This window comes from Pithys albifrons, chromosome 4, assembly GCF_047495875.1.
Source record: "Pithys albifrons albifrons isolate INPA30051 chromosome 4, PitAlb_v1, whole genome shotgun sequence".
Taxonomy (NCBI): domain Eukaryota; kingdom Metazoa; phylum Chordata; class Aves; order Passeriformes; family Thamnophilidae; genus Pithys; species Pithys albifrons.
In genome coordinates this window covers 42,033,936-42,106,024 of record NC_092461.1, presented here as the reverse complement: position 1 = coordinate 42,106,024, position 72,089 = coordinate 42,033,936, and the positions used below count along the sequence as shown (strand labels likewise).

General features: G+C 40.2%; 1 protein-coding gene across 1 annotated transcript; it reads right to left on the bottom strand.

Moving 5' to 3' along the window:
• Positions 1–40,880: 40,880 nt before the first annotated feature.
• Positions 40,881–56,564, bottom strand: TNFRSF11B (TNF receptor superfamily member 11b). Its single transcript, XM_071553041.1, has 5 exons — positions 56,209–56,564; positions 47,390–47,759; positions 43,673–43,867; positions 43,121–43,345; positions 40,881–41,998 (listed from the first exon to the last, which is right to left on the bottom strand). The coding sequence occupies exons 1-5, from the start codon at positions 56,236–56,238 to the stop codon at positions 41,610–41,612; spliced, it is 1,209 nt and encodes a 402-aa protein (XP_071409142.1). The 5' UTR covers positions 56,239–56,564; the 3' UTR covers positions 40,881–41,609.
• Between the last annotated feature and the right edge of the window lie 15,525 nt (positions 56,565–72,089).

The window sequence follows — 72,089 nt, the reverse complement described above, 5'->3', positions numbered from 1 at the left end:
TAAGAATTCTTTTTTTGAAATGCTAGCTACTGCATGCTTTGACTTGAAGACTGGCAGGCTGGAGGCATCCTGGTGCCAGACACATAAGCATTTATTTGCCCATATTTGGCTGGGTTTTAAACCCTATTCATTAGTAATGCAGTAGAGTTTGGCAGATAAATTCCTCAAAATTCCTGTCTATCCTGAGCATGTGCCACCTTTTGCAGGCCAACTGCATTATCTCCACAGAGTAACTTATGCCTTCTGCATTCTTACCAACTCAGGATTTCCTTGCAGATGCTTTTAGAAGTAGCAACAAGAAGGCTCATGGTGCCCACACACTGCCAGGTCAACAGAGAGCAAGAAACAATCTCACTTGAGTCCAGGTAAGAAAAGACCAAGGTCGCAGATATATGTCCAGAGAAGACCAAGAGCCTTAAGTGTGGTAGTTTTGGCCTTAGTTTTAGCTAGGCCTAGATTAGGCCTTAATTTTAGTAGGCCCAGAGATAGTGTTACGTAAGATTAGACAGGACAAGCATCACCTGACTTAGGCAAGCAAAGAGATATTTCATATCACCTGATGCCAAAGCAAGTATAAGAACAGGTGTAGGAGGTGCCTGGGGCAGTTCTCCTTCATGGCTGAGTGCTGAGGGGACACGCTATCACCATGCTGGGAGCAATAGGCCTTGCCAGCACTTCACAGCTGTTTGGTTCAGGAAGTACACATTTTTTATTGTTGATTTTTTTCTCCTCTCTTGCCAGGAATCTCCTGGGAGCTGTCTTTTGGGGGGGTTTTGTGCCTGGGGTGATGGAATCTGTGTTATTGGGTGGGTGACTCGGTGTGGAGTCGTTGTGGTTTCTTTTCATATTTGTATATATACGTATTATATTGTATTCTGTTTTTAATTTACCCTCTTCTGTGTAAATATAAAAACCCCTTGCCATTTCAAGTTTTAGTTTTATGTTTTCCCCCCCTTTCCCTCAGGGTTGGGGGAACCTCTGTGAGTCTGTAGCTGGCACTTGGCATTTTGGCAGGTCAGCCCACTGCACTGAGCTAGAAAAGCATGGGAGCTCTGGTGGGTTTGTCAAAAATAAAACAAAAGGGGAAACTGGTTGGACAAGGAGACCATAATATAAAACCAGTAAGGAAGAACAGGAGCTATATGAAAAACTGTAAGTCTGGTGAAAGATCAGAACATAACAAAGGCAGGGTGAAGAAACTCCTGCTGAACAGCTGAAAAGCCAGGAGGAAGGATGAGTGCGAGGACATCGGTCACCTTTAGACACTGTTGGGATGAAAGGACAGTTATAGAAGAGAGCAGATGAGATGAGAAGCCAGTCTGGATGAAGAGAGACTGATGCAGACATGACTGAGCAGCCCAAGGAGAGAATTAGGAATGGCAGTTAGTGAGAACTGGTTGGAAGAAAGGAAAGATTGAAACAAGGACCCCAAGTGGGAAAGAAGATGGGAAGCAGACTCACTAGATACAGAATAGGTTTGCAGAGGCTGCATGTGGAGCCTGGACCAAGTACATGGAAGAAAAGAAGAATAATGAAATTGGCAGAAAAAGCAGAAACAGGGGACACTGTGGGCGGAAACAGAAAGTTTTGTGTTATGCTGAATAAGGTTTGAGTATGGGACTTCCCATGCAGACAGACAGGAAAGAGAAGCTTTGCAATAAGAAAGGATTGGAGGGAATAAAGAAAAAAAAAGGTCATTAATGTGTCAAAGGAGAAATGAAAAGTATGAAAGGAAAGCCTTGTAAATTGGCTCACATGATCTACTACCATGAAGACTTGAAATAATACCTGGTTGATGAGACTTGCTCTGTCTCCATCTAGAAAGTATCTGTGAAGTTCATTTTCAGACTGTGTCTCATGCTTCCTTAGAAGTCTGGCCCATCCAGAAGGTGACAGTCTGGTCTTTCTCTAGATAGAAATTCCAACCCTGTCAATGACCCTCCATGCTGTCAATACAATTCCACACAGAGGAATAGCAGAGAGGATTTTGTTGGCTTTTCAAAAAACTTTAAAACTTGCAAACAATACTCCCCTCTGCTTTCACATAAAGGAAGCTATCTGCAAGATAGGCTATCAAATGTTAAGAGGCATCAAAATTACAGACACCAACTGTAATCTTAGTTTAATGTGCTTCTGTGTAGCTGTGTGCAGAATGGCTCTACTTGGAATTCACTTTCTGGCTTTCATTTCCCACACTCTCAACCAATATATGCATACATAGAACTCAAAAGGAACTATGGACTGTAGATAATTAAAAACTGAGTAAGCATAGGATCATGGAATATGCTGAGTTGAAAGGACCCATTAGGATCATCAATTCAACTCCTGGCTCTGCACAGAACACCCCAAGGATTGCACCATGTGCCTGTGAGCACTGTCTGAATGCTCCTTGAACTCTGTCAGGCTTGGTGCTATGACCACTTCCCTGAGGAGCCTGTTCCAGTGTCCAACCGCCCCGTGACTGAGGAACCTCTTTCTAATATCCAACGTAAACCTCCCCTGACACAACTTCAGGCCATTCCCTTGGGTTCTGTCACTGGTCATCACAGAGCAGAGATCAGTGCCTGCCCCTCCTCTTCCCCCTCACCAGGAAGTTTTAACTGCAATGAGGTCTCCCCTCAGTCTCCTCTTCTCCAGGCTGAACAGACCAAGTAGCCTCAGCCACTCCTCATGTGGAGCTTCCTTGCCAGGCCCTTCACCATCTTTGTTGCCCTTCTTTGGACACTCGCTAATAACTTAATATCTTTCTTATATTGTGGTGCCCAAAACTGCACATAACCTTCAAGATGAGGTCATTCCACTGCAGAGCAGAGCAGGACAATCCCCTCCTTTGACTGGCTGGCAACAATGAGCCTGGTAGAATAGTTTTACCAGGCACTAGTTTATACTCTCCATTATAGTGTGTGGCATTGTACCTGTGTTTGGAAGCTCACACAGAAATACTGTCACTGTCTGTAAACGTAAGGAAATCTTAGGAAAGTACCTGTGACAATGGTTTGAAGTTCCAGTTTTTCTTTTGGAAGAGGAGATTAACTGGGGCCTATGTAATTTGCATTCCCCAATTAATTTATATCCCCTTGTTTCTGGCTTAACTTTTGTATGAAGAAGACACTGGAAAGATAAAGGAGGAACAGTGACTTTGGTAAATCCAATTTACTGATGACTTCCGTCTCCTACATCATTCTCATTTGTGACATGGATGGTCAGTGATAGACCACTTTGATGATCTTGAGCCCTGGCTAAGTTCTCACCGTTCTTGCCAGATGGAATGAACTGAGTAGGGATGGCAGCCAGAAGAGTTAGCAGAATGTATCCCAGCATTCTTCCGTGAGAAAGCATAACTGATGCTTGTAGAATGTGAAACATAGCACTCAGCATATTCCAGCTGCACACCTGAACTCTCCGAGAGCAACTTTGTCCAGGACCAATTTTATGCTCAAATAAAGGTAAATATGACCTTTTCTGCCAGATGCAAACCTGCAACAATCATCAACATTTTGGCCACCCTAAAGGAGGTTGCTGTAACACTCATCTGATGTGGAATCATAAATAAACTGAAGGTTATGAAGACTGTTGGGACCTGTTGAAAGAAGCTATATGTTAAAGGCTTATGAACTAACTGCTGAACCAGAGTGTACATCCATCCTTAACTGTGTTTCTGTATTCTCTGCATTTGTCTAGATTTTTCTTTGTACATCTTCCATTTACAAACTTTTCTTATGATCTTCCCAAGCCAAGGAACTCTATAGTTACCTTTCTGAGGGAGTAGGACATGCAAATTAATGGACATGGATGTTTTTTTATGTTCTGAGATGTTTCATTCATGCCTCACAGACACCTTCATTCGCCTGCTCTTTGTGGACTACAGTTCCCAAAAGAGATATTTTTGACCAAGAGAAAGAAGGATGTAGCTCAGGCCTTGCTATTAACAAAGATACCATGTTCTTCATTACAGTGTAGGATGAAATGCATCTGCCTTCTTACTGGATGTGAAAGCAAAACACATAGACTCATCTTTCTCTGATTGACCTTCCTGAAAAATCTGAGGATTCTTGCCCTAAAAGAAGCAGGAATGATCTGTGTCGTAGGAAGATAAGATTTCTGAGCAACTGTGTGATAGAAGGAAAGTTTAAGAAGCCTGTAACTGTTATGTAGGAAAGTAGTGGAGATGTGGGCTACCTGCCCACATGCTGCCTGATGGGTGTGAGAGACTGGAAAAGGATTATTACTGGCTCAGAACTAAGATGTGTTGGGGGGAAAGGGATAGATCAAGTTCTGTGAAGGTGGGAAGGTGCTCTGCTCCACACCACACCCCCAAGAGCCTCTGGGACAGCCTCGGAGTGGGTGTCCATCACTGCCACACCAGAAGCAATGACCCACACCCCGCCCCTGGAGCCCCTAAACCAGCTTCAGCAGAATGGTTATCAGACCAGAAGCCCCACATCAGGTTGAGGGGTCACAGGAAGCCAGAGCAGAAAAAAATCATGGCACAAAGACACATATGTAGTGTCCCTATTGTCTTTGGGATTTTACAGCAGCCAGACCACGCTGGATCCAAGAGCAGTAACTATATTTCTCTCATCTCTCTCTCTTTTTCTATCTTTCTCTCTCTTTTCTTTTTTTTTTTCCTCTTAATTTATTCTTCTTGAAGTCTGTGTAACTTCAAGGTGGATGGGCTGGGGTTTTCTAAATCAATGCTTTCGGAAATGCTTTATTGTGATTGAATGTCACCCTTAAAAATTGCCAAGTTCCCTTATTTTCCAAAGTTTGCCAGTAAAAGTGTGTTGTTTAGCCTCCAGAGAAACATTGTTGTGTTTTTCCCTTGCTCTCTCTCACTGTATAAAAACTCTAAGCTTCTTTAACAAACTCATGCTGACAAGATCTGGGGCCTTAACAGTGGGTTATGGGGCACTTGACCAGCAGTGGCCATGACACATGGAAGAGACTGCAGCTCCTTATCTCATCTCTGTCTGCTGCATCTCCAGCAGTGACACTGGCTTTACATCTTAAGCTAGAGACAATTTTCTAATACAACCCAGTGACAAACTCATTACTTTGGTCTGAGAGCAAAAACCTTTCAGGAGAACTTCAGTAAAACAACTCATTCCATTCAAAGTGCTTTGCAACATATAATAGAAGAAAAATTAGAACTTGATATTTTTGATGGTGCAACAAAAAGTAACAAACAGAATGGTGATAGAAGGTATAGCTGAAGGTGCCTTTCCTTTTTGACCTGCCTGAGAGGTGGTGATTGCTTGCATACCAGCCACCATAAGTCATATGGCAGCGACCTCATCCTCACCAGCATTTTTTTCGTCATTCCACCAGAAGATGATGATTGATTGTTCTCTTCACATGCAGCCTTTGTAAAAACCATCTATTTTTTCCGCAGAAAGCTGAATTACTGGCCTGAGATTTTTCTGTGAATTCCTTAGGGCCACATTGAAAGACCCATATACTTATCTGAGAGAGCGTGGGATGTCCTAGTGGTTGCAACACAGGGCAGAGAAGGGTCCTTAAGAGTGTAAATGGGTATGGGAGAACAAACACCAGCAGCATCTGGACAGTTTTGAACACTCAAAAATTAAAATAAAGGTTAAAAGGTGGTTTGGCTGATGAAAAATAGCCTGTCAATCATCACAAAGTCTTTTTCCTTGTATTTGAGAGACAAACAATATCATCACATCACAGGAAATTAGAAGATCTAAAATATGAGAATAAAAAGCAGATACAATTGACAGAAGGGTCATGTTTACATGGTGCAAGACAAAATTAATGCGTTATAGATATTGAGATAACTCTCTGTTCACGAAAAATGCAGGAGCCTGGGGGACCTATGTTATTTTTATGGGAGGGTACTATTTGTTATGCAACTTAGACCTAGGAAGTGGTGTGGGGTTGGTTTTGGCTTCTTTGACATGGTTTTGGATAAGATTTTGGTATGTGGGCTTAAACAGAGCTCAGATTGCAAACTTCAAGAACTCATCAGTTTTAGTGGCTTACAAAAGTGGTCCAAACCCGAAATCCTGTGGGATAACTGATGTTTGAAGAAACACCGCAATTAAAAATCAAATAGGGAACATGAAGTAGCTATTGGAAAATGTGGTTCATTTTATAATATGATTGAATAATAGAACAAACACTTACGAACCCGCAACTAAGCCTGAAAGTGTGGGACCAGGTTCTAGATAGAAATAATACGCAGCCAACTATTTCAGAAATAACTGAAGTGCTGTAATTGGTGAGGTCCTGAAATGCGTGTGCTGCCAGTTTTTAAATGCTCTAGACAAACTTGAATTTGTATTTGTTTTGACTCAGTCCCCTGAAATAAATTTGGATCAGATATTTAAAATCCAATTATGCTATCGGCCATATTTCAAATACTAAAATAAACCCCCCAAAACGAAATAAGGTCTCCTTACTGCTTTCAAGTGGGTATTAGTGCTGGGAACAACTGAAGAACACTATCATCTTGGTATCCTCTTGGTTAACACTATGGTTTCACTTCACATTTGACTCCCACTAAAGCAATGGTATATTGGAAGAAAAACACAGGAACTTCTTTCTCCCCAGTAAAAATATACATGATGCTCATTAAAACCCAAACGGGTTGCCAGTGCACCCACGTGCTCTATGGTTTGTGTTGTGTTTTCTGAGTGAAAACTTCTCAAGCATTTGAAATTGAAAACACAAATTCTGATATGTTTTTTTTTTTAATTTTTTTTGCTAGTGGAACTCAAGACAAAACAAAAGACTGGGACAAATTTTCCACAGTAAGCCTATTGTGCCCTAGCTTGAAGTAGAAAAAAATTCATCATGTACATTATTTCTTTGGAACCAAAGCGTCTCACTTTGATGTGCAATGGTTTGTATTTTGATATTACTGGAAATAGAAAAACACAGAAAATAAAAAGCAGGTGTTTAATTCCTTTCCCTTTTTTCTTTCAGCTTTATTCTCTGAAGAACGTGGTGATGGTCCTCAGGAGACCATGGGTGTAAAAAGGACAATAGGGAATACGCTCTAAAACCAGCCAGGTAGACACTGAGGTGCAACTCCAAAAGGAGCATCACACCTATTGCACTCTGCTGGCTTGCCAGGGAGAACTGGGAGAGTTCTGGGGTCTAAGACAATAAGCAATTCAGTTTATCCTTCCCAGTATACCTGGGAGTATTTTCCTGTCATGTCTGCATCTATCTCATATGAAAATCTCTCATGAAAATCTCATGTGAAAAATCATTTTCCTTGTGATGGAAAAAGCACTGATGGCTAATTCGGTGTATGAATTGTAGAGCTTTCACTCAGACTAAGAGACGCTCTTGGTATTTTACTGCACCGGATTGATTGCTTCGGCTTTCCCTGATTTCTGTACTGTGAGTGAAAGAAAGGATTTTAAAAAATTTAAATTGTTATTTTACTTTAACTTGGGCTCAGCAAAAATACCATGTCGTAGCAGCAATTTGCCAGTTCTCACAATCATCTCTGTAATAGCCTTGTTGAAAGTCTGGAAAAACATGGTATATCTCTAGATTTAAGCAATTTAAAAACATTTGGACCGGTCTGTCCTCAGCTTGGCTGGTGTTTGCTTTCCCCACATGGCTCTGTGACAATCTTTCTGTGGATGGAGCTCCAGGCTTAAAGCACCCTGCTTGGTTGAGGTCCTACCCCACCCTCTATGTAAATAATGATCTCACCACAAGGTCTCCTATGATTTATTTGGCAGGAGTGGAGTTCTCCCACTTTCTTTTGACTAACAGTCTGAAATGTTTTCTTTCATGTATCCACTTGCACTGACAAATTCATCCCTAGTTCCTGCATCCTACCTGCTCCAGTCTGGCCTGTGTCCATTAGCCACACTCTGTGTCTGGGCTGCAAAATTTCCTTCTTTTCCTGGCATTTCTAATAAGGCACTTCCTCAGCTCCAAGAATTCTGCTTACTGTGTCCTAGGCCTTCAGAGACCCATGGCCCCAACTTCCCTTTACTTGCCAATCTTCCTGCTGCAACTATTTCTGCTTTTCTCTTTCTTTTTTTGCCCCTCTGACCTGTCAGGCTTTTAAGTCCTGTACAGCTGGGGTCTTAAATGTCAATCAAGAGATCACTGTCAGTATTATTTCATACCTAAAATGTCATTGTACTCTTTATCTGCCTTAATCTAGATACTGTGGGCTGTAGTGTAGAGAGCAAATAACTTTTCTAGTATATTTCTGAAGGTTGAAATTAACAGTGAAAACAAGACTGGAGATGTTGTCACTGTCTTCCAGACTTTCCACTCTGGAATGATGAATTTTTTCCTGAGTTCATTCCATAAGAAATCTTGGCAGAGATTTTCTTCAGTCTTCTCCCACTACCTTGCAATCAAATGCTTGAGCGTTTGTCAGTCAAGATCTGTGCCACTCACGCTGCTGTCCTACCTGACGCAATGCTGCTTTTGTGTCATCTCCATTCCTGTACCAGCCTTTCTCCTAAAGAAATTATTCTTTAGGAGAATAATTAACTCAGTGTTAATCCCCCTGAAACCCAAGGACTCCAGAAGGACATTTACTTTGCCCATGCATAAGGACCACCCTTATGACATGTTTTGTTATGTTTTTTAGTTATGAATAGACATGCAACACAAATATTGCACCAATGCTGGCATCCTGTAATCCCAGATAATCCCCTTGATGTTAACACTTCCTTCCAGATTTTTGTCATTGTTGGTCACAAGAATGAGGAGCACGTTGTCTTGCCATTTGACCTTCCACATCTCCTGTGACAGTAATTTTCATCTGTCCCACATCTAAAGGTGTGGGTTGGTGTCCTGCTAATTTTATGCAAAATTTGAAAATTGCTCAAAGTTATTTCATGTCCTTTGGAGCCAAGCCAATGAAGCCTCATGCTCATCCTGAGTGCTCAGATAATTTTCTTGCCTTTTTCAGAATTGGCAGAGGAAGGCAGGCAGGCAGGAAGGAAGGAAGGAAGGAAGGAAGGAAGGAATTTAATCAAACTGTACAGTATCATAATGCAAATAATACCTTAGGATATTGATTTTTTTCTGACAATTTTAACTAAGCAACAGTCAGATCCAGCTAGGTGGCCATGATCAGATATTTTGAAAAGATGATTAATCTCTCACAGGTTAAAACCTTTTGTGAACGGTGAAGGAGTTTTCTACAGTGGCTTGACCAGACTTATCTGCCTAGATGGTGTTGACAGAACATTCCTGATTTTAAAGAAAGGGTGTAAATGGTCAAGGATTTAAGAATCTCACAGCTTTAGTGAGACCTGCTGCATGGAAGTACCTATGCCATAAAAAATGCATTTCATACTTTCCTATTTTTCAAGCTTACTTTACTTCAAATACCTAGAAGCAGCAATTCCCATGTTCCCAAACTTGTTTTAATATTGATACTATTTTTACCCAGATAAAAGTGAAGGCTCTTTCTGATCATTAAGAGGAATAAAAATATGTCGGCACACATATAAAGCCTCAGGAGCTTTCAAGTAACATTAAATCATACACTTAATAAACCTGTGATTTCTCCCAGCTGACTTCATTATCTAAGGACTGCCTTACCTGAGCAACTAACCAGAAGCATTATTAAAAAAAAAAAAAATCACAGTTTCTGCACTTCTGACTTACGTTTTTCTGGAGTTCTTAGGATGTAACAAAAATGTGAGTTTCCCCAGATCTGTCACATCATCACCCAGGCGTTTTACTGATTCATTTCACAAAAGGGCACTGACATAGACAAAATGGAAGTGACTTGTCTGATAACAGTGAAATATATTTTTTGGTTGTATGAGTGCAATTAATTTCTTTCACTATCAGTAAAATAATTAATCCCATTCTTTATCTTAAAGTAATTTCTGACTGTAAAGGTACTATTTTTATTTTTGCACTCGAATAGTTACCTGAGTCGTCAGCAAGATCCGGCCTTCACTGCATAAATGCCATAGGAGAAGGCCCCATAGTGTTCTTGCCTTGCACTCTCTTGCACTCACCCTTTACACAGCGGCCATGAATACTGTGTGAGGGAGCCACAAGGCATCTCTCAGGAATGCTGCGTGTTGTAAACATGGCCAGTGCTCCCGGCAGAGCTCATGGCCTTCATTCTAGGGATTGAAACAAAATATTTCTTCATCACTTCTGAATTTTAGAGCAAATGCACAACAAGCCCATGGTCTCTCCAAACCTCAGACAATTTACTTTGGCTACCAATACACCCACAGAAAGAGTTTTGTGATTTATATATTTATCCTTTCTTTACTTAGTATTGATTCTAAATAAAGAAGAAACCATGCCTGACGGGAAACCTATGAGTAAGGACATATGAATTAAAGAGTTTGTTTTATCTACCCACTTTCCTTCTACTGCTGCCAAAGAAAGTTTTCTTCTTTGTAGTGAAAGTAATGGTGCTCTGCATCCAATCACTATGATATAGATTAAGTGGAATCTTCTTTTTGCACATACTGAATATGGAGAAACTATTAAATTATTATTCCTTCTCCATTATTCATATTCCATTAGTCTAATAAAATCTACCCAACAAGGAACATGTACTGACAAGCATTCATAAAATTCACCTTTCTTATTGGCCTATCACTATAATTTGTCATTTTATATACCTAATTTATTTAGTTTAAGTTTGACAGATCTTATGTCTGCAGCAGAAACAAAAAGGAGATACTTCTGTGACAGCAAGTGTCATGGAGAAAATTAATCTGAATTGACAACACTGTTGCATTTCTAAAGTTAAAATAATTTTATTTTACATTCATATGATTCTATTAGTGGTAAAATGCAGCCATTTTTCCTCAATGGATAAGTTTAAAATAATATTTTTGTTATGTCTGTGGAGAACTATAATAACCTTGAACCAGCACTCCAGATGCAGGTTGCACTATATAATTAGGTACCCTAGATAAACATTACTGTAGAAGTTAGAACTGAATGAACTTTTAAGGAATGGAAAGAAAGGGAATTATGATCCAGTGGTAAGAATACACTTCAGGCAATGGTCATGTAACAGTATTTTCCTGATGACAGTTTTACCCATTTGTTTTAGTAAATAAGCAAATATGCTTGGAAAAAGAATTAGGTGCTCTCTTTTTTTTATTGCATCCTTACTCCTTGTTTTCAAATTTCAACACAATGAATATTGCTGCATAATGGGATGAAAAAGCAGTTCAGCTCCTAAGCACTTGCGTGCACCCAGTTTTTCCCTTTCTTAGAAAGTGCACAGTTTAGTTTCATTGATATAATTTCAACATTTGCCTCTATTGTACTTGATAGGCATAGCCATCAAGTATATGTTGGACCTGAAGGTATGGTTAATGGAAATAAAAATATCCCACAGAGAAAACAAAACACCAGAGGAAGATGGTAACAGGATGCAGAAGCAGTGATACTTTCTATGCATGCCAAGTTACCTCCTCTCTCTCCAGTAGTATGAAATATGGGTGGCTGCTTCTCCACCACTGGGGCTTTGGAGTCCAGTTGATAAACTCATCTGGGCAACTGAGGTGAATAGGAGGTGATGTTGCTCCATGCAGGTAAAAAGGGCACATTAGCACTGAGGTCAAAATCCCTGCTGAAATCAATCCTGCAAATTTCCAGATGTTTTATAGGAGGCCTAGTGGTTAAACAATGCTCTGTAGGAGACCTGTGATACCCAGGGGTTCTTCCATGTGTCTGGCCCAAACAAAGAGGCAATTTTTTACTGCCTAGTGTGAGTCTATAATTTGAAACTGAATTCAAGAATCAACTGAATATTTCCCCCTATGCCAAAATAAAGGTGCCTTAATGACAGCTCTGAACTGGCTTGTCATGGTGATAATAAAGGCTTCACTTGTAGTAATGGAGGGCATCTACTCTTCGCCAGTGCACATATTCTGCATACCATTTTCCTTACTCATGCCTTCATTTTGGTTCTGGGAAAGCAGCCCATACCTAAATTGAACATGAAGGAAATGGGTGCCTGCAACCAAAATAAGACTGTAAAAGGAAGAAAACATGAAAGTTTAAAAAAAGGGAAGGGGGAAAGGGGAAGGACAATGCTTAGATAGTGCCAGAGGTATTCTTAATAAACTTGAGCAGCATGTATGAGAGGATTTGTGAAGCATATATTGAACTTCCAGTTTAACTTCTGTGAACTGTCCTAGGAGAGCTGGTCCGTAGCATAAATCCCAGAGTGACAAATACTCTGTTCAGTTTTGGTGAATGTTTAAGGATGGATATTTAAGTTAGTTGACTCCAGTGTTATTTACTAGTTCAACCAAGACATGGAATGGCTCCACAAATTACCTCAGGACCCTAAATTAATTAAATACAAATTGTGTATTTACAGTTGAGTGTCATTTCAAGATCTTTTCCCAGAAGATCAGTGAAGTTAGGGGCACAGTACACAGTTGGGAGTGGTCAATTGCCTTTCACAAAAACTTAAATAACTTACCCAGAGAGCATCAGATAGATACACACAAAAGTAAGTACTTTAGCTATAGAAATGACTACAGGCATCAGTCAAACCAAGTTGGTGCTTTCAGTTTCATGTACAGGATGGAGCCTGTATGATCTAACAACTCCCAGGTACCCCACAATGCTGCTTTCTTGTTTTCTTTTTTCACTCTTTTTCTTTTTTTCCCTAGTCAGATTACTTGGAAATGGATCCCAGAACCCTGATGTATATGGTCCTTGCTTGATGATATATAAAGGCTTTCTGAAATTGTTTCTATTTTTTCTCTTGGAGTAGCAATTGTCATCCATCAGGGCCAAAATTTGCTTTAAATCCTATCACACTACTGCCAGGAGAAACAGAAAAAAAAAAAAAGCATTGATTTTCAGAGTCTTGCTGCAGTGACAAGAGCCTTTAATGTTCATTCCACCCTTAACCCTGTGCCTCTCTGAGTCATGATTCCCTTCAAAGGAGGTGATAAAAAGTATAGACATTGCCTGTAGATCAAAAAATAACCTGAGAATCTTTATTTCTCCTGTGGGAAATCTCTCATTTTCAAGACAAGCTCATCTGTCAAAATAAACTATGGTGACATTTAAATACTCTTCCTTAGTAATTATGTTTCACTTTGCAGTCTTGTAATTAGTTGTTACTTCTAAGGTGAAGTGGCTGCAAAACTCTACATGCTCGTAACTCACGGCTGAGGTCTTGAGACGGGATGTTTCTTCATGTGGAGAGGAATCAGAAGTGCTTCTGTCTTTCTAAATCATAGGTTTGGTGAATGGGGAACAGCAATTTGTCAGTGACTGGAATAGTATAGCCTGAAGGTAAGTTGCAAAGAAGGTGATCTGGAAAATTACATTCATGTTCAAAAAATATACTTCATAATTTTTTAATAGACACTCCAAGCATCCACACTACAAATGGTTGAAGTATAAGTAACCACAGGACAAGAAGCAAAGTCTTGATAAAGATTTGGAAATGATTACAGCAGAAGTCTGTTCCTTAGGTCAGGAAATAAATGAATCATGGTGGAAAGCCAGGGATTGTTTCTGGAACAGGGGGTTTCTCAGGCACTGATGACCTGCAGGAGGAAGCAGACAGCCAGCTAATTAAAGTCGGCAGATGACTAAGTAGTTTTCAGTAATAAAAACTATGAGGGTTTTTGAGATGCTAGATGGATTTATACATATTGGACATTTCCCACACGATTAACTTGTGCAAATGCAGTGCTGTCAATGTTCTTTAAACAGAAACACCTTCTCCTGTACATATAGGACCCAGAAACTGCCAGAAATTTTTATGGAAATGCTCAAGGACACTGTGACATCCTTGGTTATCTGAAGAGGAAACCTGTGCCTTTACAGCTAAAGATCAAAAACCAGGATGAATGCCTGTGTGCCTGAAAGACCAGGGTCACACCTGGGTCTCTTGCACAAGAGTACATCCTCAGCCACAGAGCTGGAAGGAAATGTCTGGTGTGGCAGAGGGATGCCCTGTGCTGTAGTGCTGTCATGCCCTGCACCACACGGGCTTACCCACGGCATCCCCACCACAGCACCAGAAGTGTAATCCTTGTGGCAAATGGAGAAACCCAAAGAGCCACAGTGTTTGCCTGCAACTTCAGTATGCAAGTCGTGACACCACAGAAAGGTCAAGCAAACTGGGTGTCCATTTGGCTGCCTGCCTACTCCCTCAGGTAAAGAACCATCATCCCAACCTCAGACTTCAATACCACGTTTAGCTGGTGTCAACGGGAAACGGCCCCTGACGGTGAGGTGGCATTGCAGAAGGAGGCTATATATAGGTGTGTACTCAGAAATGGTGTGTACTTTTGGAGGGTGAGTTCAAGGAACCAGGATAAAAGTTTCCACCAAGCTAGGAGGAAATGGGGAAGCCTTCAAACTGGTCTGAGTCAGGTCTTCAGGGAAGCCTCGGGGATGCAGCCCATCTGGACCGTCACCTCACTTTTCTCACTCCCTTGTTGCTGTCAGAAAAAGGTTTTCCTCTACAAGTGGTGGCCTTGGAGCAGATGGCTCTGCCCGAGCGCTGGCAGGGCCGCTGGGGTGACAGGGTTCCCAGGACAGCCACAGGGCTCTGCTACCCACAGCATCCTCCAGCGCATCCCACTCCCAGTGCCACTCCTTTCCCCATGGCCTTTTGCCTACCAACCCCTTTGGTATGACCACCCATCTCGTTTTCACCACTCAATCATCTATTTCATAGGAGTGTCCATTTCACAGATTTCCAGTGTTACCCACCTCTGGAATATCACTCAACTGGCAGTGCAAGGCACTTCTTAAAGAAATCTCTGCTAACTCCTTCTCTGCCATTCTCTTGAAAAGTAGCAGAATGTGATATATAAACCTCTGTTTAAACTTCATAAGTATAAGGTTTAAGCACCAATAAAGCGTTGAGAACATCTGAAAGTGCTGAAGAAGCTAAAGAAAACAGACAGGACATGTTTTCCTTCACAGATACCAATATATTTTCATTTACTTCTTTCTATTAACTGGGTTTCCTTGACTGTGTCCACAGCGATCTCAATTGTAATTATGTAGCAGTTAACCTGTTCCCCATGCCTAACACAACCCATAATTAGTTGTCTCGTGTCCACAGTTTATGACTCAGCTCCATGTGGTTTTTCTATATCAAAGGCTTGGTTACCAGATTTTTTTTTTCTCTACCACAGTGCTTGTGCCTGCACTGGAAGAGAGCAAAAAACCTGAGCACATCTGTTTTGTTTGAGGACAAAACCACCAGAAAACCAGATGGTTTTATGAAGATCTTCCTTGGCTGCTTTCCAAATACTACACAATCTTGTAGGAGAAACTGTTTTCTTGAGGAATGACCCTTATTCAAGTTGTCACTTGGGCATAGGAGTAAAACCTTCTCAAATCAAATGCTATCTTTGTGCCTTATCTGGAGACAAGGGAGACAGAAATGCACATCTTGGGATGGGGATGGGCTACTCTTCAATGACAGGCAAGATTTTTATATAATGAATTCATAAACCTCTACAGTAATTATGTTTCATTATCTCTGAGGGCTCTTCATGTGGATGGATAGGATCATTCCATATGAGAAAACAGATTACTTTGATAAATAGATAGCTTTGCTGAATGAGAATGAACACTTTAATAAATGTTTACGCAAGTTTTCCATTTGGATTAATTTTGTAGTGACACATGGGCAGAAGAGATGTGCAGAAAATGAACAGATCATTTAGACTGATGTAAGAGTACAGACAACCACCACAGGAGAATAATTAGATGAGAATAATTAAGGGAGCTGACCCAAATGTTAGCTCCATGGTCTGCGTATGAAGGCAAGTCTTCTGACCACGCTGGGTGCTCAGCTCAGCTGCTGCATCAGAGAAGTGGCTGTAGCAGAGCAGCAGTGTCATAGGCACTGAGTTATGTCCTTTCCACCAGACTGGAACAGATACCACCGGGAAAGTTTCACTTTGTTTATCTTTGCGAGAGGGATGTATTTGCCCTTGTTAAATCACAGCTGGAGACATTATCTAGAAGCTGTGATGTAGCCATTGCTGAGTGGTATTAAGTCTTGTGGTTAAAGGAACAGAGCAGTTATAAAGCTCCGTTATCAGATAAGAAAGAAAAGTGCTCTGGGAAGGACTTTTTTTTTCCCCCCCCCAAATGAGTTGGCAGTTTCTCTAAGATTTGTTTGTTGAAGTCTCCCATTTGACCATCAAGGCTGTGTGTTTTTGTTCAAGGAGATGATAAGCAAATCTGGTGTATGCCTTCTATGCTTTTACAGAATGGACAGTCTGTCTTTCCCAGATTTTCCATTTCTTGAGTACAGTTTTACTGGCAACAGAGCAATGAATACAGAGTCTCTTGTATAATTTTCCTGGCAGCAAGGAATAAATGATGTACTAATATTTTGGCTCTTGAAGGATTATTAATTAACACATATGAATAACTGGATTGTAGTTCAGTAAAAGAGGAAAATACCATAGCAGATGATTCAGTTAATGTGGCCCAAATTATTTTGCCCCAAAATATTTATTAAAAGTTAAACCCCGTTGAACTTTATGTGAGTTTAATCAGATCTCAGTAGGGCCAGATAGTTCTAAGTCTTCCACTTCTATCTACACTTCAGTAGGACCCACTGAGAAGCAGTGGTCCAGAGGGGAGGAGCTGTTCAAGTGCAAAATCTACAGCACATTTCAGATCCCTTTGCAATGAGGGAGGGAGCACGATAGCATGCAGATCAGTCTTGCATCAAAGTTTATAGTAACCAGAAGGACAAACCCTTTGAGTTGGACCTACAATCAGGTTCTGACAGAAAACTACAGGGAAACTGCTGAAAGCTGCACTTTAACAGAATGAGCAGCAGAAAAATCAGCCATGATTCTCATTTCTCTTGAAGAAGATACTGCTATTTTTCAGTTGATTTTAATATCTGTTTTAATAATACCGCACTGTTGCTTTTATATTTAAAATCTGTAGTGAGGGATTGCTGATGCTCCAGCTTTTCCTTTCTCAGCGAAAAGGGATGTTTACTGTCATACTCTCTGGATAGCGATGCAAGGCATTCATGTATACAAAAATGCTTTTCACAGCTAAAAATAGAAAGGGGCCTTCATATAAAAATTTAGCAGCCATGACTTTTAAAGAAATATCTAGTGCTGCCTGTTTCCTGGTTAGCAAAATTTAAAGTAGACTTTCCATTAAAGTAATGAAAGTAGGAATTCAGATGCCATTATACGGGTTTAGATCAGCCTCTAATATCTGCTACATTGATTCCTACTGGCTAAAAGAAGTGTTATTTATATCAAGGGGAAAACCTATGGCCAATCAGACATGACTTTTAGAACTTTGTTCCAAGGAAAATTTTTTTAAGGTTTTCTGTTCGTTAGATCATCAGATATTTTACAAACTAAACTAAACAAAACACAGGACCCATAATTTTTCAATTGGAAAAGACTAAGAAATCCAACCAGCCAAGAAATGGTAAGAAAGTATTTCAGGCCTAAATGCAATCAGAAGACATAAATTACTGATAGTTCATGGATTTTTAAAGTAGAGGAACAAGAACAAGACTAATACACTGCAAATTAAAAAGACACATTAACATAACAGATGTTGTAGAACTTAGGCTCTAGCAGGTATTTTTTCAGTACATTTGCTATGAGATTGGGAGATATATTTGTCATGTTTTGAGTCTTTTGCAGATGGCATTTGACCACAGGTTTGGATTTTATTCCTTTGCAGTCCTGGAAACAAAGGGCAAGGTACAACTTGAGTTCATAAGTATGCACTGCATACATAACCTAAGTCCCCCTTGGCTGGAGATCTTCCTCGCATCTGCATTAGACAGAAGAATTGTGTTTTGAAAGCCTTCTGAGGCATCTTCATTTCACAGACAACTTAGGCACTTAAGAATTGCTTTTCTAAGTATTAAAGTTATAACACAATTTGAAGCATTCCTGGTTGTGCAGGATGGATCCTACCTAGTGTTTTCACAGTTACAAAGAGAACTGCTAGGTCTTTGAATGTTTGTAAGTTGGGTTAACCACAGAAGCAAAATGACAAGCAGTAGCACCCAGGGTATTTTTTTTTTTAATTCAAAGCACGGACGTGAAAACTTTTAATTTGACTATTCAAAGAAAAGCTTGAAACAAAGAGCAGGCTGGTTTATTTGATCATTGAACTCTTCATTCCATAGGTGGCTGCTGCAACAAGCAACCTCTCCCTGTAATTGTGGTAGTGCACAGTCACTGCTCTCTCAAGTTGGACGGCACATTTGAGATGGGAGACAAAGTATGATGACAGTTTTAGCATTTATTCCCAACAGTTTAGAACAACCACAGTTTTATAAGCATATAATTCATCTTGGTTCCCTATGAAAATTTTAATGTTTTTCATGGTCATCCCAGCTTTCAAAGATGAACTTTTCAGGCCACCAGATGCTTATATGAACACCCATTTGTACATCTCTGCATATTTTCCACCTCTCAGATTAGATACTTTCTGCTGTGTTGCATATTGTAGAGGTCAATATCATCCAGCTTCTCACTCAGACCTCTATTTAGAGGTCTATGTTGGCCAGTCTGGCTTTCAGCAGTGACACAATTTTATTATAATAATAATGTATTTTAATTTATGGGCATCCGCCTGAAGCACCTTAACAAAAACAAATAAAATCTGAATGGCAATAAACAAAGGCAAAAGGCCTATAAAAAGAAAGATTGGAAGCCAAGAGCTTAAAATCCCTGCAAAACAAAACAGGAAAGGAAATGAGAAAGTCAGAAGCCTTGCCTACAAATTTTTTCTGGCATATGCAAGAAACGGAGTGTTCCCGAGGCAAGGGAGGAGACCATCTCTTTTGACATTCCAACAGACAATAACCAACACCAACAGCTTGAATTACTGAGAAAGGACACAGAGGCACTGGAAGTGGATTTGTCTTACCTCAGAACAAAGAACTTCATTGGAACAGCCACAATATCCTTGAAGTTATGTTGTTTCTCTTCACTTCCCTGGAGAGGCTGACTGCAAATGTGTCTTCCTCTCTGGGTTTCATTTCATTTGTTTGAAGACAAAACAAGTGATCTGTTGCATGGCTGTGATGATCCTACAGTATCTGAGCTTAAATTGACTAATCTTGAAAATAGCTAACTATACTATGTATGCAAACACACATATCTAACCATAATACACGTATATACACTAACCATAATGTACATTAACTACAGCAGAACCCAAAGGATAAGTAGATTTAAGAAAAACACAGAAGGCGTGTTAACAAAGCTTTATTTTTGTCTCTTCAGCAGTGTTTTTTTATTGATTTTGTTATTTCTGTGCCTCAAGTGTCTGATTTGTGACATGAGGATACTTGTCTGGTATGATGAAAAATACCATAGACATGGCAAATCTCCTCTTGGTCGCTGCCTCTGCCTGCAGCAATTCCCAGTCTCCACTTGCACCTCTGCCTTGTGGCACAGTAATAACTTCTGGTCTGCCAGGGCCCCCTCCAGCATCTTTCCTTGGTCAAGTCCAATTTGAACAAAGCCCTTGACTGGAGGTTTTGTTGCTGTTTTGGAGGAGCTAATACCAATTAAACAAAAAAGTCCACCGAAACAACTTTAAAAAATGAGGCTTTTGGTTTTTCAGCCTGTAATTACAGCATCAGTTCCCTTTTATGCTTCTAAATTACAGAGAAGCAAGCTGCCCTGTTTTCTGATGTTTTATTTTTTTAAATTACTCGGTGGCTTTATGGGGAAAGAGTAACTGAATATTTTTGGTAGTGTTATATAGGCGACGCCTTCCCCATTAGCTCTTGTGATTCTTCCTCTGAAGGTTCACTTCAGTGGGAATGGAAATTAATTTGTTTCAAGAGAAATTATAATAAAGAATGTCCCCTTTTCACGGTTTAGCCAGCTTGAAATGAACTCTTAAAACTGTGCACATCATTTTAAAAGACGCTTTGCATTAACCAGGATTAAGCAGGCTCTATTCTTGCTTCAAAACATAATTTTCTGCATAGCCTTGCAGAGTGATTGGCATGGACCTTGGTGAAAGGAAAGAAATGGCACCTTTATGCCAGCCAGCCAGGAATGTCACCTCACCTACACCTACTGGCTCATCCCAGCTTGGCACCCACATGCCCCTGCACATGGGTCCAGCTGTGTCACTCATGAAGGCACTGCCAACTTTGCTGGATCCAGCTGTAGACTGAAGAAACACATTGAGATGTTTTTAGAGGCTACAGGGACTATTGATCCATCTTTCAACAAAGGGCGGCTACGTTTCAACTTTCCCCAGAGCTCTTGCCTTCTGCTATTATTTTTCCTCCCTCTCCAGTTTTAGAGTGTCTGTCTTTCAGGTTCTTCCCTTTACACTAAGGATGAGGATTTCAGATGATTGCCATGACACACTGTCTTGCAGTCTGCACCAGCATTCATCCCTCCAAGCCATTGCATGATGAAAGGAAGGATGGGTGACAGAAGTTCGGTTGGCAATGAAACAGTGAAAATAATTTACAGTGCCTTTGTGTTTAAATAGTTAATCACTGCATTCAAAAATCCTAGCTGAGGATCTGCACACTGCTAACAGAGCTCATAGGGGGTTCCCTGAGCATCCATCCCACCAATTCCCCAGATATAGAATAGAATAGAATAGAATAGAATAGAATAGAATAGAATAGAATAGAATAGAATAGAATAGAATTCAGGAGTGCAGTTTGAAAGGGACCTACAATGATCATTTAGTTAACTGTCTGACCAATTTAACATTGACCAAGTTAAAGCCTGTTGTTAAGGCATTGTCCAAATGCCTCTTTAACAGTGACACGATTGGGGCATTTACCACCTCTTTAGGAAACCTGTTTTAGTGTTTAACCACTTCTGATAAAGAAACCTTTTCTAATGTCAACTCTAAACCTTCCCTGGTGCAGCTTTGAACTGTTTCCAAATGTTCTATCCCTGGATACTGGGGACGAAAGATCATCACCGCCCCCTCCACTTCCCATTCTCAGGAAGTCACTCCTTTCCCAATTTATACTTGTCCCTGGCATTACTTCATCCTAAGTGCACAGTCTTGTATTTCAACTTGTTAAATTTTATCCCACTATCCACAGCCCGAAGCTCTAGTCTTTCTAGATCCCTCTGCAAGGCATCTTGTCCCTCAAGAGAGTCAACAGCACTTCCCAGTTTATCATCAGCAAAATTCCTAATAGTGCATAGAACTGGGCATTAAACAAAAGGCCACTCAAATATGTGCATGTGTTGTCTGCCCACCTTATTGAACCACTGTTCTCTGACAGGCCTTTCCTAAGTTTCAAAGCCAGTTCTTTACAGGCCTTTGTAACCAACAGGCCATTGCTGAAATGCAGTCATGGGATCGTAGCCATGAAATTGTGCCTATTCATGGGGTTTTTTGCCAGCATAGGAAATGAGCAGCATAGACTTGTCAAGTAAAGAGTTGTCTCAATTTACAGCTTGATCCAAAGAAAACATGAAGCACTTCAGAGATTCTCATTTCTAAGGCATTTCTACAATAACTTGTGGATTAATATTTATTTATGGATCTGTAACTGGCTTACTTCATTTCTGCTGTTTTTTACCCAGGCTGTTCTGTTGTACCTGGAAGATGAACCAGCCAGACCACTGATGTTAATGAAGCTTAGGATTGTCTTTGGACCTCAGACTTGCCAGATGGCAAAAAAGGAACACTTTCCACCACTTTCATATTTTAATTTTGCAGGGCTATAACTGACATTTGAATTTACAAAAATTACTAACTCTGATTTACAGTCAGACTTCCTTGGTCTTTTAGTATTATTTTTATTCTAAATTTAGTTTATTGTACTCGGTTTACACAATAAATGTAGACATAGAGACACATACTTCAAGTCCTGCTTCCTCCTAGAACTAACTTAATATTGTTTTGCTTCAGCCTCATAGAAACAATGCTGGATGAAAACTAATCCAATGGTTGTTACATACAGGTCAGGAGAATCTTATAGGCTGTGGAATTCCATTTTTTCTGGCATTATTAGAGTTGTATTATGAATGATATTGCACTGTGTTGAATCATATATAATTTGTAATGTGCTTTTGATTTCCTTTGTATGACTAGACATGTGGTTGGGCTAGTTTCATATTTTTTGTTGTTGCAGAGTGGAGCAATAAAATGTGAAAGAAGCAATCATTCTCTATGGTATCTTTAATAAAATTTGACTTTTCCTTTGAGAACCTCAAGGAAAAATCACTATTCACTATCCATTTTTCTTGCTACAGCAAAACCGATATCCAAAACACCTTCAGGTCATTATTGTACATTGTTGCAACACAAGGATTAAATTTTGCCCCAAACAGCAAACGTTCAGTCCCTTGCAGAAAAAAAAGGTACAAGAGAGAGTTTTTACAGCTGTGGGTAGGGGCAAAGATTGAACCTGAGCCTGCAGTTTGCAGAGAACTCTCCTGCACAGTGACCAGTGCATTCCATAGCCACTGCTCTATGGAAAGGGGTGATTTTGGCTGCCCAGCCCAAATGCCCTTTCAGGCTGTGCTTGTGCTTACCCCTAGCACAAATTCACACACCCAGGCACATGCCTGAGATGGCCATGGTGGGGCGAAGAACTGCTGCACCCTGGGGAGCACAGACACAACAAGGTTAAACATTAACCCTGTCCTGTAGCAGTTCCACCAAACACTGTGCTACTCAGGGCTATTTTGGCTGAATTGGAAATGAATTTTGAAAAGGCTGTTTGCTTGGGAGGTGCTTGGCTGCTTATCCTGTTGCTGGTCTCAGGGGAGGCTTGCAGGGGTGGACAGGGTCTGCAGTGATGGGACAAAGGGCAGCTGTCTCTCTGGCACAGTAGAAGGGACAGCAAGAGAAAGGAGGCAGCTGGGAGATAAGAAATGTCATGGAAAGACAGAATTTGGGGGTAAACTTGTGTTAGTTTATGTGATTCACCATTATTACCACAAACTCAGATTAGCTTATTTAAACTTGTTTGTCCAGGAATGTGTGGGGAGGGAGAAGTGAAACATCTGAGAGGGATGAGATGTGGGGAGTTCACCAGCCCTTGGGAACCGACTCTGCAAGAGCACAGAGGTGTGTGGGTGGGATGGGGTGAATGGAGATGTGTAGGGGAAGGCAAAGGGCCTTGCCTGGTCTGGCCAAGGCACTGGCAATAGAGAGCACCCTTGGGCTTGGCCACCAGTACATGGTTGTTACCACTGCTCGTTGTGTCCCTGGCGTGGGGGAAGCCAGGAGCAGATGGCACCCACCCTGCTGAGGCTGGGGCATGGCTTGGAGGCCACCACAGCCAGAGACCACATCTGTATGAGGCCAGGGCATGCTCCAACACCTGCTTAAGTGGAGCCTGAGAGCTGTGGCTGGGACACCAGCAGTGGCAACAGCAGGAGGGCTGAGCACAGCCCAGAAGGGTGGGATATGGGCTTTGATGTTTGGGTGTGTGCTTTTCATTACACTGGACATTTCCATGGCTTCTGCTTTTCTTCTGATCTTTTGCTGTAGAATTTGTATCAAAGAGATGTGGGAGGGAAGGGGAAATACAGTTACCGGCAGAGAAAACGTCTCTGAAGAGCTGCTGGGGTTCTTGGGTCTGATGTGGAACCATTTCTGTTCCCACAGCTGACTGGAAATGTACATTATCTGGCGAGGAATAAGCATCTGTAGTGACCTATTTTGAATTCTTTCCTCTCCTCTCATGGTGCTCTGAACAGTGAATAGTCCTCTGTTCAACAGGTGACATCTACTTCTGTAGACACAAGTATTTTAACTGTTTAGCTTTGTTAGACTTGAGTAGTTACAGTTCTGATGCAGGGACTCTTCATAAGCATTCTTCCATCCTGTGTGTGGTGTCTCTACAAGGCAATGACACTTGCATGAGCGTTACTAGGGATGTGGGTTCTTGTCATTTTCCTCAGCCAAGTTAGTAATCAGAACCTCAGTAACATTCCTTTTGTTTATAGACATACTTAGAGGTTGTGAGAGGGGAAGTATAGCCTGTTATGGTGTCTGGGGAAAATAACTTAATTTTCCCAGGTGTCTGGGTGGAGTCTTAGGGTCTTTGTTAATTTTTACAGAAACATCTTGGTATTTGCACCTGTCCATGGTTATTGCCAACAGACTGAACACATGAAAGTCATGAAAAGCATTCATTCACTTTAGCTTTCATGCAGAGGGGAAGTGAGCTGGAAGCCTTGCTACACTGCCACCTGGAACAGGGAACACCACGAACATAACTTTGTTTTCTGGGGTTTTTTACTCCATAAGTTCTGCTCAGTGTTATTGTACAACACACACATGTTTGTACATTCCTCAGTTAATGGGCAAGATGAGAAATTCAGTACTTTGATATCAGTCTCACTTCAGGTTTAGTAAGCTTAAAAGTCTGCTATATCCTCTTCCACCATGTTTACGTCCAGGAGTACTGCAATGCAATGTTTAGAAGATTATGTTAGTATAGGGGTTTTATTTACAAAGGATGGCTTTCTGAAAAAAGGGTGGGACAGGTCACATGGATCATTAACACAGCAACTCCTCCTCCTCCTTTAGAGTCATATCCCAATGATTTCAGTAGCAGTACTGGTGACCTACAGGGAAAACATACCTAAGCCCATTTGTATTTCAGGACATACAATGAAAGAGGCCATTTAGCCATATTTTGGGGATGCAGCTTTGAGGAATATCAGTCTTGCAATATGATACTCAGTAACAGGTATGATGTGCCAGTAAGGTAACCAGCATTAATCTCCATTATATTTCTGAAATACAGTTTGGATCAGTCATTGATGACGGGAGCCACAGAGTGGGAGAAATGTGGTCTAGTGCCAGAATCATCTCTTGATTCCGGTGTGATCCAATTGTTCCCAGAAAGATGCATTTTCTGTATCTTTTCAAAGAGAAGATTAGGGCATGATAATGAGATTGAGAGATAAAGATACACTTTTTTCCTGGATGAAGTGAGTCTCTTTTGCAGAATGGCTCAAACCTTGACTTTGTCATTAGACCTTCATGCAGTAGTAATTGACATAGTCTGTATAAACTGTGCTCCCCACTTTTGACTATCAAGAGGACAAAGAAGAAATATACAGATAGTTTGATTTTTCCAGTGATGCTGAAAGGGTTTCTGATTTTTCATTTTTATAGATTTTAGGAACACAGTAACTGTAGCACATATAGTGCTCATATTTGCAACAGCCTAAGTTCATTGTTTATGTATCCTAACCCCTACCAGAGTTTAGTAGCTCAAATTCTTTTAGCTGTTTAGGCTCTTTTCAAGGTGCAAGAGCTGAAGACTATCAGAAAGGCCTGCAAAACAAGACCAAACATAAACCAACAACCTTGAGTCTAAGAACACTGGAAGAACTCCAAAGCCGAAGGAAGAGAAGAGCTGATGAAGAACAGAGAGTCTCACGACCCCAGCCCCAAATCCTGGGAGATGGCATAGGGGTGGGACTGGGGCTGGACTGGGAGATGTGTAAACTGGGGTTTGGGTGGGCAATATTATAAAAACCATGGAAATCAGTGTTCTGGGGAGAGGGTGTACAGAGATGTCATCATGTATTCCTAAAAGCTCTAAGCCTGGACATTAAAGAATGTATCTTTTTATCTTATCCCATATTAACTTGGCTTGGAGTCCTGTTTTTGGGGGCACTCATGGCATCACCAGGTACACAGGAGTCACAGAGCTGTCAGCATCTCAAAAAATGGTTTTATGTTTCCTTCTTGCTGTAGCAGTTCTGTTCTTTCAAAGAGACAGACAAAGTAGATGAAATAAACAGTAATGGCAAAGGGAGAACGAGACAAATGAGTGAAAGCAGAAAATTACAAAAGACTAAGTCATTGTTTTGAATCTTCTTGGAAAACAAATCTTGATCTCTAGCTTAATGGTTGGTTGCAGGACTCACTTGCTCCTCCAGGCATTCAGGTATGGATATTACAAGGAGGTAATGCAGTGGAAAATATGATGAGGTCAACAGATTGTATAGCCCTTCGTGTTAAAGAGAAATTTTGTGATGGCAAGTAGATGGATTATCATTTGCATATGAAGTAGATTTATTAGACTTCTGTTTTGCTGTTGGAATAAATGACTCTGCAACAAGATGGTGTCCATTTGCATGCATGTGGTGCTTTGACAACAGTAATCAGTTCCTTACTGGGAGCTGAGTCCAACAGTAAAATGTGAAAGGCAGCATCATGGCCCTTGACGGTTTGGTTGTTGGAAGAGCTGATTGAATTCTCTTTTGAAAGGAGATGAGAAACATCAGACATAACCAGCTCAGATTAAGATGGGCACAATAAATTAAGCCATGCTACATTTCTTGAGGACATCGCAATAAAAACTGAGTGAACATCATTATTAATTGGGGGCTATGCTTTTAAGTTCAATTAAATTTAGGCCAGTTCTTGCTGAAACACAGTCAAAGGACTTCCTAACTAAAAAGAAGATGTTAGTAACATCAAGGCGGACATAAAAGCTTTGTTATCACAAATGCATCTCCTGGCTCTCAATGTATGATGTTTCTGAAGTCTTGTCTTATCAGGCAGGAATAATTTCAGCTGTAGTCTGGTTTTTTGCTCACTTGGATTCTAATTCTTGCACAGAAAAGACATAAAATCCTGAAGTGGTACTGCATGGTGGGCACCATCAAGGAACATTGTGGAAGGACATACAGGTGGAGAAGAGATGTGTTAATATTGTCATGTTGCACAGCTGAGACATTATTTTGATGATAGTCGTGACCATGAAGGTCAGTTAATCCAAATTATAGGGTATGTTGACATTTTTATCAATTTTCTTTACCAAAATGGATTACTATAATTCAACACCCTGGAGCTTAGAAAGCACACATGAAATGTGACAGAGTTCGTATGCAGCCCACGGACTTGAAGCTTGTTCTTCCCCATTTGAAGTGTCTTCACATCACATTATTGTCTTTCTTCAGTTCTTGTTCTTTCAGTCTCTCGTTTCAGAGCAGTTTTGTTTTAAACCACCAGTGATATTTTTCTTGGAGCCAACAACTTGACTTCAGATCTCTCACACCCCAAGTACATGCCTTGACAAACAGGCTGTCGTTAAGACTGAGCAGTCTGTTTTCACTGGGAATTCCAGGTAGACACTGCAAAATTCTTCCCAAGGAAGCTGCCATATGTGCTCTCACTGAAATGGGCTGGTTTGGACAAACACACACCTTCTAACAAGACAGAAAATTCCATGCCGGTCCTGTACTTGCAGAGATGCCAATTAAGAGCAGTTTGCCTGAGTGGACAGTCCAGTAGTGCCCAGCACCTCCAGAAAATGAGAAGGAAAAACCCCAGTCCAGTTAAAAAACAAAACAAAGCAAAAATAAAAACAGAAGAAACCCCACAAGATAAAAGTGAAATGCAGACCTAGCATTCATAACATGCAAAGCCGAGAACATTGTGGTCAACCAGTAAGACCAGGTGACAGTTACAGTTCTGTCTGAACTTCACACTCCTGATGAACAAAATCACATACAGGATTGATCTGTTCCCACCTTTATTTGTCTTTGCAACTGTTTGGTAACCAGATCCTTTGATCCTTCTGCATGAGGCAGGCAGCAGATCTTTCTCCCTCCCTTTTTGTTCTCCTAATTTTCCAAATTCTGATCCAATTTTCTTTGCTCAGCTTCCTTTTTCCCCTCACCAGGGGCTACCTGCATGCAGTGACATTCAGAAGCAAATTTCATTTCAAAAGAACATACTGAGAAAAACAGTTTCAGTGACCAATCACAGTCCTTCTCCTCCATACTCAGGTCTCTCGAGTCCACGCTCCACTTCTCTTGCCTGACTCCACCGCTCTCATCAGCAAGAGAACTTCTTGGGCTTTGCAAAGCACTACAGCAAAGAGCAAATAATCACAGGACCATTTAATTTGGAAAAAAATAAGAATGGACAAGTCAGGTAAAGAACACTTTATTTGCTTTCTTGCAAGAACAAGTTGATACTTAATCATTTTCAAAGCACTGCAGTGTAAATCTTACCAAAGGGAAATGGTCTTGTATTATGCAGAAGCACTAATGCATAACCACGGGATTTAAGTAAAGCCAAGGTCAATAGGAATAATGAGGGGAATCCAACATTTATATAAGTAATAAGACTGTAAAATTATGTCTGATGGGAATTGGTGTTTTTTTTAAAGAAATGTTAAACCAGCATGTTTTAAACACTGTCTGGGGCTGTAATAAATACAACTCACAAAGAGAACTGGTGAGAAATGAAGGACAGATCAGTACACAGAGGCGAAAGGAGGAAGTGATGTAATTCTCCTCCAATATCTAAACCTGCAGGCAAAACAGGACAGCGTTCCAGACTCCTGGTCTCCCTGTGCCAGCCAAAAAGTTGGCATGAACAGTGTGGCCATTCAGCACTGTCTCACAACCACTGAGTGTGAGTGCCTCAGTCCAGTCAAGGTCACACTTGCCACAGCTGGTTGAGTGGAACAAATTCCTACCACCAGATTGGAGACCTTGAGATTTGGGTTCAGGCAAATGGATTTGTCATATCTTAACAGATAGAAATTTCAACAGAAGCTCCACAGCATTGCTTTCTGTAGCAACTTATAGAGCTGTTTCACTTGAATTCTGAAACCATCTTAATTCTTGCATTTCATTTGTTCTCCATGTAAACAGACTGAAAAGACTTAACTGCCTAATGATTTAGAATCCCTTAATCTTAAATCTCTGGATGCTTCTACTGTCTGGAAAAGAAGGCTTTTCTGAGAAATCATTTAATTCTTAATTCATTTTTATCACTACTTAATCAGAAAAAGAAAACATGAAAGAACTTTAAAGACATTTACTTAAACTTGTTATATATTAAGTAAATGAAGGATTTTCTTGTAAATTATGCTCTGAAAACTGAAAATTTGAAGGATTATTTAAGAGCAAAATCAAGATAATAGCGCAGTTCCGAATATACCAAAGTGTGTGTTTCTGAATGTCGAGCTGAACACATTAGATGTACATTAGGATTGCAGTATTTGAACTGAAGAATTGTGGACCGCAAAATTTAGCAATTACTCCAACTAAGCTGAAATGTCACATTAGTAAAGAACTGAAAAGCTTAAAATAAAGCCAGTCTGTATTTATCCTTCTGCTTTAAAGCAACTTTCACTTTGTGTTAACGACATAGACAGCACCGTCAGAATAACAATCCTTGTGAGTACTGGGTGTGTAACAGGAAGGATTTTTTTTTGTCCAATGGAGAAAATAGAAAGATTTGCCCACCCTGATGCTAAAAATACATAATAATTATCAGCTGAGGCAAGTACACTTCTGACCTAAGCATACATGCACACCATGTATTTTCAAGTCTGCTTTGTTAGAATAAACAGATGAATTTTTCCACAAGTACAGATGTTAAAAGCAGATGCAAGTGTCTTTCCTGAAGAAGGGAAAAGCAGTGCCAGAGTGGCAGAGGAAAATGTAACCCAGATGCCTTTGACGCCTGGCTGTGCTGTTGGTTCACCAGCAGGACAACCACTCTGGCAACAACAAACCCCTCTGGAGATAGTCCCAGGTGATACGGGCCCTGGTGGCACAGCCCTACATTGTGTATGGCCTCTGCTCCCCCTGGCCAAGGTCCAACAGGTTTCATAGCAAGAAAATACACTATGACATTTACAGAACCCCAGAATCACAGGATGATTGAGAATGGAAGGAACATCTGGAGGTTATTTAGTTTAATGCCCCTGCCTAAATAGGGCCACCTAGAATTGGTTGTCCTGGACTGTGTCCAGAAATGTTTCAAACGTTTCCAAGGATGGATACTTCACAGCCATGTTCCTGGATTCAAATGCTCTCACGATAAAAAAAGTTGGTTGTTTTTTTTTCATGTTCATAGGGGAACATGATAAAAAATACCTGATGTTCACAAGGGATCTCCTGTGTTTCAGTTTGTGCCTATTGCCCACTGGGACAGTCTGTCTGCTATTTTCCTATTGTGAAGGCTTTGAGTAACCTCAGCTATTAATGAAATGAGATTCCTGATTTTTAACACACTGTAGGGCAATAAACAGCTTTTCTGATTTCCTGAGTGGATGCTAAACCTTCAGAAAACCAGGAGTCATAAGACAAATGAGTTGGTATAAAGTTAATGCATACTCAGCTTCCACAACTTTGGTGAAAGAAGGTGAAGTTTGTGGCTTTCTCCCTTCTGCTTGGATTCTGGTTCTGTCTGTTCAAGTGTTTCACTCTTCCAGGTTTTTCTTCTCAGGTGCGGTTGTGGTCTTCACCTCTAAGCATCCAGGTCACCAATAACCCCCTTTGGAACAGCATTTTTATGAACGAGATGGTAATAAGTATGAAATGTTCCTCATGAGAGCTAGGATACTGTATCCTACTCCAAACTGCTCTTTAATTGTACTGTTCTCTATTTTATCTTATTTACTCCTTGACCATTGCCTACTCCTTTTGCAGTGCTACTGTTCCCCACTTACCTCAGACCTCTTTTTCTTCTCAGCCGTTTTGTAACAGGAGATATTTAGCCATAGAACTGCTGCTCAACACGGACAGTTGGATAAACAGCTTCTTCCTGCCCGTGAAGGCAATGAGACTTCAGACTGGATGTATACATTTTGTTATTTATCCCTCACTAAGGAGGTCATGGGTGTGGGAAAGGAGGGAGAGGGTTTGGTGTACTTGGTCATAGACACTGGGACAAAGCCGAAAGCTTGGACCCTAATCACAGTTGTGCCAAGATCAAAAGGTGTCTCAGTTTCAGGATACAGGACTGGCTCAATTCTCTTCTGTGTGTCGGCTCTTCTGAAGCATTTAATCACTACATAGTTCCTCACCATCTATTCCAGGGCAACAGGAAGAAGGACAAGTTACACTCCCCAAGTGTAAAGGCCCTTTTTGATTCAGGGCCCTGTGAATACACATAAGCTGCTAAAGCAGGAACATCAGCAGTTATTAAAAAATGAAAGGCCTTTGTTCCAGAAAGGACTAAACAAGTGATTTCCTTCATACATGCTCTTTCCAGAATTTTCACAGAAGGTACAATTTTTCATTTATGTCATAAAAAAGAGCTACATTTCTGAGAAAGAGACAATCTTACACAATGGCAAATAAAAGCCACTTTCACTCTTTTTGACCATGAATCTGGTAATTTTTTGTCTGGAAAAAAGTAATGGGTAACCCAAGGGGAAAAAAACTATATAAACATGTCTGTATTTGAGCCATTTTGAAGGCAATCAACACTCGATTGTTGCTCTCACTTGGTAAGAAAAGCTCCTTTATTACCTTCTGCCAACTCTCTTAAAAGTTTGGCTTCTCTTCTGAAGAGCTGCAGGAGTGCCTGCAAAATCCTTCTTACTTTGCGACTTTGGGCTTTATTTGTCTTGGATATGATGGTTAGTGGGCTTGATTCACTAATCTCACTTTATTAAGAGGCTATACACAACTAACCCACAAAGAACAGCCTGCAAGGCAGAGAAAGACAGGGATGTGCCAGGGCAGAAAGTGGGACAGAGGACCTATATAAATTGAATGTACCACAAAGTAACAAAATCAGCTGGGTTTTGTTGTTTGTTTGGTTTTTTTAATGGGATCTAAGCCAAGAGGAAAATTAATTCATTTTATTCCTCACAATCCTTTCAGGCAGAAGATGGTGGCAGCTGGCAGAAGAGAGCTGCTACAGTCAGGAGCCTAGAGATATTTTCAGTCCCCATTTTCTCTAGTCCTTCTTCATAGTGGGCAATTTTGGCCAGTACTTTTAGTTCTTTTTACACAGAGCAAGTAAGTAGCCCTGTCTCTGTGTCACAAATTGTTTGTGACAATATCTAATAAAGAAAATCTTTTCTGCATCCATTTAATCTCAGAAAATATATCCATGATGTATGTACACTGTGGAAGATAACACTTTATTTTTGCCCCATCTTCTAAGCAATCAGATCTATTTGTTGTATAACCATAAACACAAGATTTAATTATTTCTGAAGCTTTAAATACATTTCCCCCCTGATTTTACAGACATATATGGCTTTTGTGTGAAATAGAACCATCCCACTTACTGCAGTCAAGTGGGATTGACATCCATGTTAGCTCAGCTCAGCTCTTTTATGCTTAGAAAATAAAAAGAGAGTTATTAAAAAAAATTGGGATTTTTTGTCTTTTCTTTCAATTTTAAATGGTTTAAATTAAACATATTACATTTGCTTTCTTTTGATTTGGAAAGGGGGAGACAGAATTGCCTGCTTGACTTCAAACAAAGGAGTCTTTTCAGAAGGAAAAGCTTAGTTTAACCCCTAGCTTTGATTTCAAGGGTGCTTTCAAATTTTCCCATGTGAATGATTAAACCCTTTGACTTTCACAGCTGAGGTTTCTTCAGGCCTTCCTGGCAGAGTAAGGGGAAGTTTCACATCAGGTGAAATGCTTAAACTCTCTGGGCTCAGCCTGCCCATGGCTGCAGCAGGCTCCAAGCAAGGTGGTTCAGTGACTGTGAGAGAGGAACGGAGCATCGTGCAAGACAGATGCACTTACTGACGATCCAAGGCAAAACTCACTCTCCTGACATATTCAAACAAGCCTCGGTGCCAAGTCTTTCTGAACGCAAAGGCATTGGACTGAGAAGGGAAATGTGAAGTGTTCACTGCAGATGACAGAGACCATATGAAATACTTTGCTTTTCCACTTCTAGCATATTGATACTGAATCAAGCATTTAAAAAGAAAACAAACTGTTGACTCAGGGTAACACTGGTGAAGTGACCCATGGACTTAAACTGAGATTATTTTTTCCCTTTGTTCTTGCCATCAGCAAGCAGGCACTAACCATTTCCTTGAGCTTCCTGATGCTTCCAGAAGCAAGTGAGCTATGGTGTTAGGAGTTCCCAGATGCTGCTCCTTAGAGGTAACTCCTGTTTTCTCCTCTAGCTGGAAATGTATCACCAGGAATTAGGTAGCTCATTTGTTACTCTTTCATATTGTCTGTGGCCCCTTTCCACTGGTGGAGCTGTAGCAGCAAGCAGATAGAGGACGATCTGGGGTAGGTTGCAGAGCCTGGTCACTCACTCATACTTTCAGTAAGTAAAATAAAGCTCCAAATCAAGATACAGAGCTGTGCAACACCAGTTTGAGCAAGATCAGAATCAGGCATCCACTGAAAGATTCAGTTTCTGTTCACAGAGAAATTCACAGGAAAAGAGGAAGAGAAACAGAGTTCACAGAAAATTTGCAGAGAGACCAGGCTGAAACCAGACACATTACCATAACCCAGAAAGTCTTTGGGCAATCAGGTGTCTGTCTCTGTAGGCTCAAAATTCCCCTCCAGCACAACTCGAAAATGCTTGCTTGGGAGGTAGAAGTGAAAAGTCAGTGGATTTGAAACCTGAGCTTCCACAAGAATTTCTCTGGTTGGTGCTCAGCATTGCAGTGAGGGGATTAAGATGTCTGGGAGGCAGGATGTCGGGAGCTGGGCTGACTCCCAGTGGCCGCGGTTATCACTTGGGTAATCCCACATGGTATAGCTGAGCTAAACCTAAATTGCATCAATTTCTCCTCAGCCTATCTTCACAGAACCAAGATTTTCTTACTCTGAGTAAACACCAAAATAGCATTTTTTCCTTATAATTTTTTTGAAAACTGTAGCTGAAAATATTTCCTTTTGCAGCACTGACTATCTGTGCTGGCAATGACTGTGCTGGCAGGGGTGCAGACTGGCTCTATTTAACTTGCTTCTGGCAATTGAATTTTTCAGTAGCTCTTTTCTTTAAAGCATTTAAAGATCCCACAGAAATAAGTAAACCTTGGACATGCAAAGAACATCTTAAATCATAATTAAAAAGAAATGTAAAAAGTAAGACACATCTTTTCATGCCTGACGTGGAGCTTAAGTTTACCTTGTGCTCTTGGTAGTAAGCTGTCTGAAGTCATGATAAATCACATATAAATAAAACCATGCCATAAATCAGATGCCATCCTATAAAGGGCAGTTATAAAATGTCCATTTAAAGAAGTGTGGTTTTATCCATTTCAGGAAAGGGGTACTACAGCTTTTCCAAAGTCTGGTGGAGAGAAAGGAGAGGAAGACTTTCTTCATGGTTTGGGATAAGAATGGACTCAGAGATCCCAGAATTTGAAATTCAGTATTGAATTTGTATTCCTCAGGCACAACACAGTGAACCTGAATTAAACAAATTCATGCAGATCAGCTAAACCCATGTATGACAAATGAGTCCAACCTCACTCTTCTTACAGTATGACTTCAATCATAAGGAAACATAAAATAGTCTTTTTCTCCCTCTTGCTCTCCCATTTCTATAGCATTCTTCTTTCTACCTGAATAATGTAATTGTCGTACTTCTTTGTATCAGAGCTAACTATTGAGCCATCAATATCAGTGAGTCAGCATCCTTTCCCACAAGATTCAGTACTTGGGATTTTTCAAGGAAACACTGCCAGCTTGTTGTGTCTCAATGGGAATTTTTTTGGAAAACACCTTACATTTGGGACATAAAAAACCCCACAGTTGAGCGTTATGTAGATGAGGGCCAAGGACCCATGATCTTTCCAAAGAATACCTTACTAAGAAGGCAGTAAACTGCCCAGGAGGTGGAGAAATTACTACAAGCCTCCCTCCAATACTGGCAAGAGGTTCCCTCCAGGCACCGCAGAATTGAACATTAACTTTCTCTGGAGAGTAAATATCTCTAGGGCTGAATTTGAAACCCAGAGTTCTCCTACAGAAAAGGAACAGAAGTGCTATTAAAGAACTGTAGATTTTATTATTTGTATTATTATAATTATTTGAATTTACTTATTGTAATTATTTCTTTAATCATTCACCTCTGGAAGTATACTTTTATTTCTACAAGTTAAACTTCCTGTGGGAATGGTAACTCTGGGTCAGGAAACTGCTGATGAAACATTTCCTGTGCTGAAGGGGCTTGTAGGTATTTTAGCCTTATGCGAGGCTAACCAGGCAACAAGACTGATGGGGTTTTTTTGTGTGTGTCAGATTTATTGTTGCTCCAGCAAAACTGGAGCATGTGTCTTATAATACCTCCACCTTGGGAGCAATGATGATTCTTCACAGGACTGTATTTTCCCAGCTTAAGGGTTTTCCTAGTCATTACCCTTCTTATAACCCAGGTGTTTTGTTTCTCAGAGTCCTTTTATTCTGTATTCTGTGGGTGTTTGAATTTGTCCTATACCCTTCAGGATTACACTGCGGGATGTTGCAATAACCACCCTCTTACAGAGCAGAGAGATTTGTGTGGGAATAGGTGCAATTTCTGCACTTGCAAAGCAGCTTGTAGATACAGCATAGCACAGAGAAATAACATGGTGCTCTGCCATCCTGGTCACACATGAAGGGGCCTTTGCAGTGATAAAATCATTTTTGTAGGGTCATTTATTTCAGGTGGGGTGGCTCTGTGGTTAATGCTGCTCCTTGCAGCCTCAGTGTGTGCCTTGCAGGTTTTCTGCACGGCGACAAGAGGATGATGGCATAGTTGGATGGGAGAGGGGTAAAATGCAGTGTAAGAACAGAGCCATTTATTCTGCCAGAGCAGAGGAAGGAACTGCATCAATAGACTGTGAATAGCATTAAAGCCGAAACAGCTGTAAAAGGGCTACTGTGGGATGAGCATGGTTTTAAGGGAGTGAGGACAATGGGACATGAACAGTCAGACCTGTGTGTCTCACCCAACACTGTTATTTTTGAAAATCATCTCTGTGCATGTAGAAACACTCTACAATTACTTTAACCAAAGAGAACACTAAGTTAATAGTAACTAACTCGGAGTTTGAATTCACAGTGCTGTACAGGGAGGTTTTGATACTGCCTCCATTGTGGATCCTGGTCATTGCTTTCTCTCTGAGCAGGCACTTTTTCCTATGCCTGTTTAATGCAAATGCAACTCCTACCTGCCCATTTTTCTATGACCGTTAAATACACACTCGGCCACTGGCATGGCCCCATTCCAGGCTGGAGGCTGGTGTGTCCTGCCCTGCCTCCCAGGCTGTCAGGGTCCCTTCCCAGAAGTGGTTGATAGGAGCCACTGAGGCTGGGACAGAAGCAGTTCACCCCTGCTGCCTCCTTTCTGCCCGTGTAGGCTGTTGGACAAGGAGAGGCAAGAACCAGCAGCTCCAGGTGCAGCAGCAAAGTGTAACTGTCTACACCCAAAGGAATCACTTGATTGGACTGCACCACAAGGGAGAGCCAAGATGTCAGTCTGTGTTTCACACAGCCAGTGATATGGTGGGGAATGAGGGACCCAGTTTCAGCACACAGACCTTTGCAGCAACTTCCTTGATGTGACTGAACATCCTTGTGCCGAGTTTGAAGTGTTCAAGTCCATGAAGGGCACAGAGAAAGCCTGGGAACATCTATGGGTCACCACTTCTGCAGCTGGAATTTGAACTGCTCTGGTGTTACCATCACTTGCCTGTGAGCATCCTGTCAACACAAAATCACCCAAATACTGCTATGGGGTCTTCATCCATAACTACCAAAGAAATCTCTTCTTTTTTTGAGTACTTGGGTTTTGTGATTGTTTCAAGATACAAAGTCTTGGTTTCAGGCATCAAGTGAAAAATTTTCCTGCATCATTCCTCTGTATTCTTGAGGTTTCAGCATCCAGTTTTCTTGGACATTTCACATCTCAGCAGCAGCAACTACCCATTCCTTGTATCTGTGAGCTGGCTCCCAACCCACGCAGCATCAAACCAAGCTGCTTCTCTCCAGCTCCTGGAGACAGGAATAGCCCAGTTTCCCAACAGCTTCACTGGTCTGCCGTCTACTCTCTGTTATGTTGCAGCCCAAAAAACACACTTTAAGCCTTGACACATCTCCTAAGTGTGGATATCCTTCCCATAAATGCGGCCTATGTTAATTTTCCCTAACTCCAGCCAGGAGAGAGAGGCTCCTGCAAGCCTGCTGGTGTTTACAAACTTTCTTCTTTAATGTGTCAGTCTTTCTCCTTCAAAGAATTCAAAGACGTGATACATTTCTTACTGACACTGAGTTTTCAATGCATTATGTGGGGTTACTTATCCTTTAGCATGTACCATTTCACTCATCTGAAGTGCCATAGACAAAGCTGAAGCAGAACACAAAATCCAAACCCCTGGCACTGTCAATAGGCAGAAGTCTTGTTTTGTGTGCTGACAAAGATCTGCACACCCAGAATGATGTATGTCCTACTTGCCAGAAAGTTTATTTATTTATTTAAAAGAGGATGAAGACTTTCCTTCTTAGACAAAGAAATAAAGGAGAAAAATATTCTCCAGAAAGTTCTGTCTTCACCATTATTGAACCACACCCTGTCCTCTTCATCTAAGAAATATTGCCAAAGCCACAATCTTTCATCATGTGGTTCCTTTTAAATAACCTCCTAGGTACTCAAGGTCAGGATGATTTCAAAAAAATAGCCTGGTAGTATGAAAGAACTTTTTTTAAATGTGAAAAGAAAACAGGAATCCTACGCAAACTTGCCATAAATACAAGGGATGAGGATGCTGATGAGCGGAATAAACTACGTTCACATTGTGTTCACCTGCTTTACTTGGTCTAAAGTTTTGTTTAGTTCAAAAGTCTGATATAAAAATAGAATTATTCAATTCATTGCAATTCTGAGTCCATTCTTATAGCCTTTCCCATAGATTTGTCCTTCAGCTCTGCTGGGGATATCCACAACCTTAGTTTTGTACATGTTTTATCTCTCTTTACTACTGAGCTTATTGCCAATATTGGTTCTTCCATTTAACTAAGGCAAAGGAAGAAAAATGTAACACTTTTCTTTTTTGTCTATTTTTGTCCTATTTTGCTTCTCCACATCATTTCAAAAGAGAAATATTTTGGATGGTGGTCATTTTCTATATTTGACATTTGTCCAAAATTGAATAGTTTCTATATTCTGCAGAAATTACTGGTATTTTTTTCTATAAATATTTGCTTATTTCTAAGCCACAATTTTGAATTACTTTACGGCTGAAAACTTGGGTGCTTTGAATGTGATTCACAAGCAAATCAGACACCTCTGCCTTGGACATGGTAAAGCTGACCCGTACCAGGATGGGCAGGATGGGTGTCTGAGGGTGATGAAGGGTTTGGTTGAATTGAAATCACCAGCACAGCCTGCTGAAGCCCCAGAACAAGTTGTGTTCATGGTGTATGGCACGTGAGCACAACTGTGTGCAAGTGGACCTGTGGTGTTTGGTTACAGTTTTGTGTACATTCTGAACAAACACTTTGAAACTTCATTATTCAGCTCTCTAAACTTTTTCAAAACTATCTAATACTTGGCTTGGTTTTTAAAACGCTCAGCCTATAGCAGACTATGCTATTGATTTTACTTTGAGAGCATCCGTAGGTCACAGTCAGGGACCAGGAGTCTATTGTGTTCACAGCATTAAAAAGGATTATTACAGAGCTTACTATCTAATTTATTTAATTTCCCCCATACTCCAAAACACAGTGCATTATCTGGGACACAAGAGACTGCCTGGATGGAGGACAAGTTCATTTAAAAAAAAAAGCCTAAAAAGCAGAGTTGTAGAAGATTTTGGAATCATAAGGTTTTGCTTTAAACTCATGGTATTTTTTGATAGCTATTTCCAGTCTTTGAGAACACAGTTGGACAGACAACAGCTGAAGAATCTGACTTCAAGCCTATCTCTCTGTCTCCCTCAATTATTTCTGAAACTGCTTTTCCTTTCCCTCAGTGAAGGAGAAGCTGACAGAGCAGGACAAACCCTGTCAGGGTTTGGGGCAGGCTGGGGCAGCAGGGGCAGCACACTCCTCTTGCTTCCCTGTTCCTCTCCTCCTTCCAGCTCAAGGCAAGGGATGGCCTCATCTCTTGCCAGGAGCTGGCAAAACTTTGTGGTCATCAGCCAGGCTGGGAGGAGGGCAGGCAATGGTAGTCTGGCAGATCAGAGCACCGCAAGCACAGGATCCCCCTGAAAGTCACCCAAGGCCCAGCTCTGGTTGATTGTCTCCAGCTCTCACACTTCCTTTCTTCCCCTCACCTATGCCTCCCCACAGCAGCACTACCCCTATGCTGTGAACACAGAGACTCCTCTCCCACCTGCTGCCCACTGCACACCTCCTTCTTCCTCCTGCAGTCTTCCCTGAAAAACAAGCTACCACCCCCAAACTCACATTTTTTCCAAGCAGTCCTCCCACTTTCTGTTTGTTTCACCCTCTCCCTCATTATCCTGGGTCTCACTTTTGTTTGTCTTGGCTATTTTGGGCTGGAAGCTCTTTGGTGAAGGGAATACAGTTTAAGTGCCGCCTGTTCAGGATGTGAGATGTTTGAGTCATTCCAGCTGAGTGAAGCTGAATTGATAAATGAGGCAGAAGCTGGCTGAGAAATGTCTACCTGAGCTTGGGCAGCTGATTAACTGAAACAACTTTAACAGGTATAATTCATTAAACAGGTGTAACTTTATGTTGGGGGGGGGGGGGGGGGAGGGGGAGAGGGATCCTATTTTAAAAGGCACAGGTAATAGTCATTGTTAGTTTCCCAGGAAACCCATTCCAGGCCATACTCTACTGCAATGAAGTATAGCGTGTTCACATGGCAGTTAAAGCATCAACTATAGTCTCTGGCTTCAAACATCTTCTTCACTATTGCCATTCCTGAAGGGCCACAACTATTGTATTATTTACAATGAGAGTTACATATAACTACTTGCAATATGGAAATGTAAATGTACAAATTAAAAACAGTACCATGTACTAAGAAGCAACTGTGCTTTTCTCTAGCCAATAGCTCTGTGATGTTTTTACTACTTCATACTGTAACTACACTATCAACTGTAATATTGTTGTCTACATAGATAGGATTAACATGATATTGTTTATGAGGTGTGTGGAATTCTCAATGTTTTGCTGCCAATAAGATCATTATTCTCATTTTAACATCTAGAACACCCCAAATCTCCATACCTGGCAGAGTCATGGAAACACCTTTATCTATTTTGAAAATTTGAGACTGTTGATATAAACTTAATTACACTGGAGATGCTACTAGCAGGTGAAATTTAAAAAGGACCTTATTCTTTTTGATACAAAAAATGATGTGAGAATTCAGTGAAAAGTGAAACCCAAGTATTTTAAAGCAATATGCCCCATTTGTACTCTGTAAGGAGAGCACTTCTGATGAGCTCCTATCACATCAACCAGGAATCTCTTTCTCATTCTTTGGTTAAGATCTCCTCATCTGTAATAGAAGAATGTTTGTCATACAAGGCTAAATGCTGATGGTTCTTCCTTTCTTTACATAACGGAAAAACAGTATGTTGAATATTCAAGCTTGTTCACATGGTTTAGAGAAAAAAAGAACAAGAGTATAGTCTCTCTCTGCAGCCACTGAAGTCTTTGGCTTGCACTGTGAATGACCACTGGTCCCTAAAATAATGTGAGCTTTTGATAACAACACTCATACAATCTCTGTTCCATTTTTAGGGGGCCCAAAGCTTTGTAGGTACCTCAGTCTATAGCCAAGGGAAATGGTAAATGACTATTTATCTTATGTGACCTCTCTGTGCTCCCTTCCTTTAAACATAGTGGCAATATGTGAGGCTTCCCAAGCCTGTCAGGGCCATGCATCATCTTTCCTCCATGAAATTACAAGCTGTGGTTAGGGCAAAGGTTGTGAGCTCTCCAAGAACGACACCAGGTCAAGAGTGTTGCTGGGCCAAATGTGTCTGTGGAGCTGGAATCGGTCGTATCCCAGCCACCTGGGTCTTCTGAATTGGAACCTTTTATACTTTTCACCTTCATTTACACCTTTGCAGTGACCATGAAAATCCAGTGCTGGTCAATATTTACTTGGTTCACATATTAACTACTAGACCAGACAGGGAGTAGCAGAGAGGCAAGCCCAAGATAAGGTGCAAAATCCACATAGTCTATTTTTGTTACTAGTTCCTACTTCAGAGTCAAGAGTAAGACACCAGTCAAAAGTAAACTGAAAAATTTAATTGTTTTATAAAATAAGACTATGAAATTATATATAAAAATCCAACTTCTTAAATATGATACATTCACTTCCTCACAGAATATTTAAATATTCAGGTCACTTGCACTATATTTTCACTGTATTTGAGTTAAAAATCATCGGATAAATTAAAACATCCTTACCAAAAGATACCACAACTTATACAAATAAAACTAAGCAATAATACTTCTTTTAAATACAAAATGTAAGAAAATTAATAACTCTTAGGGCATGCTACAAAATTTTACCAGAAAAATATATGAAAACATTTTTGTTTAACTAGAAAATATACAGTTTGCTTTTTATTTCTCTTCCTAAAATTCAGTCTCATACAATTTCCATTTAACTTAATAAATATGTACAACAAAAATTTTTATTCCTCAAAGAACATAAATAGCAAATACTGGAGTAGAGCCTGGTTCAGCATTTCTTTCTCATCTAGTGACTATAGTGGGACTTTTTAACTCTGAACGTGGGAAAATACAGAATCAGGCTCTTAGTGTTATCAACAGGTTAATAGCTTCTACAAAAGTGATTTTTATTAAAGAAAAAAACCTCCAAAACCACTGCAACTTAGAACTATTCCAGTCAGGCATTTCTATAAATAGTAAAACATAATGTGGCAAAACAATGTTCCAGTTCAATTACTGCTGGCAGTAATTAGAGAAAAATAGCGAGTGATGAATGAAAAATATCTTGAGTTAGACACATCTTACTTTCACAGATTTAAGTTGGTTCCCTACCATTTCTAAAAAGAGTTTCTGGTATAATCTATACATTGTAAATCTGTGAAGAAACTTAATCATCTTCTTCAGACTTTGGATGGTTCGTTTTGGAAAGTGGTACATTTTCAAGTGCTTCAGTCCATACATTAAACCTTTGATGGTGTCTTGGTCACCATTCTTTATTCTCCACAGATTGAGAAGCTTCAGGACTTGTTCTGTGCGTTGACATAATTTCATTGTGCGTTCAACATCTTCTTTTCCTACTTTCTTGCCTGGTAAACTTGCCATCAGCATGTTGAGATGTTCAAAGGTGAGATTCAGGTGGCCAACATGCTTTAAGACACTATTTTCACAAAGATCAATATCTATAGAAACAAGAAGAAAAAAGAGGTAAGTACAATGCGCTGCAACTTTACCATGGCCTGCAAAAAAACCTTCCAAAATTTCAAGATTAATATTCCTTTCCAATTTTTTTTCTTTATTTCACATAATTCTCTTAGCTTTGCTTTTTCAGGCTCCAGTTATGAAAAACATTCAAGAATTTAATTCACTTTGCAAATACAAACAACCCCAAATTACAAACAAACTTCACAGCTATACAGTTGTGTCATCTGTTCTGTAAAATGTTGTGTGTATGTCATAGAATTCTTAATATTTAGTTCTAGTGAATGAAAATTTAGCTCATTCTCTTCAGAAACGTTTGGGCAACCTTGCTAAAATAGTAATTTTGGCTTTGAAGTACTCTAGACACTTCACAGTCTGACATAAGCATACATACTAAATAGCAGAGGGGCAAACCCCCCATTTCTGCAGCATTTCAAATCTATTCCATGTGGACAAAATTTCATTTGAATGTGGTGTCTGTTGATGGTTGCTTACATGAAAAGAGTTTGCCTGACTTGTAAAAACCTTGGTCTTAACATTGCAGCACGATTTTACCTTTGAAACCTGTCTTGGTAGATTCAGCACAAACAAAGCAGGGAATCAGCATGACAAATAGGTACTAGAAGGGGAAAAGAAGGGAAAGCCTGTCTGTGTATTCCTCATTCCTATGTGCCCCCACGCTGTGAATAGATGTCCTAGTCCAAAATATCGACCTCCACTTCATAGGAAACTAGTTGCATTCTAAGTTGCAGGCATCCAGCCCTCTCTAACCTCAACAGCCACTGTGCACATATAACAGTGGGAAACGTGCTTCAAAATTATTCATATGCAGTCTCAAAAAGGGATCTTTGCCATGGCACAACACACCTCCCTGTGGGGCTACAGGTCTGGGAAGAATTCAGTCCTCGACTGATCAGGAGAAGCTGAATCCTCTTCCTGTTTCCCCTCAACTTTACAGTGCTTACTCCATCAATAAATCTCAGCCAAGCCCTGCAGGCCCTCCTCTGAGCACAACACATCACCAGGAGGTATTTCATCCCAAGCAATTTTTAAATGCCATTTAAAAGGCTGCTTTTAACACACATGTTATCACAGTGAGATACCTTGAATAATCTTTTTGACCATATCCTGTTCTTTGTTTTGCTGCTTCCATAACTTCAACAGCTGGAAGGTCTGCTCTTGAGGGCTGTGTCTTTGTTTAATCCTTTCAATATTTTCTGTGCTAACCTTTGTCCCAGGCAAACTCTCTGCTAGTATGTTCAGACAGTTTGGTGTGAGATGAGCAGGAACAGCAAACCTGAACATGGCCTCCTCACACAGGGTTACATCTGAAATGGGAAAGAAAGGAAGAACATGTCAATAGTTCCAATGTGTTTCCCTGCCTGTCTCTGTAAAAAAAAAAAAATGCAAGCAGCAAGAATGATAAGAAAAAGTGTTTAAAAAACAAGCTGAGAAGTGGTCTCTATAAAGAGATTGCTCTCTGTGCTTGAATCCTATCTGGTCTAAGCTACAATAATTAAAACTCTACTATGGCCATCACCATAGCAGGCAAATGGCTAAGAAGTTAGATATATTTATCATAAATGCTGATAAATTAATTTTAGTGATAATTAAAGGTATGTTTTCAGAGCACTCTTCCTTATTATGATACACACCTGTTCCACATTTTTGGGGTGTAGTGTCTGTGTTTTCCTGACAAATGTTGTCACGAACCTCATTTCCCTTCAAAGCTATTTTCAAACCCAGGGCACTACAGTTTGTGTGCTTAAGACAGGCTGCTTTGGATGATGTTTCATTTGAGAAAAATCCTTCTGGACATCTCTCACATACAGTGTCACTCTCAGGAGTACCTGTGGAAACAGGAAAACAATGCATCCAATTATATATAACCTCAACTGTAGGAAAAGAAACCAAAACAAGAACACAAAAATAAAGGAAAATATTTCTCTCTAAAATGCTTGCTTCTGCTTTTCATATTTCTGATCTATTAAGGAACCACTCTAAAAACAAACAAACAAAAAAAACCCCAAAAACGAGACAAGATTCTTTAAGAGAATGATGTTCCTGCTGGTGTAATACAGTAAATATACTCTTAAGCATAGTTGTTAATAAGTTTAAAATCAGTAATTACTGATTAAATCAATAATTTAGTAATATCTAATAGTAAAATCAATAGTAAAGTAATATCTTTAAAACCTCAATTACTTGATTCTAGTCAGACATTACATAATGTCTGATCTTCATCCTTGAACTGTACAAATACTCTGTAAAGTAATTAAGTGGCACAAAAATCTGTTCTGAGTTTTACTCTGCAATAACTGCCTAGAACCTTACTTGAATATGTTCCTTCAGATCTAGCTAAAAACACAATCCAACTAAATGTCAACTAAAAAAAACATTTCTGAATTTTTTTTCTGGGCTTGAAAAAAACATTATTAAAAGCAAGGAAGTTTTACTGTCCAGTATAAGAAAAATATTTAATAGACATATGTGTTTTGCTTGGTGATTTATAAGACATAGTTTTACTTCAGAAATAAATATATGATACAAAACCAGAACAACAATATATGGTTCTAGCCCATGGACAGAGGAGGAAAATTAATGCATGGAATCTGAAACAATGCAGTCTAGCCATCAGTGGCAGGAAAGTAACAGCACCAATAATTGTATAGTCACTCTTAATTCATCCTTATTCAGCCAACTTTTAACAAGTGCCTGAAGTCTAGTATCTAATATTGAACAGCAACATGCATATGCTTAAAAGTTATTTGAAATAATTATAAACTATATTTGAATAAGAAAATACCTCCATCTAGTGTATTTTTAAAGTATTTACATATGGATGCTTATTGTAATAATAGCTTTTAAGTAATCTTTATTTATTTGGGTGGGGAAGTCCTTAGAGAAAAAGAATATGAATGTCAAGGTTTCCACCAGCTGTGAAATAAAGAATGCTGCTTGCATTCTAGCACTTCACAAGACAAGTGAAAACAAAGGAGTTTATAGTTGCCAGAGACTCTGTATGTTGCCACCTGCCGCCCCCAATCCTCTCCCTTCTGCAGCCAGCCCAGCCCGCAGCCACAGCGGCTGCCCCTGCGCTCCCTTGCACAGTGTGCGCTGCCTGCGGCTCTGCGCAGGGCGAAACTCCAGCCAACACCTGCACCTGCGCAGGCAGCAATCAGCTGGCTCGAGACATCTGAATTTTAGCAACTTTCCCTGCTACAGGTAGACTGCTGCTGTTTTCTGCCAGCAAGGAAAGGGGAAAATGGAGTGTTCCTGCAAACGGCGCATGTTCTGCTCACAGCTTCCTGCATAACCTTTGTGGCACGAGAGGAATACACCGGGTAATCCACCAGAGTTCTCAGGGTTAAGCATAAAGTCACCCTCCAGCTTTGCCTGCTTCTTCTTCACTGTTTATCTGGCCTCTCTTGTTCAGGGCACAAACCGCCGCTGTCTATCCGCCCTTCCGCCGCTCCCTCCAACTCGCCTGGAATCCCCCATTCTTCCCAGGGAAACGTCAGCCCTCACCGGGGAGGCAGTGCTGCCTCATAGCAGCGCTGCTGCTCCAGTACTTTGCTGCCATAAACCCTGCCACGTACAGTGCCGGCTGTGGCTGAAAGGAACAAAACCTTAATCTGCACTCATGAAAGGGGACTACCAAAGTAAAGTGATCCCCAAGGGTAATCATGAACAGCCGGCAGTGGAGAAACAAGATTTCTAACGCCTTAAGCTTTAAATGAAGCACCGGATCACACCATCTCTTTGTGTGGGAATGGAAGCATATTTTTCTAGAGTTAGGTTTCATTTCATCTGAATTTACATCATTACAAAGTTCAAGGCTATCGTATGGCAGAAAGCAGTAACACAGTATGGTACATGCTTATTAAATTCTTAATTTTTGCTTCACCTCAAAAACTGACTATTGACACAGGGAGATGCAATTATTTTTACAATGTTTTCATTCCTTTTTTGAGGTCTGTCTGGGTTTAGCTTGTTCATTTTGATGGTCTTTTGGAAATCAACTTTCCAATAAATTACACAATTCAACATTTTATTGTCTTTTGAAGTTTGCTTTGTTTTGAACTGAAAGATTCAGATTTGCCACAGTTTGGTAGCTCAGACAATTTATACTTTGCTCATCTCCCAGACTGAGAACTTTGTTTCTGGCCCCTTTTGTCTTGCTGCCAAGGTACAGTGGAACCTCATTAACTCATGCCCCTGGGTATAATAGTTTAGGTTAATGAAGGTTCACAATATGGAAATGCAGGAGCTACCAGTGGAAATGCTTAGCAGTGGCAAGGGCATAAAGGTAATGCTTCATCAACCAGTTACTCAGGGACTAGTAAGCAGCTACAGCAGCAACATTTCTCCTTACATCAAAGTTGCTCTCCAGTGAGGTGCTCATAACCCAGAAAATGACTCCCAGCCTGTCATTCAGCACAGTCCTAAAGCATACAGGGCAGCCCTAGTGTTTCTCACTCCTTATATAGAATTCCTAGGGAAATCACTCTGTAGTCTGGAGACTGGTTGCCTGCAGGTTTGTGTCTGAGGTGCTTTGATTTTCTGCATTCCCTTCCTTAGTGTTTTCCTCTGGACAGTTATCAAGCTCTGGTACAATGACGGTTTACAATTCTTTCAGGCTGTGTTAAATACTGGAGCTAAACTGGATCATGGCATTTGCCAAACAATAAATTATGTACTTTGTTTTGAAGGAAGAATATATCCTTGGTTTAACAGTTTCTGTTGTCCTAAGTGAAGAATACACTCCACTGAAAAGTGCCACATCTCTCTGTATCTCCATCAGATATACAGCATAATGCCAACCTGATTGATAAAAAAATGGTTGTTTGTGTGATAATAGCAACAGTTTCCCTAAGAGTTCCACTTAGGATGTTGATGATTAATGATTAACACATATTGCAGTGATGCCAGAGCTATATTAATATTGTTATAATTATACACTTGATGTCAAACATACAGGGCTCCTGGTGTTTGTCAAGATATACAGTTGCTTGAAACAGTGGATTTCAAAATGAAACACATTATTATTTATCACACACACAAATACTCCATTCCAGATAATGTTCCTTTAAAAGAGACAATCCATCATGTATTTCATTAGAGTGCAATTTGCTACATTTGTTACTGCCATTAAATTATATATTACAGCAGGAGCAGGGTATTCCACTGAGAAACGTTCCATTGGCTGCAGTCCAAATGATGCAGACTAAAACAGGTTCAATTGGCTTTACAATTTACTGTTCTGTAATTTCATCTGGACAAGCCTCTTTCCTAATCTTGTAACTGCCACGAGTTGTCGACGTGAGGTAGAGCTCTAAGTAAGTCTGTGCGTATTGACAAGCAGTACATACCTGGTTGTGCAACACCGAACCCGGGAGGACACTCCGTGTGCTTCAAACAAAACTCGAGCTCCAGGTATCTGCCTTGGACGCACTCGCAGACACGGTTCTGCGTGCTGGTGCACTCCTGCTTCACGTACTGCAGCTCTTTGCAGACGGTGCTGCAGTACTGGCACTCGTCGTGGCTGTTCCACTCCTCGGAGTAGTACTGGTCCGGGCACGGCGCACAGCGCGTCGGGCTGGTGGCTGTGCAGTGCTGCTGCACGAAGCTCCCGGGGGGACACTGGTCACACAGCACCGGACGAGATGTCCCTGGGTCGTAATGACGGTACTTGGGGGGAGAGTCACCCTGGATGGTCCACTGAACAGAGATGTCCAAGAGCTAACAACAGGAAAATAAAACATCACTTCCTTTAGTTCAGGGGAGCACTGTGATTATGAAGAAACCTAAAGTTTAATGAGTTTGTGAGTCTAGTCATGGTACTATCTTCAAACAAATGCTTATGTTAGAATTTGTAGAGATATTAGCCAGCTTTTGGACTCTCCCATGTCTACCTTAGAATAGGAAAATTTTAGGATTTGTCTAGCAAATCTTCCAAACCCAAGTATTTCCTTGTTCTTCCAGAGATTTAGATCCTATTCTTCTCCCATTTACACCCTTTTAATACCACTGGGCTATGACCTTATTGTGCCAGCACCCGATAATCTGGCCAGTGCACAGCCAATACAGAGTTGCCAATTCAATTTCAAAGATGTATTTTCTCTCTTTCAATGCAGATGTCCCCAAAGTATAAGTGGAATTAACTCTTTTTTTTTCTTTCCCCAATCTCTCTATTTCCTAGAGATTTTTGCCTAAAGGCCTCACTTCTCTCACTTCATGGCACTTCTAAAGTCATAGTCTTATTAAGATTGGAAATAACAATGTAAACGTTCACGAGCATTAACACAAGTCACAGTTATCACCATGTGTTATTAGGTGCCTGAACTGAAACTCTTACTGCTTAAGAAAATACTCTTAAATACATTCTCCTGTTGCCTGTCTATGAATCCAATTTTTATACAGATTTTATATACAGTTGTACTTGGACAGGTTGAGGAATCAAATGCAGATAGTATGGGTATTTCCTACAGCCTCTTTTAGCTACCCTTTGACTAAGCCCAGTAATTTATCCAATCTGTGATTTCTATAGGTGGAGATCCCACTTTTTCCTGTAGTCTCAGTGTATGATGCCTTTCATTGTGGGAAATTTCCTATTAGTCTTTGAAGTTTGATGAACAGCTCTGTTTTCCTTAAATGACTGGATCTGTTTCATGTGACCTATTTAACAAAGAGAATGGAGTACATTTTTAAATATTGAATGGCCTTCCATTGATGAGAAATGCCCCCACCTTTGGTAAATCTATAGCTATGACTCTAGTATTAAGGAAGTCCTGGTAATCTCATTAATTCTTGATGTGAACAGTAAGGTTTTGTTCTATATTTTTAATTCAGCAATACATAATACAGCATCCCAGAGTCCAAAAACTTGCATAGACACACGCCTTCCCTTCACAGAACAAAACAGACTGCAACATGTGGCACAGATGCTACAGAGACAAACATCAACCCACATTTCATGCAGATGTCTGTAGAAGCCCAAGACAATATTTGGTGCAGATGAAAATCTGACACTGAAAATTATCAAGTACAGCAACCAGACATATGGGTAGCACATCCTTGTGTAGAGACACCAGTTCTCCTGCGCCACAGTGCATAGCTCACAACGAATCCAAAGCTGTCACTGCAGTAGAATCTGCTCCCTGGGCTGTGTCTCTGCCCTTGGTGACACATTTTCAGGTGATGAACAGGTAGGGAAAACATTTAATGACTATTCAACTCTACTCTGCAACATGTGGGAACAAGAACAACAAGATTTCCTCCATTTCCCTTACTCAACTATTTATACTGGAAATCATGTATGAGGCAAGTGAGTAGTTTTGCTGCAGGGAATAATTAAGCATCAAAATTAATTAAAGTTCAGTAATCAGGGTATGAGAGCATGGGGGTTTGTAGGGAAAAGTGGAGGCATTTACTTTCTGAAGAACCTACAGCTATGTGAAACAAGCCAGTAAAAAAATGAAAATAATTCAACACAACTTGAGGGGAAATGATTTTAAAAATTGAGCAAAACAATACTTGAAGAATATTTGTATGATACCTGCAAAGTTTTACCTTTGGAAGAACCAATAACTATGCACTAATAATGGCAAGCAGAATAATATTAATGTAAATGAGCATAACCAAACCCCATAATAACAGGATTAATAAATTGGCATCACTAAAAGAATGATCAGCTTTTCCCTTTGATTTGCCTTTGTGTGTTTAAAAGAAAAACACATCACACCTGCCTTCCCTTTTCTCCTAGAAACACGCATTACGTAGCCGCAGTAATCCATCAGTGACTGAGCCGGATGTGTGCAGGATCCAACTACTTTATTCAGCAAACAATCATTATTAAAAAATTCTTCAGTCAAACTAAAGATATATGTGCTATCAATATCTCAGTATTTTACCAGAGCATTTTATACATCATTTTCACCACAGAGCTAGATAACCTTATTACTACTGTTTGACTACTATGACCCATTTAGCACAGTGAGCTGTGCAACTCACTGCCATAGGACATTGTAAACAGTCAAGTTTGAGATGTTACTTGACATAGTAATGGCTAAAAATAATAAAGGTCTATTAAACATAAACCTCACCTTTTGATCAAGAAATCCCAAACCACAAATTGCTTGAGTCTGGAGGACTGTTTTGGAAAAATAGTGGCATTTTCCTGTGCTTTTCTTCCATCTCCTCTATGCATTGGATATCAAGCCATAGACAGCATATTGGTTGGTTTAGGGCCTTTTTTTCCCTGCTTCTTTTCTTTTTGACCCAATACAGCCATTAGTATGTTGCTAAGTACATTTCCAGACCCCAATCCCCGATACCACACTTCATAAGACTACTGTAAGTTACTTCATAACGCTTAAGAGCAAAGATCTGCAAAATTGTCTTCAATACAGGCTGAAAACACGTAGCATACTTGAGTGTTCTGAATATTGATATGAAGTCTGTAAAACAGAAGTTATCTTTGAACCTACATCAAGTGCCAAAGTAAAGGCAATCTATTTTTCAGATGTTCTGCAAAAATTCAGGAATAACAGTGGAAAGTAATTAAAAATACTTTTCACTATTTCTGCTGCAACAATTTGGCACCAACAGAACCAAAAGACTCTACTTGTCCCTCAGTTCACAGAATAAGCTAAAGGGTAAGGTCACTAAATGGCCCTTTCTCCTATTCTAACACACACTGAGATTGTGCTTACATTAGCAAGTTGGATCACCTGTTACAGCAGATTTCCAGAGCAAAACAGATGGTGATGAGCACCAGACATCCACATTATGAGTCATTCAGAGGGGATATTTTGAACTAACTTTAAACTGCCCTCATGGGCAAGTATGTATTAGTGGCTACAGTGGATCTGATGCATCTCTGGAATCCATCTCTGGATTTACTTTCATCAGTCCAGTTTATTTTATCGATCCACCTTGTGCACTCCATTGCTGTGACGTGCAAACTAAAATACAGTATATAAGGCTAATCAGGAGAGGCTCTCCAAATGCATGTTTCTAAAATCAATTAAAATGCTAATTAAATGCATTTTATGTCATTCCTGACATTTTCTCTCCTGAACTCTGCTGTGACCAACTTGGTAGCAGATTCTTAGCTACACAAAACCTCTGACTGATTCAAACATCCATATTTAAAGGTGGCCTACATCCTAAGCACCTGAATCTCTGCTGTCAGAAGCAGCACTGTTTGAACACATGCAAATCACATGATCACAATTTACAAGTTATGAACATTTGTCTTCCCAAAACTTCAAAGATTCTTCCATAATCATGCTGGCACTGGCCTGTTTTGCTTTTGCTGGAAAAGGTTGCATGTTTTAGTTTGAAAGAGGGAAGAGATTAGAAGCCTTGTTTCCGTTTACTGGGATCAGAAGTAGGAGCAATGAACATGCTCACCCTTTAACCCTTAAGAATCCAAACCTGGAGTATATCATTGCTACACTTGGTTAAATTAATGGATTTGTCATTCAGAAAATTGTGTAAAATTCTGTTCATCCTTGTTTAGGAAAGGCTAATTCAGAGAGGAACAGTACAGAGGAAGTTTATAAGGAAATGGAGAGCTTCATCTTGAAGAGGATCTTCATTTATTCAATAGCTTGGCAAGTTACAACTGTCCCTACAGATTTGGTACAGATAGTGAACACAGAGAGAGAACTTTCACTGTTCAAGGATAATACTGGCAAACGAGAAGGGGATCCTCTAATCAGAGGAAGACGGGAACAGCCCTCCACCAAGAAGCAGATGCAAAAAACTCAAGTAGCTCAAATATAGCTCTCAACAAACTTCTGAAAGTAAATATGACATTTTGTTTCCTGGAAGAGCTGGTGAATGGACTGAAAATATCTAGGCAGTTTCTTTCAACTTTAAACCCTGAGTAAATCCTTTATATCCCAACACTGACAGAAGACAATAATGGTCAATATCTTGTTCAGAGTGCACTAAATTGCAAACAGGTTTCCCAATGGTAGCGAAACCCAAGGCTCAATTTAAAAAAAAATCCCAAATGTTGGGTTTTTTGTTCTATGATTATGAAATGCTATCAGTAACAAAACAGTTAACAGCAAAACAAACTCAAGACAAAACTTAGTATCATTAACTACATCTAACAACCTATTGGGTGAAGTTGAGTTCTAGTGTCATAGGCTCAGTTCGCAAAGGACTGAAAAACTCAGTCTTCATTCATCTCCCTGGGAAAAATCCTGGGCACCTCCCAGGATGGTTGTCTCTATGTAGGGAATTGGGATGAACTGTAAATACAAGTCTAGCATAAGTCTGTGTCATGCAAGTAAATGCTAAGAAATTCAAGATGGGTTACCCAGGGTTGAAGAGCAATTCTTTCACTGTGTCACTCAACACATTAGGCCTGAAGCTATACTTCTCCATGTCATCTTTATGTCAGCATGCACAATGGTAACATGAAAGGCCTGTGCAGTCCATTTATTTGAGTCCTTAGAAGATTCTTTTGAAAGAGAAATAATGTGATTGTAAAATTTCACTTCAGTTCTTGGGCATGAAAAAAGTACACGCCCTTTTCTTTCATCTTTAAATGTAAGGCAAAGAGGCTCTTGCTTTCTCTAGTTGAATTAAAATGAATTAGAAGACAAAGCACATGAAGTAAAAATGCTTCAAGCATCATCTCTTTAAATCACTGCTTTGTGACAGAAAAAAGGGGCTTTTCAGCATATGAAAATATTATTATATAGCTTGGCTTTGTGGTTTTGGGTTGTAGACCAAAGGAGAATATTTAATTTGCTGAGAAAGATAAATCTGTTTCTGTTTCACATTCCTCAACTGTTCTGAAGCATATTTTCTTGTGTGATAAATAATCATTCAAGACATCTGTCAGACTGCTCCCAGTGTTTGCATTGGGTTCAAAGTAAAACCTCACAATTCTCCTACTTTGCCTTCTACACAAAGTATGTGGACAAAGCTCAGGCAGAAAGCCTTCACATGCCCTCAGACCTTGGGCAGAATGCCTTACTGAAATCATTCACAGGCCCAGAGAAATCCCTCTGGCAAAATACAGCACTGAATGGTGTTATCCAGGTCCTCCTCATCAATAGTTTGTATTTCTGAATCCAATACATGACAATACCGTGATGGACCAGATCCATGTCCACCAATTGCAAACAACCATTGTAAAATAGTTTACATCCTGGGAGAAATTACTTGCATCCATCTGGGAGAGACTCAGCTCTCATCTTCCTCACCCCACTGCTCTGTAGGCCCTTGCAATCACCAGATTTAACCTCTCTGTGCTCTGCAGCACTGCTGGCCTGTGGGTTGCCGCAGGCACACTGAGAGCACTGCCCAGACAAAGCACCTTTCAGCAGACTGCAGGAGAGTGCCAGGTGCACAATGGAAGGTAACATGAAGTAATTTTCACCAGTTTGAGTTCAGCTTATAAAGCTGTTCCACCATGCCAGCTGGTTCAATGCAATCCACTCACACTTGGGACATAACAGGACCTACTTCTGCTTGGAAGATGCTCTATCAAGTGGAAGTTGCTCTTTTACATAAGGCAGAGTAACTGGTCACTATCCTCAGTGACCTGTATTAAAACTGAGGCTATGAACTACTGTCTTCATTTCTCTGTCTGTAAAGCAGTATGTCAAAAAGTCAAGTCTTGCAGAGATTTTTTGAGGCACCATTAGCTGTTATTCACAAAGCAATTTAAGAATCTATTGTTTCTTTTTCAGTGGTAGGAAAATGACATTCAGATGAAGAGCAGTTTTATATCTTATCAAAGAAGTGCTAAATTGAAAGTCTTCGTTCATATGAGTTACATTTGCCTTGAAGCTTGCAGAGAGAGAAAGCAGGAAAAACCAATCAGATACTTTCCAAAAGATGTGTCTTCTCCATAACTCATATTTTGGAACATTATTCACCAGACAGCAAGATTTAGAGCTAACCCAAACCTGGGATGTTCCCACTGTGACTGCAGTCTGCCTTTACACTGACAGAATTCTTAACAGTTATCTAGATAAACAGTATGTCCAGTGCTTTGTGCAAACAGGTGTTTTTACAGAAGGAACAAAATTAATTTTTCCATAGATCTGAACAGTGGGTGTAGCTTCTGATGATATATTTTCCAAAACCTTCTGGTAACCTTAGTGTTTTATTTTTAACCAACACACACGCAGACAGACAGAAAGAAAGTCAGACAGAAAGATAACTCCTACCCTCGTGAGCTGCAAAGCCACTGCTGCCTACACACAGCAAACCCAACAGGCAGGCCAGAAAAAGCATGTCACTTGCGCACAGAGATCCAAAATAGAGAAAGGTCAAGCTTAAGGGTCAAGATAGTTACGTGACAAGTAATGAGATTCAGCTCTAGAGAATTTCTTTCCATTCAGTCTGATTTCATAAGACTTATCTGTTTGCAAGCAGCTTTAGTGTTCCAACAAACAACACAAACATGAACACAACATTACAGAAGGCCCTCATTCCGAAAACTTAGTAAAGACACCAAGGCTGAACTTGCGTCATGGCCAAAAAAGTCTTTTTAGCTGTGGTGTCTCCAAACTAGATTTAAGGTGTGTGAGCCAAACATACACAACTTCGAACTGCTGTTGTGCCTTCTACAAGGGTTCTTATAAAACAGGTACTAAAATGATTTTCTGAGCTCTAGCACAGCTCTAGCACAAGTTCTAGTACTTAAACCTCACTAATTTTACCTAAACTTTACAATAACTTTAAATAAATAGTTTTAAAATCATAAAATACAGTTGAATGATGAAGCTCTGTGATAGGTACTGCTGCCACTGACTAATCTACCAAAGGATTATGCTGAACTTCACCAAATGCTTGATGGGAGAACATAACCAGGCATATGCATTTAATCAAAATCAAAACACTGATGTGATTATTTTATGATAGTCATAGATAAGAAGCCAAGCTGATAATGAGCTATTGCTGAAATTCCCAGATTAACTTCCCATGCTTTCATATTGACAAAGCAGGAACAACATCATACATCACGAGATGAAAAAGTTGTCCTATGTTTCAATCTGCTAGCCACAAACCCAACAGATTTTGCTTCCCTTGCACTATTAATTACCTTGGGTTTGTTTGTCAAAAAGCTCTTTCAGAAAGTTGTGCAGAGAGTAATAAACATGCATTACTCATCAGATCCTGGAAATCTCGTTGCATTTATAAAAAGCTTTCAGAGTAAATGGATCTCAGTTCTAATGCTCTGCCACAACATTAATGTCATTGTACTCACCAAAACAACCCAGGAGCAAGTTACTGTGCTAGCATGAGCAACAGTCTGCTCTGATTATTATTTTTATATTTTTATTTGAATGTTTTTATGCAAAAGATGAATAGCCTCAAAATAGATGTTACACGGGATCTGCTTGTATGCAGGTTTTAATTAATCTGAACTCATATACAATTCCATATGACTAATGGATTAAATAACATTTTGAAAGGTTTACTACACTGCTAAAATCTCTAAATTTGCATCAGAACAAAATCTGCAAGTAAACAAAATCTTATTAAAGCAGAGGCTTACATCAGATTTAATAACAAAACTTTTTCTGTAATAGCTACTGACACAGCTACTAATTCAACACTTTCATGCACATGAATCTGAATTTTCTAAGCTGAAACAAGCAACATACTCTTGTGCTTTTTTTTTTCCCCTGGAGTTCAGAGTGGTTTTTCCAGGTAAGAAAGCCAGCCCAGCCCAGGATCTGGGATACCAACTGTGCCACTGCAGCAGAGATTAGAGGCAGGCAGGGATGGAGATTCTGTATATCAGAAACAAACATCCCAGTCTACAGTTTCCAAATTAATTCCTAGATACAGTGTTTTTTATCAGCCCAATATGATGAAGTGTTATAAAAGAAAGGAAGGAAGACAGGAAAAAAGGCAAAAATACCCTCAATTCATGCCACTACCTTGAGAATGGGATGAAAATCCCCGTTGTCTCCCTGGAGCTGAACACGTCCATCACACTCCAAACTCTTTAGGAAAGTTTGGAGTGGTGAAAAGGGTTTACCAAGAAAACTGAGAGAAGGCAAAATAACCCCAAGACAACCGACCAAATCCCGCAAAAAGCCAAACCCAAAACAAAAACGTCAGAAGAAAAGCCTTGTGTCTGTACAGCCTGATGGCTGAAGCTGTAATGCATCTAGAGCCTATCTACCCCTGCGAAGGGACTCACCACAAGCGTGCAGCACAGGAACTTGTTCATTGTGGTCGGTTGAAGAAACCTCAGTGCGCTGGGAATCGGGCAGAGTCAGCGCCAGGCTCCAGCAGCTGCTTACATTCCCAACATTAAAGACACGATATATATATAGTCCCGGTGTAACAGGAAGCTTGGGCTCAGCTTTGATCACACATTCCCTGCCATGACCAAACTTTTCTCTCGCTCACTCCCCCTCACCACCACCCTCCCCAGCTTTTTTTTTTTTTTTTTTAAGGAACCTGTAAAACGGTGACTTAATGGAACCCTTTGAGCGCCGTAACCACAGACTGGAAAATGCAGGAGGGAGTGTCAGGGGCTGGCCAGGGGAGGGTTTGGTTGGGCTCTGTCTGACTGTCTGGCTATGCCGCCCGGCTCTGCCCTGGGCAGCGGGGCCGGAGGAGGGACCCGCGCCCCGGGGGCAGGGCGGACGCTCGGCTCGGCTGCGCTGGGGCTCCCAGTGGCGGGGCTGGCTGGAAGAAAAGGCCAGGGCAGGGGAAGATGAGGAGGAGGAGGAGGATCCCCACTCATTTCCCTTCCCTGCTGAGGCAGGAACGAGAGGAATGGCCCCCGCCGCTCGCCGAGGCAGCACCGGCAGCGCTCGTCCCGAGGGTCTTTGCCCGGGGGAGAGCCCTGTGCGAACGGCGACACCCGCCTTTTGCTGTGATTCTCCGAGGCCGTTCGGTGTTTTCAGCATGTCCCTGCCCACAGCAGAAGCCTCGCTCAGGGGGTTGTTCTTCACCACCAATTTTAGTTAGAAACGAACATTTTTCTAAAGTCTTACGGATCAAACACTCCTGTTCGTGCCTCACGGGATTGCTCCCAGGGCTCCATGGCAGCCCTGGGGAACCTCTGTGTGCCAGGTGTGGAGCAGAGCAAAAGACGTAGAGAAAGGATTTTTTTTCTCCCAGCTTGCATATATCCATAAAGGAATAAGGCTGTGAGATCCCAGGGTAGAAGCCAAACCCAGATGTGCCTCCTGCTTTCACAGATGGTTTTCTCTCCCTTTTCGAAGGCCAGGCCAAAACCTCAGCTTTGAATATTCCAGCTCTCGAGCATTTGCAACCTGGGGCCCGTGCTGGCTCTGGGCTGTGCAGTTTTGCCCCTTTGAGTCACAAGGCTGTGCGGGATTGGCAAAAGAGTGGGGTGGAAAAATCCTGCATATTATTTCATAAAAATTCGGCCTTGCTAAGTCAGGAAACCATCTTCAAGCACAGCCTTGAGCATTCCTCCTTAGACATCTGTAACCATTTGAACACCCATCGAGCATAACCTAAGACTGAAGCAGATGCTGGTCACACTTGTTAGAACTATAAAAATTCAAGACATTTGAATTAGTGATAAGTGCTTTGTAAGAGGTCATGTGAAAACTGGCACAGAAACCCCACCAACCAAAGCAGTATTGCTGGCATCTGTTGGGTAATAATCACCACTTGATTGGTATTGTACCTGGAATGGATGATGTAACCGTTCCTGTAATCTTTTCAGAACACTTTTAGTGCTTTAGCATTTATTCCTAAATATATTTATGAACATACTGTCCAGACAAAAGAGCAGGAGTGCCAATAAATGAGATCTACTCTATGTTTCCACATTTTCGTTGTGAGGTAGGGCTGAGGACTGTTCCTGACATGGACATCTTTAACCATGTCAGATAGCTATGGTATTCTCCATATAGGGACCAACTTCAAGTGTCAACCATAGTGCTATAGCAATTCCAACAACAACAAAAGCTATTTACACTAAACTAGCTATATCCTGTTGAAGGCCAAGAGCTGGACTTGGCAATGTGTCTCTTCTGATTGGAAAAGGCATGCTTCAGCGCCAAGCCTCTGGGAGGTGGGTGGGGTTGATTGCTTCCCTCTCAGATACAGCAGAAAAGCATCAAACTCATTACAAGCTCCCTGTGCTTAAATAGCACTGTTAACTGAATTCCCATGGGCCTTGGCTGGGGCTGTCTTCTCATTGCTGGTGCTAACCACACATGCACGACAGCTGGCCCTCTGGAGAAATAAAACTATAGATCATAAGCCTATGTTCAAACAGGTTAATGTGTATAGACAATATTGTTCATGTCAGAATTTTCTAGAGATCAAAATATTTTATGTCATGATCCAGCAAACAAATTAAAAAGTCACTAAAATTCTTTAGCTGAAAATGTGGCAATCATTAAGAAGTGGCATCTTCTTCAACACAACTGTTTTGTGTATATTTTTGTTCAGACTTAGATTTGCTGACTTGGCTGAAAATGTGCTTTACTTTCAGAAGCAGTGAAAAAAATTACACAGGTCAACAAGAAGAAAACAAGTCTTCCTCGAGTTCATTCAGCTAAATGGAAGGGAGCCAAGGTATAACTGTTTCAATGAGGACAGCAGGTTTGCACAGTTGGCCAGGAGACCATCATCTTAATGATACATGAACATGAAAGTTTCAACTATCTAATCTCATTGGAGTCCGTAGAGCTGGCTGTGGATGTCAGGAGGGAACTGTATAGTTGTACTTAGCATGTTGGATCTGGAAATCACACATAGACAATAAATACAGGATCCCACACTACCATTTTCAGTGTCACTTTCCAAGGAAGAACTGCACTTTAACAAGGTTTAAACGGCAGTTTGAATGTTTTCACAAGTGTTTTACAATGTTGCCACTTTGCCTTTGGGAATTAGTTAAGATGTGCTTTGCAGAGCATGGAATCATAGGACAAGGCAGTAAACCCTGTAATAAACACTTGTCCATGCTACAACCAAGCTGTTCTCAGCAGTGTTTTAAATAACCACGTTTGTGACTACATATCATAACACAGAAGGGACACAGTCTGAAATTATTTTTTAAAAGTTAAGTTCCTTTAATTGTTCATTATTCATAGCATAGTTTACAAAATGCAATAGGAAAAGAAACTAGAACAAAAATAGTTTCTTCTTTTATTAACAAACCTTAAGTGTTGAGGCATTAAGTATTCCATTCCATGCTATAGGAATATGACTAGCTTGTTTTAGCAATCATTAGTTAAAAGAGATGCAGAAACAGCCCTCTAGTTAATAGAAATGGTTTGCTGCAATTTCTAACAGTACATGACACTGGAGAAAGTTGCCAACACTACATTGCTTTCAATCTGCAGTGACGTGCTTTTGGTAGGACATCAGCTTATTGATTCAGTACTAGTCATATTTCCAGACAGGTATTTATCTTTCCCTGTTTTTTATCCTCACTATTTGTATTGCTGTCCTGGATGTTATTATTGTTGTAAATCTATTTTTGTTCCCATGCATCATTATAATCACCAGGTATATAAATGGTGTTTCTCTTCCAGCCTGTCTGCTATCTGGAAAAATTCACAAGTCCAGACCAATGACTTGGTGCTGGCAGGTGAACACTGCATAGCTGAGTCATCTCAATATATCAGTGTGATGTTTATTGAGCCCAAGCAACAAACAGTGGGAAGACTGTGGCTTCAGGCTTGGGACTTAAAGTTCACCACACATTACATTTCAAGAACACTCAGAGCCTTGTCATTAAGAGATTTCTGTCAAACTAAGAGAGAGGGATCTCTAAAAGATCAATTGCATCTGAAAAAAACCCCCATATTAGTAGCTGCAAGAAGGAAGCAATCTGTCATTCTACCATGCTTTTACAGCTGTTGCTTAGAATTTAATCTCTCTCTTTAAATTGTAAGAACTGATGCTCTGAACTATCCTGAGAAAAATTTGAAAATGGAGGCTTAAAGAAAACTGTGCATCTGAAGGCAGTGTAGTGGTGCAGGTAGCAGGAAAGTATGTTTCAGATTTGACCAAAGTAGGAGAAAACCCACTACAGATATTTCCCCATCCTTTTCCTCTCCTATAACTCAGAAACCCCAAGGAAAAGATTTCATGCCATCATACACTGAAGGATGAGAAAAGGTATTTAGCGAATAATGTTATCAAAAGAAAACTTATCCTTAAAGTGGTTATCTTTGTTTTAACAGTGTGGCTTGTGAGTTTGCCTCATTTTTATAATTTTTTTTTTAATTGAGACCGTGTCTTATTTTGTGAATCTGAGACAGATACAAGGTGCTAATATACCACTTGTCAAACTGTGTCCAGAGAAGATTTGGATTATAAGATTTGAAGATTTCAATGAAGGAACTGGAAAATTAAGAGTCACGAAAGGCGTATAGAATTACCAGCCATACAAAAAAGTGAATACAAACATTTCCTCCAACTTCAAAGCAAAGAAGACCACATATTCTTTGCTGTTCAGGCTTGCCTACCTAGGGAATTAAGTTAGCTGGTGAATCTGGAGAGTGCTGGTTTCCTGTGCAAACACCCATAGCTTGCAGATAATGTTATCTTCTGTAGTCCTCTTTCAAAGTAGATTCATATCATGTAATTCATCTGAATTTGTGATTTTTTTCAGGTTATATAAGCAATCTGAATCAGGTAGGATCAGACTCCTAACTTTTCAGATGTATGTAGTTCAGAGCAAGCCCCGCCTCCATCTGTATGGAGGCCATTTAACTGCTGCACTGTAAGTTTAAATCCCAGCCTGTTACACAGTCACTCCAACCTACTGGCAAACAACCATGAGCATAGGGAATGCTGGAGAGCTTGGAACTGAGGAATGGCAATTTCATTACACTATTCCTGCCCTGGCCATTTTTGGCCTTGAATTTCTTCTTAACTTGATCTCTCGTGACATCATGAGGCTTCTTGCAATGATTCAGTTCCTTCAAGAACTCAGAAACATTAAAGATTTTCTGAAAAACTCAGTCGTAAACCAAACAATTCAATAAGAAGGAATTCATTGTTCCCAGAAACGACATTTCCAGTTAACACCAGGACTCCAAAAGAGAAAGAGACAGCACATATTTTACCGAAAACTACGGAAACTGGAACTGAAACAAGACAAGCTTTAGCCAGTAAGACTTTCTGGCTAACAGGTTTTTCTTTTTTGTCTCTACCAATTTGCTTGCTACTCTGTAATTGAAGGTCACTGGTTAAGGAAAATGGTCCTGTTAGCTCACGAGGAGTGGCAGCAATTTCATTGCTTTTAGTCTGACTTCATTGTGTATATTTGGGCAGCATTAACATGGCACCAGTTTTCCCTCCTTCTGCTTTTCCATATATGAGAGGTTGCAGGCCAGGAATGATGCCATGCTTGACCTTCAATGAATTTTGCATGGACATCTGAGGTTTTTTTGCTACATGCTCTGAATTCAAATCTCTCAGACACTGGGTTCATTCAACTGTGAACCAGCTATTTGCTTGTACAGCTTGATGGACAGCCTGTATAATTTACATTCAAATGGTTTCACCACCTGTGGATTGCCAGGTTCTTCCCTCTCCCGTTTCAACCAGGAAAGTATTTAAAGGTAGTTGTCATCTGTGAGAAGAAGATGGCTGCTCCCTGGCACGGGACCTTGGCTGATTCTGTGACAGTAAATATCTGCAGTACAGCAGGGCCTTTCAGTGCTGAAGAGTCTGAAACACAGGTGAGATAAGAGACTGGAACCTCAAGAGTAGAGTTTGCTGAGGCCGGGCAGAAGAACCGCTATAAGAGAATACAGTCTTTAAAGGAAATCAAGCAAAATAAGAATATTTGGTATAAAAGCAGTATCTTTCAGCTGTAAATGTTAAGCAATTGGAATGACAGCTCTATGAGTTATGCAGATAACATTACAATTACAGTAATTCCAGATACATAGCTTTTCTCCTTATTCACACAAAGTTTCTGACCTTGCCCTCTGTCATATCAGTACCATGCTCCTTTGAACTTTTCCAAAATCCTTTTCCCACTGAACTGAGTTAAAACATCTTGTCTACACCTTTGAGAGGGATATGGTCCTTTCCCTTACTAATTATCTGCATGTTACTTCTCATGTGGCTTCAGTTTCTCTCCCCATGCCACTGAGGACAGTCCCAGCTTGTCCATTTCCCCCCAGCCATCTCTATGTCTTCATCAGTATTGTCTTCTGTTCATAGGTCATTCTTTTTGAATGAAGTTTGAAGGCTCTTTATTTACTAGTCTATCTACCCTCTCTAGGAGAAATGAGTATCTGAAGGGCAGGCCATAAGAGTATGTAATATATGTGTAATACATAGAATCAAAGAATATGCTGAGTTAGAAGGGACCCCTCAGGATCACTGAGTCCAACTGCTGGCCCTACACAGGACACCCCAAGAATCACACCACGTGCCTCAGAGCACTGTCCAAACACTTCTTGAACTCAGACCAGTTTGGTGCTGTGACCACTTCCCTGGGGAGCCTGTTTCAGTGTCCAGCCACCCTCTGGTGAAAAACCTTTTCCTAATATCCAACTGAAACCTCCCCTGACACTATACATGCAAAAACTGAATGTACTTCTCTGCAAGTAGAAACTTGCTGTACTTTTAAAAATATTGAAAAATTTCTTGAGAAAGTATGCTGCCTTTCTCAGACTTTGTGGAGTACCACCCATGAAAAACCCCATTTACAACTATACACAGAAATAATTACAACAAAGTAACAAAATCTATAATGAATGCCTGATGTTCTCTCCCTAAAATTTATTTGAAATTCCTTGAACAATATCAGCTCTGCAGCTTCAGGCTTCAAAGGAAGTGAGTGCAGCAGTGCAAGCCAAGAAAAAAAGGAGGGATCTTTGTGAAGTGATACAGAAGGAATATGCAATTTGTGTATGATGGCAAAAGTCACTGTGAAAGCTTGCCACGTCCCTGCAGAAATAGCACATGCCCATGTATTAAATGCTCTGAAGCACCTATTAGGTACTTTTGGTTGTGGCCAGACTTCAGACATAATAGAGCTTTTGTCCTTTTCTTGGCAGAGAAAGTTGAAAACCAAAAATAGAAGGGGGAAGAAGGTGGAAGGAATTTCAGCCTCCTCAGGAGATGCATTCCAGCTGGTGTGGACTGTGCTACATCCTCCCTGGATGCTACAGTGCATTCCTTTGTTTTCTCTGAGCAGATATTTTCTTTTGTTTAGCCCATCAGTGCCCTGCAAATTATGTTGTACCTCCTCAGCAATGGGGAATGCATTGTACAGTACTTGTCTCCCAGCTCTGAACTTTGCCCAGATTTAGCATTTTTATCACATGCTGCTCCTTACTCATTTTGTTAAAAGAACTATTAATTATTATTATTAATTTATCTTATTCAGCACCAAGTGAGCTAAATTAAGCTTTGGTGGAAGCCAAACTGTAGACTTCATGCATATTTATTCTTCATCAGCACACACACAGCAAGCAGGGTGGCACCCTGAGAGCAAGAGCACGGATTCCAGCTCTTTGCCCAGCAGGGATTGGGACTTTGAAAGAGATTACCCAGTCAGTGATTGTTGTCCACAAGGGAATGCTGTCGATTTAAAGATTTTGCATCTACCATACTGTGCCACAGTTAGCACCATGTGTTTTCTGTGTTTCATGCAACGTGAATTTTAAACACTGGACTTTTGACTTCCCTGAGTTTATGTGTGTGTGCAACACCTCTGCCCTGGATCACCTTTATTCACCCCTCTAAAAATATATAAAGTTCCAGATCAGCTTCCTTCTAAACCTGTCTGCTCCAGTGTTTGGAGGATTTTGCTTTTGAGGATTAACCTCAACTTTCTAACTTCTGGGGTTTTTATTTTTATTTGCATGGAGATCCCCATACACTAGCATATGTCCAGAGATACAAGGATTTTTCTGTGAGACAAATTTGCACATTACCCTGCTCCTTCTGAATCAAGATTCAAAATGCCACTACAAGGACAAATATTACAGAAGGAGCCTAGAGTCAGTGGTGATGGGCCATGAACCAGGCTTGTTTCAGCGAACCAGAATTTAAAGGCTCCTCCCAACTATCAGTAAGAAGCTGACTTATTTTAGCAGGAGTAAAGCAGAACTTCCTTGATAAAGCCATGTATTGCAGGTGATGATGCTCACCTGATCTCTCCTGAAATGTTTCAGTAAGTGTTGCTGCAGCTGTGAGTTCAGCTCCACGAGACAAAAGATTGGCTCCTTGGCTAGTCTGCTCTTGGACTGGCTTAGGACTCGAGACTTGAGAAGTGGAAAATGTAAAGAGAGGAAATAAATATTCACCCTTTTAAAAAGATTAACATAGAAGAGATGAACATACTTTTTTGCTATGTAAAAACAGATACTGTGACCAAGAAAGTAGAATAATAATAATTTTTAAATGCCCTTTTAGTTCAAAGAATTCAGTGTTGCTGCTTTAAATTGTTGATGCTGACTGTGCAAGGAAAACTAACAATGTTCTGATTTGTTGTAAGAACTTCTCTCTAAAATGTAAAAACATTTCTTATCAGACAAAGCCTTTCCCTTCTCTGCTTCTGCCATCTTTTTTTTCATATTGCTATAAAAAGACTAGCAGTAAATGTCAATGAAAATGAAGGAAATGTGGAAATACATAGAAACTGCTGCTCTGCTTTTTTTTTCCCTGTGAATTCTTTTAAATAATTTTGATTTGCATCCAGAGCAGTATGGAGGCACAAAACAGTGCATGTGGAACAGCAAGCAAGAATGTGGAGTGAATACTGATGCACCCAAACACCCTCCCCTAAGCTCTCTAAGCCTGAAAAATCCTTCTGCAGCATAACTACCAGTTCCTGTAGAGCTTGCTTACATCCTCGTGGAGGAAAGTCCTTTAGCATTTAATAGAAAATTATTATTTTTGATACACTTTTTGAGCTGTTAGAATTTAATATAAAATTATATCCTTGCTATATAGTAGCTTGGAAAAAAACCCTCTACAGACAATCATGAATAAATTCTAACATGTTTTTAGTGGAAATTTTCAGGACAATAGTGTTTTTTAATAGGACCTACTTGAATACCTCTTGTTAAATAAAATGCAATTTCTTCACAACAGCAGAATTTTGAACTAAATAAATTGTACAGAAAAATTTACCAGAACAAATTTTGACTCTTCAGTGCAAGAGGAGTACAGGGACGCTTATGAAAAAGTGAAGAAAATTGGGAAAAAAACCCTCCAAATATCTTTTTTCCTGGAAAATGTAATATCAGTTCCGGAAGCTTAAACACTTAAGTTATTTAAACCTTTTGGCACAAAATGGCACCTTTCCTTATCTTCTAATTTCATATGCCAGAGATCAGAGATGCCAGCTGAAGCCAGTGAGCTGCACAGGACAGAGTCTGGGGCCAGACTGGTACCAGAACACTTTTTGTTCACTAAACCATTAATTTTGTGAAAGGCACCATGTGATGCCTGGCCTGCAATAGCAGAAGACTGCAATCAGTGACATTCCCTTTTCTGCTACCTCTGCTTCACGTTTTTCATAAATTGGGGGTTCATTTTTCTTCCATTCTGCGTATAAAATGACTTTACATGTTCCAAGTGGAAATACACTTAGGTAATCACCCAGAAGGACAGATATAAAATTTCAACATAAGTGCATGTTGGATGCCTCTATTCCATATAGAAGCAAGTAACTCCGAGGACAAATTGGCTGCTGTTCCTACTCACATGTAGAGTTTAAAGTTGCAAAGAGATGAAAAGCATCACAATTCCAAAACTAACGATAGGAAATTTGCTATTTATAAACTCTGTATGTGCTGTTTGGAAATGTTTACTTCTAGGCCATTTCTCAAAAAAAGGATGGGGTGGCCCACTGTAAGGCTCTTGAAAGGTCTGACTTCTCTTTTCTGCTGGGACATCACCTTCCCCATGCACTCCCAGGAAAACATCTACTATGGTCTCCAAATTGTTTTAGCTGTGCAAGATGAGATGGGATCTGATGATCTTGCAAAATTGGGCCTGTAATTTATTTTTTGCCTTGTGCTTTGGGTAAACCCCCATAAACTGGTATTGCTAACAGATTAATACCTCAAACTGGGATGCAGTTGGATTCTGCAGTAAGAAGAGCTATATGATTACCTTGGATAGGTAAATAAGAAGTGGTGCTCACAGGCCTTGGCATTTAGTGTGCTGACAGTGACAATGGAAAGATTTATTAAAAACTACTGCATCAATTAGAGTCTGTATTTTGTTTCACTGCAATATGCTTCTCTGTGTTTTGCTTTCTAGCTTATTTAGCAAAATAAGCTCTCTGTTGAATACATCAGCTGGCTGTTAAAATGAGTGAAAATTCATGGTCTTCCACAACAACACTGCACTGAAAAAAGCAAATTAAATCCAGACATGCAGATGAGAAGAGCAAAGTAGGCTCATCGGCCTGGCAACAGCAAAAGCCAGACAGGGTTTGTTATCTCTCCATCTCCCTTCTCCCTTCCACACAGTTGTAGGAGCTGATTCACTATGACAGGAAGAGAGCAGCACCCAGATCAAGGATCTCTTTAATGGAATCTCATTGCCTCACAGTGAAGAGCTGTTTTATCCCTCTTATCTCCGTTTCTCTTCAAGCAGCCTCACTGCCTTTCCCTCATTCACCCCTCCCTCTGAAACCCTACTCCATCTTCTATCAAAAAAGGAGGAGGAATAAAGCTATGATGTTTCTTGCTGCTACTACCATATTCACTTTCCTTGCATGTTGTGACTTTTCTATTGGGGCTTTGACTGTTTGCATTTCATACATCCATGTTTTATATCACTCACAAAAGGGCTGTGACATTTTGAATGTGTTCCAAGTAAATAAGATTTAGATATGGACAAGCATGAGGCAGTGGCACCACCCCAATGAAGAGCAGAGTGCCAGGCACTATTTTAGACATTGAATCAAAACTCAGGTATATGGTGCTGTGCTCCTCCCTTACCCTTTTTCTGCTTAAGCAATAGCCACCAGTGACACTCAGAATGGCAGTATCTATCTTCAAATTGAACTCTGGGGAGGCAGAAAACAGCAGAATATTTAATGGCTATAAATCTTGCTCAGCAGCTGAGGGCTAGTTGAGCATGGGCCAACCCAAATACAGCTGTTATGCAAATATGACTGTAAGTCAATCACTTTATCCCAATAACTAGGAGACAGTCTAGGACATGTTGAGCTCTACTGCATGACAGGGTTGTATGCTGAGATCTCCTGTTGAGTGGGGACACCTGTCAAGGTTACTCCTCGAGATTAAGAGAGTCCTTATCAAGTGATGCTCAATAGGTGAATTGGAAATAGGAGCCCTGAAATTTTGAAATCCTAGCTAAGTGATATAAAGGATTATTTGTGCATATATGATCCTTTAGACATAAACAGCTAGCGAAGTCTGGGTCTAAGCCTGAATCCAGCCACCCCTCAAACTCCCGTCTGAGAAAGAGTTTAGAATGCAGAGGGGTCTTTTCTGACCCTAATAACTCTATGGGAGGATCTCTGGACACCTTTGTCTGACAGCGTCATCCATGCAGTGCACACCTTGCAAATGAATCTTGTTAAGACACTATCATATCTGCCATTGAACTTTGTTAACTTACTGTCTGATATCAATAAAAGGTATTGGTGCTTGTCTCTTGAGAGTGAAGTACATGACTCCATCTGTGACAAGGCGAGGCTCAAACCCTGTGAGGGGCCCCCATACTCCAGCTAGTTCCATTGTATGCCAAGGCCTTGTCTAAGATATGCAAGTACTTGTCCAATCCAAGTGTATCAGTAGCCCACTGCTTTGAATAGGATTACTCACACTATGAAGTACCTTCCTGAACTGGAGCTTCAGTACTGACTTGAATAGCAGAGAAAAAAAAAACATTTGAGATCCACTGGAAAAGTGCTAATTCAAACCCCATGTAAAATGTAGGCTAGTCTGAACAGCTACGTTATTTCTCTGAAGAAATATACAGTCATCTTGGCAAAGCTCACTTGTTATTGAATTCATTTTTATATGACAATCTATGGGAAATTTAGTAATGCCTCACATTTACTTTTTTAATGGAAACTATGTGAAAATATTTCAAGTTAACAAATGCTAACACCCTTTAGTAGTCTTCAAAACATAACTAGAGATTCAACATTTTTCTTTATTATGATCCTATTTAAAAATCACAGATAAACACAACTACTTCTCCTCTGAAAAAATGGAAAACCTTTTCAAGTACTGCATATCAAAGAAATAAAATGCAAGGAGATATAGATCAAATAACATCTATATGAAAGTAGATCAAATAACATTTTTGTTTCTTTTATTGCCAACTCATGTGGAGGTCCTTTTGTTTTCTCACATAATGGATGGTTGCTTGGGGCAATCTCTGTGAATCACGTACATTTGTCTACCATTGCATTTGACCCAATGACTTTACTGTGAAACCACAGTTCGTGGTACCTCCTAAGGGTATTCACAGTGAAAACTTTATGCATCATTTTAGGGGTGTTGAAATGACTGAAATACAGTAAGAGGCATACAGGAATTTCCCTCACCAGCAGAAGATGAAGTAAACAAACAAGAAAATACAATTTCATCATAAACCCATCGGGGTTGGAGATGGGTCACCATATAGAGCAGTATAGGAAGAATAGCTTGGTTTCCATGTTCATTAAATACTACTCTGCTGAAACTGCAAGCAAGAATGCTGATTAGCCCTAGCCACTCTACATCGGACCAACATTGAGAGATGTCTAAATATTCATCTGACTGAAAAATCTGCAGCTTCTTGTGACCTAACTTATTTCCAAAGCAATTATTTAGAAGTAAACAATTCTGCTTTCCTTTCTCAAAACCTCACTCTCTGTCTTAAACTGTTCTACTTTTGCAAAAAATGCATAATTAATTCTTCTAAACACCCTGATCACTTCTTGCTACAATATTGTATTGATGTTACTCTAAGGATCCCCATCACAGCTCTAATATTTTGCACTGAAACTGTTGTCTAGATTAATTGTGTTGGCCCCATTGCTGGACTCCAAAGCCAGAAATCATTCTGCTTAGCAAACCTAATGATGCAAATGCTCTGAGGTGACTTAGAGAAGATTACAGAATCGTAGAATAGTTTGGGTTGGAAGGGACCTTTAAAGGTCATCCAGTGTTACCCCCACAGGTGTAAATCACAGAATATCAGAATAGTCAGAGTTGGAAGGGACCTTGGAGATCATCTAGTCCAAGCCCCCTGCCAAGGTAGGGTCACCCAGAGCAGGTGACACAGGAATGTGTCCAGGTGGGTTTTGAATGTTACTATGCTCTGCCACAGTCAATGCAAAGTTCTTCCTCATGTTGAGGTGGAAATTCTTGTGGTCTAGTTTATGGCCGTTGCTCCTCATCCATTTTGATCATAAGATCCCTTCCTGAAATCTTAGGGTTTCACTGATTTTTACAAACACCATAAAAAATATTTGGCTTATCTTGTCTTTGTACACAGAGCATCAGCTTCTTTTTTATGCTATGCAGTTCAAAAAACATCACTCTACTATCTCAGTGTAGAACCCAGTAGCTTTTGTCCATGTTTTCTAGATACCTAGTCAGAACTCAAAGACACAAAGAAGAGAAGAATACACCAGTATTCTTAGTATTTTGCTCCAGTGGTTGACCACCATCAAAATAATTTCCTGCTGCTTATTCTCATTATCTTCTTACTTAAATTATGTAGACAGTTCTGCCTGATGTCATTTTGTACAACTGAAGCTTCAGTCCAACACCTATTTAAATCAAGGGAAACATTCATATTGATTACAAAGAATATTGAACCAAGCTCTGAATTATATATAACACTGCTCTGTGGTTTATGAGATGAATGTTAAAGAAAGTATCTCTTTATTTTCCAGCGGAAAGAGAATAAGAATGATAGAGAGAATGCTGCCCTCTCATGGTTTTATGGATGAATATGATCTCATAATATACTAAAAATTAAAAAATGACATTTTTAGGGTGCTATGTGCTGATCTGTTATATATTGCACTGACAGGCATACTTGTAACAGGTCTCACCCCTGCCACAATAAATGTGATAAAAGCACTGAAAACATAGCCCATTAATGTCAGACATGGAAGTAATGAAGCACCAGGAGAAAGTGTGATGCAAGAGGCAAGTTTAATATCACTGTTTTCCACCCAGCTTTGAAAACTCATCCATTCTTCAGAAGAACTGTTCCACACTGCAAGAAGGCCTGAGTGCCACTGAGAAGGAGATAGAGAAAGAACTTTTCTAGTTTAAGGGCAAGTCAGTTTCAAATTCCTGGAATCTTTTTCCCTTCCCAATGAGTAATCTTCTGAACACACATAAAGAAACAGAAATGGGTACAAACTGATTGAGAGGAAATCAGGCTTCCCACACATCTTTGGTAGCTATTGAGCAGTATGGAACATACCCAGCATACCCAGCATATCCAGTGCATGCAAGATCCAGGGCAGCTACTAAACTACCCTCAAGATCAGAGCTGCTGTTGGTCTTCTGTGCCCTCCATGCACATTCTCAGCACAGCTGATAATGACCTTTACTGTCTTCATGACCAGTTGAAATTTCAGACTGAAAAACATGGTGTTAAACCAGAGGATCCCTGTGGTGATCTCCCTGGAAAAGTATTCCTTGAAGCTATTCAAAGCAGCTTCACATTTTTTTGTAAGAACTGGATATAATACTGCATAACCTCAGACCATGAGCTCTGTCATGTCTCATGTTCTGCAGAGTCCTACATGTGTAAAACCATGAAAGAAAACACATCAAGATGTGCAGACCATTGAAATCTTCAAGTAAACATTATCCACATTTATCTATCACTTCCTTACTAGGAATAACCAAATTCCATCTTGACTAACTGCTAAACTATGTTGAATTGGAAAAAAAAAGACATAAAATAATTAGTTATATTTAAACAAATCATAGGCCAGAATAGACCATTAGGTCATGTAGCCTTGTGTCATGCACAACATGAATTTCACCTAATTACTGCCAATAAGTTATGTTTGATTACAATAAAATCCTCCAGAAAAGTGTAAAAATGTCAAAAAAGATAATTTCTTTCTTTGGCAGATTGTGAAGGTTAAATCTCTGTCATTCTTAACTGTTTGCATATTTCTCCTTTACTTCTCACTGAAAGACATTTTCTGTCTTTCAGTCATCATTTTATAGCCTTATTGACATCTTAATTTTACAGATGGATCTTCCAAACTGTTGTTACTCAAAGGTTAATGGAGACTTTCTAAAAAAAAAAAAGTAAGGGCTTTATCTCCATAGTGGTATTTTTTAATAATTTTGGGTGTAGTTATGACAATATAATGTAAAATAATCTCCTGTTCCCATTTGAGATGGTAAACTCCTGGATTTATTGCCCTGAAAGAGAAACTTCATCCTTAACACATTGGTAGTGTTATGGTTTGCCCATTTTCTCAAAATTGGACTGGGGTATATTGGTCTGGCCATACTAAGTCTAAAAAATTACTTGAATACCAAATATGAGTATTGAATACATTTCAAATGACTTTATTTTGTGTCAGGTTATAACACTGTAATAAGGTGAATGGCAGCAGAGTAATTCTGGTTTCCAGTTGGTCTCCTGGAGGAAAACCTGTCATGTCTATCACAGTCAACCAGATATATTGCTCCAAACACAGACTGGATTTTACTTCTCTTGAGTGTCCTAGAGAAAGGGAGAGTTCAGGCCTACCCAGTTACTTGTCTCTGCCCCTCACTGGTGCCAATGTTGCATGCCATGTTAAGCAATTTTAAAATATCAGAATAAAGGTAGAATAAAAATATACTGTATATATTTTTTACTCCTCCATTTCTCTGTAACAGCTTTCTGGGCTTCAAGAGCTCACATACAGATTCATATTCAAGAGATCACTTGAACAGCTTCAGAAGACCGTGCAATCCTAGCAAATGATGTGCAAGCTCTGTAGCCTAAAGCTTTAGAGAAGTGGTTTATGGACAGTACTGTAGACTTCAACTTCCAGCAATATGTGTAGCCAGGCATGACTGCTGCTACCATAACCTAAGCTGATAAGGAGAATAAATGACCTTGCTCCAGAACATTATCTTCATAGTTTTGAGTCTG

Coding starts and splice junctions, on each gene's coding strand:
- TNFRSF11B (XM_071553041.1), bottom strand. CDS start 56,238: ATGAACAAGTTCCTGTGCTGCACGCTTGTG. Junction 43,346..43,672: donor ACCCCAAAAATGTGGAACAG/GTGTGTATCATA, acceptor TTCCCATTTCAG/ATGTAACCCTGTGTGAGGAG. Junction 41,999..43,120: donor GGTCAAAAAGATTATTCAAG/GTATCTCACTGT, acceptor TTGTTTCTATAG/ATATTGATCTTTGTGAAAAT.